Below are 72,089 nucleotides of genomic sequence, written 5' to 3' on the forward strand. Positions count from 1 at the left end.
ACTGGCTTGCTTCCCCTGGCTCTTACAGCTTGATCTCTTATAGAACCCAAGAATACCAGCTCAGAGATGGTACCACCTATAAGGGGCCCTACCCCCTTGATCACTAAGAAAATGCCTCACAGCTGGATTTCATGGAGGTACTGCCTCAGCAGAAGCAACTTTCTCTGTGATAACTTCAGCCTGTGTCAAGTTGACAAAAACAGAAAAACAGCCCCTTACTTCTACCCTTACAGGGTCTTACTTCTAACTTCAACAATAGTGGCCTGAAATTTATAGCTAAATGGCAGGATAAAGGGGTTGTTGGGAAGGGACCATAAAAGGTATAACCGATTTTAGCTACATAGATAATGTAATCAGATTACAACTAATCAGATAGTAAGAGCAGAAGATTCTTTTTAAATTGATTTAGGGAAATGGTTGCAAAATTAAACACAACAAGGAGAGGCACAAAATCCTAAGGCCAGGTCTCAGCTGAGAACATGGTGCAAAGAAACTTAGCTGACATTTGGTTTAGGAAAGAGTACTTATTAAGTTTTCCCCATTATCATTTTACTGTACTCATAATTCCCAGACACCAAAGTGTGGGTACTATTTTTAGTCTACCTTGTGGGTAATCATTTTAAGCACTTGAGGCCACTGTCTTGAGTTCTCCACTATTTTACTTTTCTTTAAAGACTTACATTTCCTGAAAATGTCAGAGTAGCAATTAGACGGTAAGAACACACTGTAGTTGGATGGTAATAGTCAATGCAGAGTGTGATGGGCAGAGACAGTTGGGCTATGAAGATTGGAGTTTCTGCACCCAGTGGGTTTTAGAAAACCAAGGAAACTGCAAAGAGGATAGATTTTCTAAAAAATCCTTTAGTAAATAGGAGTCACTTGAGAACCATTCAGTTTTCATATTGAGATCTAGACTTGCAATTATTATTAAAGACACAGGGATTTGCATTGGAAAGAATGTCAGATTCCTCCCAGATGGCCCACAGACATATTACCCTTGGCTCAGAAATTAATAAAGAAAAATTATAATAACTACAATAAACCCAAGCACTCACAGGGGGGAAAAAGGATAATAAAAGTAAGGCAAACCATGCTTCAAAACTTGTTACACAGAACAAGGGTAACTTGCAAACAACTACAGGTGATTACAGTTCCACAGGGAGAGATGAAATCTGCACTGAGCACAGTAGAAAGCAAGAAAGAGAGGGTGCACACACCAAAGAAGCAGTGAAGACACAGGAGCAGAGCCTTGTATCCACTATTGTAGCTGCCCCTCTCCTCCTCTCTGTGTTAGCATTCAGTCTAAACTCCACCCCATGGTTACCTGGCAACAGCCAGGCCAGCTGGCCCACTATAAAAGGGGCTGCTTGCCCCTCCTTCTTTTCTTGATCTCTGGTTCTTTTCTTGCTCTCTTGGGCTCTTTTGCTCCCTTGCTCTTAGCTTCTCACCTCCCTTCCATATTCCCTTCTCCCTCTCTCCACATGCTCATGGCCAGCCTCTATACTCTACTCTCTCCCCCTCTCTGCCTTTCTCTGCCTCAACTACTCGCTTAACGTCCATTCCCATGCCCTGAATAAACTCTGTTTTATACTATACCATCCTATGGCTGTTCCATCAGGGGGAAGGGATGCCTTGGCATGGGCCCGCTGAGACACCCCCTTGCCCCATGCCCAATTACATCGCATTACACTCTGCATAAAACATTTTAAAAGATTACTCATGATACATCGATTCTGTGAACAGTCATGAATTTAACTGAAGTCAGATATTCAAAGACATAATAGTGGTGTAGGAAAAGCTTATATGGAAAAAAATTCAAATTATAACAGGTATTTTAAAATCATATACAAAAAAAGAAAGCATAAAATATGTCTGAGCATTCATGTCAATTTTCTGTGGATAATGACAATGCTATCCTTAATAAATATTTCTAAACATACATAGGAAATTATGCTTTGCCAAATTCCATTTTGTATACCATATCCACATATCAATAGAAAATATTAAAGTGTGTATCTTTATAAGTTCTGTAGTCTGTTGAATTCCTTACTTCGCTGTATTACACGAGCACTGTTAACATCCTCAGTTTCCTCATTGTAAACATGGCGATAGGACTGAGGTCAGACCAACATGGTAGAGCATGCAGTGAAGTCTCAGACTGTGAGGGAGCTCAGATTCCAGCAGCAGAAATGGATAAAAACATAAGTTCAATTTCCAGCAGTAAGCAATTAACAGTAAGTGAATGCATGATATTCATACACTATTAAAATGCTAGTATGAAAATTTTACCTACAATCATTAGTGAATAATTAACAGTATGTGGAAGGTAGAGAGAGAACAGATATTAACAGGTATGGTCAGCACCTCATGGTACCTTCTCCAAAATAGATCATATAGTTGGTCACAAGACAGACCTCAACAAATATAAGAAGATTGAAATAATCCCATGCCTCCTATCAGATCACTATGGAGTAAAAGTGGTCTTTAGTAATAGTAAAAACAACAGAAAGCCCACATACACATGGAAACTGAATAATACTCTACTCAATGACACCTTGGTCAAGGAAGAAATAAAGAAAGAAATCAAAGATTTCTTAGAATTTAATGAAAATGAAGGCACAACATACACAAATCTATGGGAAACATTGAAAGCAGTGCTAAGAGGAAAACTCATAGCTTTGAGTGCCTTCAAAAAGAAATTCGAGAGGGCTTACACTAGAAGATTAACAGAACAACTGAAAACCCTTGAACAAGAAGAAGCTAATTCACCCAGGAGGAGGAGAAGACAGGAAATCATCAAACTCAGGGCTGAAATCAATCAAGTAGAAACCAAGAGAACCATACAAAGAATCAACAAGACAAAGAATCAAAAGCTGGTTCTTTGAAAAAAATCAACAAGATAGATAAACCCTTAGCCAGACTAACCAAAGGGCACAGAGAAAGTATCCAAATTAACAAAATTAGAAATGAAAATGGAGATATCACAACAGAAACTGAGGAAATTCAAAAAATGATCAGATCCTACTACAAAAACCTGTACTCAACACAACTGGAGAATCTGGAGGAAATGGACATTTTCTTAGACAGATACCAATTACCAAAATTAAACCAGGATCAAATAGACCATCTAAACAGACCCATAACCCATAAAGAAATAGTAGGGGTCATAGATAGGCTTCCAACCAAAAAAAGCACAGGACCAGATGGTTTCAGTGCAGAATTCTATCAGACCTTCAAAGAAGACTTAACACCAATACTCTTCAAACTCTTCCACCAAATAGAAACAGAAGGAACACTACCCAACTCCTTCTTCGAAGCCACTATTACACTGATACCAAAACCACACAAAGACCCAACTAAGAAAGAGAATTTCAGGCCAATTTCCCTTATGAATATCGATGCAAAAATACTAACTAAAATTCTTGCCCACCGAATCCAAGAACACATCAAAACGATCATCCACCATGATCAAGTAGGCTTCATTCCAGGGATGCAGGGATGGTTCAATATACGGAAATCCATAAATGCTATCCACTACATAAACAAACTCAAAGAAAAAAAACCACATGATCATTTCATTAGATGCTGAAAAAGCATTTGACAAAATTCAGCATCCTTTCATGCTAAAAGTCTTGGAAAGGACAGGAATTCAAGGCCCATATCTAAACATAGTAAAAGAAATATACAGCAAACCGGTAGCCAACATCAAACTAAATGGAGAGAAACTTGAAGCAATCCCACTAAAATCAGGGACTAGACAAGGCTGCCCCCTCTCTCCATATCTTTTCAATATAGTTTTTGAAGTCCTAGCTAGAGCAATTAGACAACAGAAGGAAGTCAAAGGGATACAAATTGGAAAGGAAGAAGTCAAATAATCACTATTTGCAGATGATATGATCATATACTTAAGTGACCCTAAAAACTCTACTAGAGAACTCCTACAGCTGATAAACAACTTCAGCAAAGTGGCTGGCTACAAAATCAACGCAAGCAAATCAGTAGCCTTTATATATTCAAAGGATAAGCAGACTGAGAAAGAAATTAGGGAAATGACCCCCTTCACAATAGCTACAAACAACATAAAGTATCTTGGGGTGACTCTAACCAAACAAGTGAAAGACCTATATGACAAGAACTTCAGATCTCTGAAGAAGGAAATTGAAGAAGATCTCAGGAAATGGAAAAACTTTCCATGCTCGTGGATTGGCAGGATTAATATAGTTAAAATGGCCATCTTGCCAAAGGCAATCTACAGATTCAATGCTATTCCCATAAAAATCCCAACCCAGTTCTTCATAGAGCTAGAAATAGCAATGCTCAAATTCATCTGGAATAACAAAAAACCCAGGATAGCTAAAACTATTCTCAACAGTAAAAGAACTTCAGGGGGATTCAATATCCCAGACTTTAAACTCTACTACAGAGCAATAGTGATAAAAACTGCATGGTATTGGTACAACATCAGGCAAGCGGATCAATGGAATAGGATTGAAGACCCAGAAATGAACCAACACACCTATGGTCACTTGGTCTTCGACAAAGGGGCTGAAAGCATCCAGTGGAAAAAAGATAGTCGTTTCAACAAATGGTGCTGGTTCAATTGGAGGTCAGCATGCAGAAGAATGCGCATCGATCCATTCTTATCTCTTTGTACCAAGCTCAACTCCAAATGGATCAAGGACCTCCACATAAAACCTGACACACTGAAACTAATTGAAAAAAAAACTGGGGAAGACCCTGGAGGACCTGGGCGCAGGGGAAAAGTTCCTGAATAGAACACCAATAGCTTATGCTCTAAGATCAAGAATTGACAAATGGGACCTCATAAAACTACAAAGTTTCTGTAAGGCAAAGGACACCGTCAAAAGGACAAAACGTCAACCAACAGACTGGGAAAGAATCTTCTCCAACCCTAAATCTGACAGAGGGCTAATATCTAATATATACAAAGAACTCAAGAAAGTAGAACCCAGAGATCCAAATAACCCCATTAAAAAGTGGGGTACGGAGCTAAACAAAGAATTTTCACATGAAGAACTTCAGAGAGCTGAGAAACACCTTAAAAAATGTTCAACATCATTAATCATTAGGGAAATGCAAATCAAAACAACCCTGAGATTTCACCTCACACCAGTCAGAATGGCTAAGGTCAATAACTCAGGAGACAGCAGGTGTTGGCGAGGATGTGGAGAAAGAGGAACACTCCTCCACTGCTGGTGGGATTGCAAGATGGTGCAACCACTTTGGAAATCAGTCTGGCGGTTCCTCAGAAAACTGGGCATGTCACTTCCTGAAGACCCTGTTATACCACTACTGGGCATATATCCAGAGGATTCTTCAGCATGCAATAAGGACACATGCTCCACTATGTTCATAGCAGCCCTATTTGTAATAGCCAGAAGCTGGAAAGAACCTAGATGTCCTTCAACGGAGGAATGGATACAAAAAATGTGGTATATTTACACAATGGAGTACTATTCAGCCATTAGAAACAATGAATTCATGAAATTCTTAGACAAATGGATGGAGCTGGAGAACATCATACTAAGTGAGGTAACCCAGTCTCAAAAGATCAATCATGGTATGCACTCACTGATAAGTGGATATTAGCCTAGAAACTTTGAATACCCAGGACATAATCCACACATTAAATGATGTCCAAAAAGAATGGAGGAGTGGCCCCTGGTTCTGGAAAGACTCAGTGCAAGAGTATAGGGGAATTCCAGAACAGGGAAGTGGGAAGGGGTAGATGGAAGAATAGGGGAACGGAAGAGGGCTTATGGGACTTGTGGGGAGTGGGGACCCAGAAAAGGGGAAATCATTTGCAATGTAAATAAAAATATAAATAAATAAAATTAAAATGAAAAAAAAACAGGTATGGTATTTTACCTAAAATAACTACAAAAAGTCTGATGACTTTGTAGTATGTGTGGAGGTTTTATTAATATGTTGTAGAGGATTACTTTTCTTTATATATATTTCTTTCTATATTCTTTGTTTACAATCCGAAAGCGTTCCCCTTTCCTAGTTCCCCCCTACCCATATGTCCCATAAGTCCTCTTTCCATCCAGTCTCCTATCTTTCCCTCTCCCTTTTCTCTGTCCTGGTACTCCCCTACAATGCTGGATCAAGCCTTTCCAGGATTAGGGCCCTCTTCTTCCTTCTTCATGGGAATCATTTGATATGCTAATTATATCTTCAGTATTCAAAGTTTCAGGGCTAATTAATATCCACTTATCAATTATTGCACTCCATGTGTATTCTTTTGTGATTGTGTTACCTCGCTTAGGATAATATTTTTCAGTTCCATCCATTTGCCTAAAAAATTCATGAATTCATTGTTTTTAATTGCTGAATAGTACTCCATTGTGTATATATACCACATTCTCTGTATCCATTCCTCCATTGAGGGATATCTGGGTTCTTTCCAGCTTCTAGCTATTATAAATAAGGCTGCTATGGACATAGAGGAACATGTGTCCTTATTGCATGCTAGGGAATCCTCTGGGTATATGCCCAGGAGAGGTATAGCAGGGTCCTCCGGAAGTGTCATGTCCAGTTTTCTTAGGAACCACCAGACTGATTTCCAGAGTGGTTGTACCATCTTACAATCCCACCAGCAGTGAAGGAGTGTTCCTCTTTCTCCACATTCTCACCAACACCTGCTGTCTCCTGAATTTTTAACCTCAGCCATTCTGACTGGTGTGAGGTGAAATCTCAGGGTTGTTTTGACTTGCATTTCCCTAATGGCTAAAGATGTTGAGCACTTCTTAAGGTGCTTCTCGGCCATCCGAATTTCTTCAGGTGAAAATTCTTTGTTTAGGTCTGTACCTCATCTTTTAAGAGGGTTATTTGGTTCCCTGGGGTCTAACTTCTTGAGTTCTTTGTATATATTGGATATTAGCCCTCTATCAGATGTAGAATTGGTGAAGATCTTTTCCAAATTTGTTGGTTGCCGTTTTGTCCTTTTGACGGTGTCCTTTGCCTTACAGAAACTTTGTAATTTTATGAGATCCCATTTTGTCCTTTTGACGGTGTCCTTTGCCTTACAGAAACTTTGTAATTTTATGAGATCCCATTTGTCAATTCTTGATCTTACAGCATAAGCTATTGGTGTTCTGTTCAGGAACTTTTCCCCTGTGCCTATCTCCTCAAGGGGTTTTCCCAGTTTCTTTTCTAGTAGTTTCAGTGTGTCTGGTTTTATGTGGAGGTCCTTGATCCACTTGGAGTTGAGCTTAGTACAAGGAGATAAGAATGGATCAATTCGAATTCTCCTGCATGCTGACATCCAGTTGAACCAGCACCATTTGTTGAAAAGGCTATCTTTATTCCACTGTATGTTTTCAGCTCCTTTGTTGAAGATCAGGAGACCAAAGGTGTATGGACTCATTTCTGGGTCTTCAATTCTATTCCATTGGTCCACTTGCCTGTCACGGTGCCAATACCATGCAGTTTTTAACACTATTACTCTGTAGTATTGCTTGAGGTCTGGGATACTAATTCCCCCAGAAGTTCTTTTACTGTGGAGAATAGTTTTAGCTATCCTGGATTTTTTGTTATTCCAGATAAATTTGAGAATTGCTTTTTCTAACTCTGTGAAGAACTGAGTTGGGATTTTGATGGGGATTGCATTGAATCTGTATATTGCTTTTGGCAAGATGGCCATTTTAACTATATTAATCCTGCCAATCCATGAGCATGGAAGATTTTTCCATTTTCTGAAGTCTTCTTCCATTTCCTTCTTCAGTGACCTGAAGTTCTTGTCCTATAGATCTTTCACTTGTTTGGTTAGAGTCACACCAAGATACTTCATATTGTTTGTGGCTATTGTGAAAGGTGTCATTTCCCTAACTTCTTTCTCAGCCTGCTTATCCTTTGAGTATAGGAAGGCAACTGATTTGCTTGAGTTGATTTTATAACCAGCCACTTTGCTGAAGTTGTTTATCAGCTGTAGGAGTTCTCTGGTGGAGTTTTTTGGGTCACTTAAGTATACTATCGTGTCATCTGAAATAGTGATAATTTTACTTCTTCCTTTCCAATTTGTATCGCTTTGACCTCCTTATGTTGTCTAATTGCTCTAGCTAGAACTTCAAGTACTATATTGAAAAGATATGGAGAGGGCAGCCTTGACTAGTCCCTGATTTTAGTGGTATTGCTTCAAGTTTCTCTCCATTTAGGTTGATGTTGGCTACCGGTTTGCTGTATATTGCTTTAACTATGTTTAGGTATGGGCCTTGAATTCCTGTTCTTTCCAAGACTTTTAGCATGAAAGGATGCTGAATTTTGTCAAATGCTTTTTCAGCATCTAATGAAATGATCATATGTTTTTTTTTTCTTTGAGTTTGTTTATGTAGTGAATTGAATTGATAGATTTCCTTATATTTGAACCATCCCTGCATCCCTGGGATGAAGCCCACTTGTTCATGGAGGATGATCGTTTTGATGTGTTCTTGGATTCGGTTGGCAAGAATTTGCCCATGGGAACTTTACAAGCTGGTCTTCCATCTCCCGTGGCTATTCCTAAAGGATTTCATAAAATAGTCATAGATTCAAAAGATTGTTTCTTTACTATTCCATTGCATCCTGAGGATTGCAAAAGATTCGCGTTCAGTGTTCCTTCTATTAACTTCATGGAACCTATGAAAAGATATCAATGGACAGTTCTTCCTCAGGGCATGGCTAACAGCCCAGTTTTGTGTCAGAAGTTTGTGGCACAGGCCATTCAGCCTGTAAGACAAAAGTGGCCAGATATTTACTTTATCCATTTCACAGATGATTTTCTAATTGCAGGAAAAAATCCTCAGACCTTGCTTTTATGTTTTAAAGATTTACAGCAAGCTTTAGCCACTAAAAGATTGCAAATAGCACCAGAGAAGGTGCAGACCCAGGGTCCGTATAATTATCTGGGTTTTAAACTTACAGACCAAGCAATTTTTTCCCAGAAGATAATTATCCGCAGGGACAATTTAAAAACTTTAAATGATTTTCAGAAGTTATTGGGTGACATTAGCTGGCTTCGGCCATATTTAAAGCTTACTACAGGAGAATTGCAACCTTTATTTGATATTCTAAAGGGGAATGCTTATCCTACATCCCCTAGATTATTAACTTCAGAAGGACTTTTGGCTTTACAGACAGTGGAGAAAGCTATTGAAAATCAATTTGTTACCTATATAGATTATTCCTTACCTTTGCATCTGCTAATTTTTAATACGACTCATTCGCCTACAGGTTTATTATGGCAAAAGGCTCCTCTGATGTGGATTCATTTGAGGGTGTCTTCAAGGCATAATATCTTGCCATATTATGAGGCAGTAGCCCAAGTAATTGTGCTTGGAAGAAAGCAGGTGCTAACTTATTTTGGCAAAGAACCAGATGTTATTATTCAGCCTTATAGTGTAGATCAAGATGCTTGGTTAAAACAGCATAGCACAGATTGGTTGCTTGCTCAAATAGGCTTTGAAGGGACTATAGAGAACCATTATCCTCAAGACAAATTGATAAAGTTTTTAAATATGCATGAGGTTGTATTTCCTAAAATGACATCTTTACAGCCGTTGCATAATGCTCTTTTAATTTTCACAGACGGCTCTTCCAAAGGAAGAGTCGGATATCTTATTAATAATCAACAGGTGGTCATAGAGACCCCTGGGCTTTCTGCTCAGTTATCAGAACTGATAGCGGTGTTGTGTGTCTTTCAATCTATAGATAGTACTTTTAATCTCTTTACTGACAGTGCTTATGTTGCATTTTCTATACCACAATTAGAAACCTGTGGCACATTTAATTTTAATACGCCAGCTGGATCCTTGTTTTCACAATTGCAAAGTATCATTCTTGCTAGAAAAAAATCCCTTTTATATTGGCCATATACGAGCTCACTCAGGTCTTCCTGGACCTTTGGCTGAGGGTAATAAGTGCATTGACAAGGTTCTCATAGGAGAGGCCTTAGTTTTAAAACCTGTAAAAATGGCTAGACGTGATCATGATAAATTTCATCTTTCTAGCGATACATTAAGACTCCGTCATAAGATCACAAAGAAGCAAGCAAGAATGATTGTAAAACAATGCCCTAATTGTCTTACTTTAGCACCAGTGCCCCACTTAGGGGTTAATCCACGTGGCCTTATGCCCAATCAAATTTGGCAAATGGATGTAACTCACTATGCAGAATTTGGAAAATTAAAGTTTATACATGTTTGCATTGATACATGCTCAGGACTCCTTTTTACCTCCCTGCATTTGGGAGGAGCCTCTAAAAATGTAATTGATCATTGTTTACAAGCTTTTAATACCATGGGATTACCCAAAGTCATTAAGACAGACAATGGACCAGCCTATTCTGGTAAGAACTTTATCTCATTTTGAAAGGAATTTAATATAAAACTTAAAACTGGAATTCCTTATAACCCAATGGGTCAAGGAATCGTAGAGCGTGCTCACTGCACCCTTAAAAACTGGCTTCTTAAAACAAAGAAGGGGAATCTATACCCCCCCCCCCAGGTCTCCCAAATCACATCCTGCCTTTGTCTTATTTGTTTTAAATTTTCTCCAAACGGATGCTAAAGGTCAGTCTGCAGTAGACCGACATTGGCAGCCAGTTACTTCCAATTCCTACGCCATGGTTAAGTGGCGGGACCCTTTAACTAATTCATGGAATGGTCCAGACCCCGTTTTAATCTGGGAGAGAGGGTCCGTCTGCATTTTTTCTCAAGGAGAAGATGGAGCACGCTGGCTGCCAGAGAGATTGGTAGGACAGGTAAACACACCCTAAAGCTGCTGGTAAATATAATTAACACAAAGGCTTTCCCTAAGCCGCTTCCCACTTACTTGGAAAGAAAGGTTCCCTTATGTTCTTGCAGTTAAGTTGCAAGCCAGGCCTCTTGCCTGAAGTCACAAATTTTCAATCAAATTAAACGTCTTGGGCCTTCTAATACTGACCAAACAGGTTTTTTCTCTTAATCTCCTTTTATATTTCAAGCAGATAACACTCAGAAGATCAGGCCCTCCAGCAATGGTCGCCAGGATGAGGATGGGTGGTCATTATAGCCAGCCAACCTGCTCATATCCACAGAGCATTTACTTTACCAGTGGATCCTCAAAAAAGAGGCTGCATAGTATTCGGAACTATGCATGTTTGTTAATATAACAAACATGGGCATCAGTTTGAGGTGTGAGGCGAGGCACTGCAAGGGAAAAGGAAAAAATCCTGTCTCCGAATTTCCCTGAAAAGAACGTCCAGCTGCATGGGGGTTGACATTAAGAAACTGTCCTTAAATTAGTAAGGCAGTCTATTTCCCCTCCCCTGAAAAAGATGTCGTTAATGTTTAAGGGGGTTGGACCTCTGTTTTCCCTCACTGGTGAAAGCCCATCGTCCATTGGACGAATATACTTATATCCACTGAGTTGTTAAAAATTAATAATTATGGGGGAATTGTCCCTTCCCCCACAGCATTTAGCTGTGACCCTCCTGGCTGGCAACCCCCACTCTTCCCCTGGTGTTATCTCCGGCCTATTCAAGCTGTGACATTCCTGGCCTACAGCCTCCACCCTTCCCCAGGTGTTATCTCCGGGCCCTTGTTCCATTGGGAACAATACAGCCACTTTCACCTTAACTACCAGGGCCGCCTCAGGGCAGTTTCACCTGGAGCCCAGCAGAAAACTGTGTGACTGGAAGCAGGCAACCCGCCGAGAAGAAGATCCAAGGAATTCGCGGCCATTTGGGGGGCAGGGTGTTTTTTCCAAAGACTATAAATATTGGCTAAATAGTAGTAAAGTCAGTCTCTATCGGCAACTGTCGTCTTGACTCATTTCTCTTTCGCCCCCTTCCTGTTACCCCAGAATTCTCTTCCAGGTAATCCGGTTCGCATGTGGCCGCGGGCGGCTACAAATCTGGATACTGTCTCTGTGCCCTTTAGTTAGTCTGGCTAAGGGTTTATCTATCTTGTTGATTTTTTCAAAGAACCAGCTCCTAGTTTTGTTGATTCTTTCTATGGTTCTCTTAGTATCTACTTGATTGATTTTAGCCCTAAGTTTGATGATTTCCTGCCTTCTACTACTCCTGGGTGAATTCGCTTCTTTTTGCTCCAGGGCTTTCAGGTATGTCATTAAGCTGCTAGTGTATGCTCTCTCCATTTTCTTTTTGGAGGCACTCAGAGCTATGAGTGTTCCTCTTAGCACTGCTTTCATTGTGTCCCATAGATTTGGGTATATTGTGTCTTCATTTTCATTAAATTCTAAAAGGTCTTTGATTTCTTTCTTTATTTCTTCCTTGACCAAGGTATCATTGAGTAGAGTATTGTTCAGTTTCCATGTGTATGTGGGTTTTCTGCTGTTTTTGTTGCTATTGAAAACCACTTTTACTCTATAGTGATCTAATAGGAGGCATGGGATTATTTCAATCTTCTTATATTTGTTGAGGTCTGTCTTGTGACAATTATATGATAGATTTTGGAGAAGATACCATGAGGTGCTGAGAAAAATGTATATTCTTTTGCTTTAGGATGAAATGTTTATATATATAATTAAATCTAATTGGTCTAAAGCTTCAATTAGTTTCACTGCGTCCCTTCTTTAGTTTCTGTTTTCCCGATTGCTCTATTGAAGAGAGTGGAGTGTTGAAGTCACCCATAATTATTGTGTTAGGTGCAATGTGTGCTTTGAGCTTTAGTAAAGTTTCTTTTACGAATGAGGGTGCCCTTGCATTTGGAGCATAGATGTTCAGGATTCAGAGTTCTTCTTGGTGTATTTTTCCTTTGACCAGCAGGAAGTGTCCCTCAGTGTCTCTTTTGATGACTTTTGGTTGAAAGTCAATTTTATCTGTTATTAGAGTGGCTACTCCAGTTTGTTTCCTGAGACCATTTGCTTGTAAAATTGTCTTCCAGTCTTTTACTCTAAGTTAGTGTTTGTCTTTGACACTGAGGTATGTTTCCTGTATGCAGCAAAATATAGGGTCCTGTTTATGTGTCCAGTCTGTTAGTCTATGTCTTTTTATTGGGGAATTGAGTCTATTGATGTTAAGAGATATTAAGGAATAGTGATTATTACTTCCTGTCATTTTTTATGTTATTTTTTAAATTTGATTGGTTATCTTCTTTTGGGTTTGATGAAAGAAGGTTACTTACTATCTTGCTTTTTCCAGGGTGAAGTTTCCCTCCTTGTATTGGTGTTTTCCTCCTATTATCTTTTGTAGGGCTGGGTTTGTGGAAAGATGTTGGTTAAACTTGGTCATGGGATATCTTGATTTCTCCATCTATGGTGATTGAGAGTTTTGCTGGGTATAGTAGGTTTTGCTGGCATTTGTGTTCTCTTAGAGTCTGCATGAGATCTGCCCAGGATCTTCTAGCTTTCATAGTCTCAGGTGAGAAGTCTGGTGTGATTCTGATAGGTCTTCCTTTATATGTTACTTGGCCTTTTTCTCTTACTGCCCTAAGTATTCTCTCTTTGTTTAGTACATTTGGGGTTTTGATTATTATGTAACAGGAGGTAGTTCTGTTCTGGTCCAGTCTGTTTGGAGTTCTGTAGGCTTCTTGTATATTCATGGGTATCTCTCTCTTTAAGTTAGGGAAGTTTTCTTCCATAATTTTGTTGAAGATATTTGTTGGCCCTTTAAGTTGTAAATCTTCACTTTCATCAATGCCTATAATCCTTAGATTTGGCCTTGTCATTGTGTCTTGGATTTCCGGGATGTTTTGGGTTACAAGCTTTTTACATTTTGCATTATCTTTGACTGTTGAGTCCATGGTTTCTATGGTATCTTCAGTATCTGAGATTCTTTCTTCTATCTCTTGTATTCTGTTGTTGATATTTGCATCTATGGCCCCTGATTTCTTCCCAAGGTTTTCTATCTCCAAAGTTACCTCCATTTGCGATTTCTTAGTTGTTTCTTCTCCTGTTTTTAGATCCTGGATGGTTTTGGTCAGTTCCTTCACTTGCTTGTTTGTGCTTTCCTGTAATTCTTTAAGAGATTTTTGTGTTTCCTCTTTCATGAACTCTGCCTGTTGACCCAAGTTCTCCTGTATTTCTTTAAGTGAGTTTTGCATTTCCTCCTTATTGGCTTCTATCTTTTGACTCATATTCTCTTGAATTTCTTTAAATGATTTTTGTGTTTCCCTTGTAAGGGCTTCTAACTTTTGATCCATTTTCTCCTGTATTTCTTTAAGAGATTTATTTATGTCCTTCTTGTGTTCCTCTAACAGCATCATTTTTAATCCAAATCTTGTTTTTCTGGTGTTTTGGGGTAACCCGGACTTGCTGTTGTTGGAGAACTGGGTTCAGATGCTGCCATATTGTCTTGATTTCTGTTAGTAAGGTTCCTATGTTTGCCTTTTGCCATCTGGTTATCTCTGGTGTTAGTTTGTCCTGTTGTCACTGGTTGGTGCTTGAACCACTGGATGACTGGGTTTCCCCTGGCACATATTGCTGATGTGCTGCCCTCCTCTTTGGTGGTGTTGGAGCCCTGGTGTGTCCTGCCCCAAGCATTGTTATACTTGGGTTGTCTCTGTTGACCAAACCTGGTGCTGCTCTTCTGCTCTGTCAGGGAGGGAAGATGAGAGCGGAGATCCCGCGGGGCACAGGACCCACGCCTGGCTGTCACACAGATGAACCACTGCTCTGCCCAGGTCCTGGGCGCTGATGGCAGCCTTCAGCATGATGGTCTGCATCCCCAGAGGTCTTAGACTTGGAATATCTCCGTACCTGGGGTCGCCTGTGCCGTCCTACTGGGAGCTAAGATGGTGGTTGCAGACTTTTCCTCAGGGCACAGTACCTGCGCCTGACTGGCACACAGACAAACCGCTGCTCTGCCCAGGTCCTGGGCGCAGGCAGAAACCTGCAACTCGGTAGTCTGCATCCCCAGAGGTCTTAGACTTGGGATATCTCCATACCTGGGGTTGCCTGTCCCGTCCTACTGGGAGCTAAGATGGCAGCTGCTGACTTCTCTGCAGGGCAGAGGGAATCCAGAAAGAGTTTTTATATCTACCATTTTATATGTAAAATTTTCCATGAAATAATCAATTTTAATGTGTTAGTCTATATATTTCTTGAATTTTACCAGAAATATTTTCCATGTAAATCTTCAATTTTATCTGAAAATGTTTATAATTCCACCTTCAATCAACTTAGAATTATCTTTATGCCTATCATTTTATCTGTATAATTTCCATGATAATCTTTAATTTTAACGTTTTTCTATACATTTCTTCAATTTTATCAGAAATATTTTCATTGTAAATCTTCAAGTTTATTAGAAAATGTTTATAATCCCACTTTCAATCAACTTAGGAATACTTTTATGCCTACCATTATTATATCTATATAAAATTTTCCATGCTAATCTTCAATTCTAACCTGTTTTTGTACATTTTTCTACAATTTTATCAGAAATATTTTCCATGTAAATCTTTAATTCTATCATAAAATGTTTCTATTCCATATTTCAATTAATTTAGCAATGTTTTACATCTCTATCACTTTACTCTTTAATTTTCCATGAAAATTGTCAATTTTAACATGTTTATCTGAAATATTTTCCATGCAAATCCTTAATTTTATCATAAAGTGTTTTTACTTTCCTTTTCAACAAAAAAAATAAATGGATCAGTTAATTCTAATAATAACTTCTACTTAACCCAGTGAATACAAATTAATGTCAAAAATTAATAGACATTTTATTTAAAATTATTTTTATTTTAAGTGATTTACAATTTAGTTTACATTTCATGCTGTTATTCTACTTATTAGAAACAGTTTGATGTGTGCCCATTAGGCAAATCCCCTAACTCTTCAGTCAATTTCACCACATTATATTGAGAGAATAGTAGATAGATTCTGAGCAATGAAAATCTTTATTTATACGTATTCTTCTTGCAGAATTTCACAGTATGTTATATGTGTTATTGATTTAAGTCAAATGAGCCAAATAGTAGTGTTTAAATTTTTTTCTGTAGATTTATACTATGGAAGGTTTTAACTTCAACATCAATTTCTGTACCGGTTAAAGAAGTGAAAGACAGGCTTTCCTCTCTCCAGGATTTGCAAGTTAGCTCACTGAAGGAAAGCAGTGAGAAGCCATAAATCATGCTGCCTTTCCCCAGCCCTTGAGGCTTGTGTACTTGTCAGGCACTCCTTGACTTTTAAGCACATGTTGTAAATTTTGTAGAATAATTAGCTGACAAAGGAAACAGGGACAGTAAATGAATCATTGTTTTTATCCGATGTCTTCATAAAGTAGTACTGTGTGTAGATGACGGATAAGGGACTGTGTTTCTCGCATCTTCATAAACGTCATCCATTCTTTGAATGTGCACCACTTTGAGCAGGAAGCACCAACAGAAGCACCAGTTTTATCCATCTACATCATTAACTAACTAGAGCACTGTGCTCCATTGTAAAACTCTTCTTTCTTTCTAAGTTCTTCAAAGTCTTTGACAGCCCTGAGAGAGTTGCTGTGTAGAAGCTCAAGCACAGTATTTTGGGCTGCAAATGGATCTATAAATGGGGCCCAGCAGAGCACTCTGGAGGATTGCAGACTGTGCTGATGACTGTCAAAGTGATAAGGTCATTGGAACACCAGAAGAGTGCTTCAGCCCCCTAGATGCAGCAAGTGGAGGAACCTGCAGCTAAGTGGAGAATAGCCAACTCCATTAGGTATAGATCCGCCTATGCAGGAACCATGGCTCAGTTCACCCGTAGTAGAACACCAGGGATGGGATTTTGGTACGATGAGAATGTCAGTCCTCCAGATTACTCTGGTGGGAAACAGGACAGACCTATTGCCAAGGCGTGCAGGACCCCAGCCTTGCTGTGTTACTTGCCTCTCTTGCCTCCCTAAGTACTCTCCAGAAAGCCAGGTAACAGAGTCTGGAAGCTTCTCTTGGGGTCTCACAGGTAAAGGGTGTTTGCTTCTTGCTGGAGCTGTTCCTGGAATGGCAAAATCAGGCATGTCTGTTGTCACCATGGTTCTAGACACCTGCTTCTTCGAACCTTGGGTATAGACTAGAAAGCAGCAGACGAGAAGGTGTCACAGTACGCTAAATCAGCCTCACTTCTTGACCACTTTCCCAGTCACCATCTCTGTTGCCCTCACTCTGACGTTTTTGTCCCTTCCTCCTTCCTTTCCTCCTCTGTCTTCTTCCTCAGTCCCCACCCAACCCTTTACCCCACCAACATTTTAACACCCAAAGTCGAGGGTACAATCTATGAAAGACGAACTTGAACATTGAAAGTATAGGCTTTCAAATGAAGGATCTCATCCTTGGTTTCTAGTTGAAACATTTGCAGAGTTGATCATAGTTGTAAGGCATATAGAGATGTAAAGCACTATGGTTACTTGATGAGCATCAAATATATCAGCATATACACTGTGGGGAGCGGGGGTACTTGGAGGGTGTCCACAAGGGAGACTCTCTAGTTGGAAAACAGTTATCTGCAGATTCAACGACCCCAGTAAAATATAAAACGATTTGCACAGAGGCTTTTATAGTCAGCTAAAAGGATTGGGCAATATCATGTGGCTAAAGAAATCATAAACTATATTTCCTTATAACTAGCTCTAATTTTAACTTTATTACTGTAGGGGGCTCAGGAAGACCATGCAATGAGAATCTTGGGCCATTATTAGATCACAAATCTTATAGGAGGTGATTTTGGTTTTAATTATAAGAATTTGTTATCCCAACTATGTGGTCTCTCTTTAAATATCCTGTGCCATAACTTCAAATATTTTTACGTAAGAAAAATACCTATTTTTAACCATTTTGGTCAAAGAAATTTTTTTTTCTTGTTTGCTTTTAAATCCAGGGCTTTGGGCATGCAGTAACAAAGTTACTGAATACACAACCAGGAGCCCTCCACATGTCTTTATTTTTAATTAAAAAATATTTAGCCCTTCTAAAGGCAACCTATCAGATTGAATGTATTGATTAAATAAGCAATGAAATAATGAATGTAAATTAATCATGATAATTTATTCTGAATTCCACCTTACTAAGAATGCAATGGAATCTATATAATCAAGAATTTGCTTCTAAAGTTACATGACTGGAATAGAAATAGTCTAAAGACTGTGTACCTTTCATAATAAAACATTATCCTTAAAAATATTTACCTACCATCCTTAAATACATAGAGTTTATCCTGCTTGTGTGTGGTTTAAAAGGATGGTCACTAGGAATATTATTCACCAGTGTCCAATGTTAATTTTTCTAAGGTAAGTAGCTGTTTTGTTGAACTATAGTTGTATTTTTTTATATTTTCAGTTTCAGTGTGCTTCTAGCTTTAAATGGCATGACAAATGTGTTGTGCCAGAAAGCATTTGTGAACCCCAAGAGACACCAAGGAGCTCGGACTTGGGGGCTCTCCTCCAACCTAACCTTGACTCAGCAGGATGGGAAGGCAGAGCAGTCTCAAACCCTCAACAGGACAAAGGTTTATAGGAAATGGGAGTGAGTGAGGGGTGTCCAGCCTGGCAGGCATCTAACTGAATGCCCATTGTAAGCTGACAGGAAAAGAGAAACTGTATACAATCAGAATGGATCTGAAACAATAAAGTACATTTGAAACAATCAGACTAATGTTTACCTGTTCTGAAGAAGTAGCAATGGAGAAACAAACACTGACCAAGGACAAGCCCTGGGGTCCTTCCTAGTTCTTGGGTGTAGCTTGGGTTCAGCTGTGGGTCAATATCTCAGGCTTTTTTTTTTTTCTTTCTTTCTTTAAGATGGAAGTTGGGTCCCAAGATGGAGTAGGTTTGGCCTCTGAAGGGTGGTGCAAGCGTGGTGCTGGGAAACAAACCTGGGTTCTCTGCATGAGTACCCAGTGCTCTTAACTGTTGATTCGTCTCCTTAGTCCCAAGATTTAGTTTCTGTTTTTAATTGGCTATATGGTATATATCTTCTTTTCTTTTTAAATAACTCAACTCTCTCCAACTTAATGCTTCTGGTGCGAATAGCTTTGTTTATTAGTACAGATTAAGTTCCTAGAGTGAATTGTCCATAAAGAATGCATCGATGTAGAACAAAAAGATAAAACACTAAATTCTTAATATCATTAGAAGATGCAATGATTTAGCAATGACCGAAGTGGGGGTTGTTAAAAAGAAAGATGTGCTAAATTTTGGTTAAGACTCCACGCCAATTAGTTGCAGAAATACAAGTGAAATTAATTGTGTTGGTATGTTATTTTAGCAAAGTGATGGAAATGATTAAGAGATTTAAGGTTTAAAGCCGCTGAAACCATATGTGTATAGGGTAATTACAAGTTCAGTCAGGGAAGAAGTCAGTTTACTAAGTGGAAACTGCTGGAGAGCAGGAGACTTAATTCTGTAAGATTTACTGCTTGCTTAAAACCAGCTCTGTCCCCTGTAGCAATAAACAGTCTACATTTGGGTTGACAGCTGCTCAGGAGCAGTTTCACAGAGACAGCTTCTACTTCATCTGTTTAGAGAACATTTATCCTCCTTAATTCTATTTGAAATTAAAGTCTAGTCTCTTTTTTCTTTAAGCAGGGAATTGTGTTGCAAGGGAAAGGGACCATAAAGCCAAGTGAGACAGTGTTCTATAATAGAAAGACATACAAAGAACGAAGGGTTTTTGCTTTGTTTTGCTTTGCTTTGTTTTCTAAAAAAACACCCCTGTAAAAATTTTTAAACATTCCTCTTTTTATTTGACATGCAAAAGTGAGTTTTGGGCTTCCCAGATATAATTCTGGCTGGTGAGACTTGACAAGACCAATGAATAAATGAAAGCTTTTGAGAGTGGAAACATATGAATAGCTAGTCAGCCAGAAGCTAGCCAACTGTGTCTTTTATTTTTTAAACATTTTTTTTAATATTTTATTTTCTATATTCTTTGTTTACATTCTAAATGATTTCCTCTTTCCCAGATCCCCCATCCCCATATGTCCCATAAACCTTCTTCTCTCCATCCATTCTCCGATCACCTCCCTCCTTTTTTTCTCTGTCCTTATATTCCCTTCCAACCCTAGATCAATCCTTTCCAGGATTAGGACCCTCTCCATACTTCTTCATGGGAGTCATTTGTTATGCGATTTGTGCCTTGGGTATTCAGGGCTTCTAGGCTAATTAATATCCACTTATCAGAGAATGCATTCCATGTGTATTCTTTTGTGATTGGGTTACCTCACTTAGGATGATATTTTCCAGATCAAACCATTTGCCTAAAAATTTTGTGAATTCATTGTTTCTAATTGCTGAGTAGTATTCCATTGTGTAAATATACCACATTTTCTGTATCCATTCCTCCTTTGAGGGGCATCTGGGTTCTTTCCAGGTTCTGGCTGTTATAAATAAGGCTGCTATAAACATAATGGAGCATGTGTCTTTATTGCATGCCGGGAAATCCTTTGGGTATATGCTCAGAAGAGGTATAGCAGGGTCCTTCTGAAGTGTCAGGTCCAGTTTTCTGAGGAATCGCCAGACTGATTTCCAAAGTGGTTGTACCATCTTACAGCCCCACCTGCAGTGGAGGAGTGTTCCTCTTTCTCCACATCCTCGCCAGCACCTGCTGTCTCCTGAGTTTTTGACCTTAGCCATTCTGATAGGTGTAAGGTGAAATCTCAGGGTTGATTTGATTTCCATTTCTCTAATGACTAATGATGTTGAGCACTTCTTAAGGAGTCTCTTGCCATCTGAATTTCTTCAGGTGAAAATTCTTTGTTTAGATCTGAACCCCATTTTTAATAGGGTTATTTGGTTCTCTGGGGTCTAACTTCTTGAGTTCTTTGTATATATTGGATATTAGGCCTCTATCAGATGTAGGGTTGGTGAATATCCTTTCCCAATTTGATGGTTGCCGTTTTGTCTGTTTAACAGTGTCCTTTGCCTTACAGAAACTTTGTAATTTTATGAGGTCCCACTTGTCAATTCTTGATCTTATAGCATAACCTATTGGTGATCTATTCAGGAACTTTTCCCCTGTGCCCATGTCCTCAAGGGTCTTCCCCAGTTTCTTTTCTATTAGTTTCAGTGTGTCTGGTTTTACGTGGAGGTCCTTGATCCACTTGGAGTGAAGTTTAGTACATGGAGATAAGAATGGATCAATTTGCATTCTTCTGCATGCTGACCTCCAATTGAACCAGCACCATTTATTGAAAAGGCTACCTTTTTTCCACTGGATGTTTTCGGCTCCTTTGTCAAAGATCAAGTGACCATAGGTGTGTGGATTTATTTCTGGATCTTCAATTCTATTCCATTGGTCCACTTGCCTGTCACTGTGCCAATACCATGCAGTTTTTAACACTATTGCTCTGTAGTATTGCTTGAAGTCAGGAATACTGACTTTCTTTTGTATACAGAATTTCTTTTGTTGTTGAGAATAGTTTTAGCTATCCTGGGTTTTTTGTTATTCCAGATGAATTTTAGAATTGCTTTTTCTAACTCTGTGAAGAACTGAGTAGGGATTTTGATGGGGATTGCATTGAATCTGTATATTGCTTTTGGCAAGATGGCCATTTTAACTATATTAATCCTGCCAATCCACGAGCATGGAAGATTTTTCCATTTTCTGAGGTCTTCTTCGATTTCCTTCTTCAGAGACCTGAAGTTCTTGTCATATAGATCTTTCACTTGTTTGGTTAGAGTCACACCAAGATACTTTCTATTGTTTGTGGCTATTGTGAAGGGTGTCATTTCCCTAACTTCTTTCTCAGCCTGCTTATCCTTTGAGTATAGGAAGGCAACTAATTTGCTTGAGTTGATTTTATAACCAGCCACTTTGCTGAAGTTGTTTATCAGCTGTAGGAGTTCTCTGGTGGAGGTTTTCGGGTCACTTAAGTAGACTATCATGTCATCTGCAAATAGTGATAATTTTACTTCTTCCTTTCCAATTTGTATCCCCTTGACCTCCTTATGTTGTCTAATTGCTCTAGCTAGAAATTCAAGTACTATATTGAAAAGATATGGAGAGAGAGGACAGCCTTGTCTAGTCCATGATTTTAGTGGGATTGCTTCAAGTTTCGCTCCATTTAGGTTGATGTTGGCTACTGGTTTGCTGTATATTGCTTTAACTATGTTTAGGTATGGGCCTTGAATTCCTGTTCTTTCCAAGACTTTTAGCATGAAAGGATGCTGAATTTTGTCAAATGCTTTTTTATGCATCTGATGAGATGATCATATGGTTTTTTTCTTTGAGTTTGTTTACGTAGTGGATAGCATTGATGGATTTCCTTATATTGAACCATCCCTTATTAAGTATTTTTGCATCAGTATTCTTAAGGGAAATTGGCCTGAAGTTCTCTTTCTTTGTTGGATCTTTGTGTGGTTTTGGTATCAGTGTAATTGTGGCTTCATAGAACGAGTTGGGTAGAGTTCCTTCTGTTTCTATTTTGTGGAATAGTTTGAAGAGTATTGGTGTTAGGTCTTTTATGAAGGTCTGATAGAATTCTGCACTGAAGCCATCTGGTCCCGTGCTTTTTTTGGTTGGGAGACTTTCTATGACCCTTTTTATTTCTTCGGGTGTTATGGGACTGTTTAGATGATCTATTTGTTCCTGATTTATTTTGGTGTCGGATATCTGTCTAGGAAACTGTCCATTTCCTCCAGATTCTCCAGTTGTGTTGAGTATAGGCTTTTGTAGTACGATCTAATGATGTTTTGAATTTCCTCAGTTTCTGTTGTTATATCTCCCTTTTCATTTCTAAGTTTGACTTCTGTATACTGTCTCTGTGCCCTTTGGTTAGTCTGGCTAAGGGTTTATCTATCTTGTTGATTTTCTCAAAGAACCAGCTCCTGGTTTTGTTGATTCTTTATATGGTTCTCTTTGTTTCTACTTGATTGATTTCAGCCCTGAGTTTGAAGATTTCCTGCCTTCTACTCCTCCTGGGTGAAATAGCTTCTGTTTGTTCCAGGGCTTTCAGGTGTGTCATTAAGCTGTTAGTGTATGCTCTCTCCATTTTCTTTTTGGAGGCACTCAGGGCTATGAGTTTTCCTCTTAGCACTGCTTTCATTGTGTCCCATAGATTTGGGTATGTTGTGTCTTCATTTTCATTAAGTTCTAAAAAGTCTTTAATTTCTTTCTTTATTTCTTTCTTGACCAAGGTATCATTGAGTAGAATATTGTTCAGTTTCCACGTGTATGTGGGTTTTCTGTTGTTTTTGTTGTTATTGAAGACCACTTTTACTCCATAGTGATCTGATAGGAGGCATGGGATTAGTTCGATCTTCTTATATTTGTTAAGGTCTGTCTTGTGACCAATTATATGGTCAATTTTGGAGAAGGTACCATGAGGTGCTGAGAAAAAGGTATATTCTTTTGCTTTAGGATAGAATGTTTTATATATATATATATATATATATATATATATATATATATATGTTAAATTTAATTGGTCCAAAGCTTCAATTAGTTTCACTCTGTCCCTGTTCAGTTTCTGTTTTCCTGATCGGTCCATTGAGGAAAGTGCAGTGTTGAAGTCACCCACAATTATTGTGTTAGGTGCATTGTGTGCTTTGAGCTTTAGTAAAGTTTCTTTTATGAATGAGGATACCCTTGCATTTGGAGCATAGATGTTCAGGATTGAGAGTTCTTCTTGTTGTATTTTTCCTTTGACCAGCAAGAAGTGTCCCTCAGAGTCTCTTTTGATGACTTTGGGTTCAAAGTCAATTTTATCTGATATTATAATGGCTACTCCAGCTTGTTTCCTGAGACCATTTGCTTGTAAAATTGTCTTCCAGCCTTTTACTCTAAGGTAGTGTTCGTCTTTGACCCTGAGGTGTGTTTCCTGTATGCAGCAAAATGTAGGTTCCTGTTTACGAATCCAGTCGGTTAGTCTATGTCTTTTTATTGGGGCCTTGAGCCCATTGATGTTAAGAGATATTATGGAATAGTGATTATTACTTCCTGTCATTTTTGATGTTATTTTTTAAATTTGATTGGTTAACTTCTTTTGGGTTTGATGAAAGAAGGTTATCTTGCTTTTTCGAGGGTGAAGTTTCCCTCCTTGTATTGCTGTTTTCCTCCTATTATCCTTTGTAGAGCTGGGTTTGTGGATAGATATTGGGTAAACTTTGTTTTGTCATGGAATATCTTAGTTTCTCCATCTATGGTGATTGAGAGTTTTGCTGGGTATAGTAGTTTTGGAGCAAGCTCTGTGCTCCCAGTCTGCCTCCGGGTGCACACCAGGCCTCTTGCACTTCCTGGAGACCGGGTGCTGTGGCCCAGGCTGTTCAGATCCCAACGCAGACACCTGAAGGCTCCCCCCTGGGGCCTGCTGGACCCATCAGAGCACACTGACTCCTCCCAGCCGGCCTCCCGGGTGCCCCTCTGGCCTCCTGCAGGGCCTGGAGATGTGGTATTATAGCCCAGGCTGTTCTGGATCTCGAAGCGGAGATCTGAAGGTTCCTGCCAGAGGCCTCAGGACTAGAACCTAAGCTTTGTGGTGCAGACCCACCGGAGCAAGCTGTGTCCTCCCTAGCCAGCTGTGTCTTAACTGTGGTTAGTCCACTTGCTGATTTCCATCAGCCCTTCATAATATCTCCAAAATTCAGTTCTGTGTTTGTAAAGTGAGAAGAGCCAAAGAAACCTTTATCAATATTGTATGCATTACATGAAAGAGGCTGAGATACCCAGCTCATACTGGGAAATCTAACTGTGGTGTTCCTAGAGAAAGTACTCATAATTAATCACCTAATAGCATCTCATATAATAATTGCTTATCATCATTGTGGAAAACTTTTCTTCTTGTATCAATATTGTATCTAAAGAAAAGATGGGGGACTGGAGAGATGGCTCAGCAGTTAAGGGCTCTGACTGCTTTTCCAGAGGTACTGAGTTCAATTCCCAACAAACACATGGTGGGTCACAACCATCTGTAATGGTATTTGATGCCCACATCCGGTGTGTCTTAGAGTAACAGTGTATTCAGACATATAATTTTTTTTTAAAATCTTTAGAAAATAAAAAATTAAAATTCAGTTATTGTCCTAATCTGTACATCTACACCATTACTCCCCACTTCTCAGTCTTGGTACACTGGAAACTCTATAGTATTGCTGCAGAGGAGTAGTAAAATCGTATTAGAAAGTTTGCACAGCATCGTACCATTTCTAAACTTAATTTGACAAAACACAAACGTTTTCAGTAAGATAAACATAATAAACATTTTGAATTGAAAACTATAGAATTTAATTTAAAATTGCAATGAAGTATTATTTTAAGCAAATTGTATTTTATCACTTATGTAAGTAAGACACATGGGGGTCCTTCTTTAGGCTAAGGAAAGGAACAAATTTGTAATAATTTGGGGTTGGTAAAATGCCTCAACTGGAAAGGCACTTGCTCTAAGCCTGAGAGCCTGGCTCTGACCTTTGACCCAAAAACTGAGGATGAAATGAGAGCTCATTCTCCCCCATGCTGTCCTCTGTTCTCCACACATGTGCCATTGTACATGTGTGCTATTTCAAGCCAGCACTAGAACACACATGGCATACACATCCCTCACAAACACAACACAATAACATTAAGTAAAATTTTAAATCCTTTTAAGGTTGATAATTGGCCATCCTATAGATGCTCGTGATATACTAGCTGTTGCAGCTATGAACACGGTAACAATGTTTGTCTCTATGATTATAGTCAGGTTCCTATAGCAAAATGCATGTACCAGGTGGTTTGCACAAAAGAAATTTATTTACTTAGATTCTGAGATGTGGGAGAGCCAATATGTTGGCCAATATGCTTGTTTGTAAATAAATGCATATGTCTTTATTTTTTTAATGTCCACACAAGTCAGAGAAACAGAGCTGGCTCTAGTGTTTCAGCATATGAATTTGGAGGGAAGAAATCTGCTTGCAACATTAGCAAATGAGTATGCCATTCCTGGTAGGGATCTGTCACAACATAAAACATTCAGAAAACAAATCTACAACAAAAACACTTCCTAGCTCAATACTCAGCTGGATGACTTTTATGTATAAGATACCTCTTGAGAAAGCCTGTTTCTGAGAGTCGATTTACAGCAAATTATAAACCGATGACAGCTTCCCTTTGAGAATAATTGTCACTTGGGATGCTTTTATCACTATGGTCATCTGCATTATTTATATTGTTAGACTGTCTCTCTTTTAAGAGAGAATTTTTCAGTTGCTTCTATTTACAACATATTTGGACCAGATAGGTATGAGATATATGAAGCTTGCACATTTTTCTGCCTATACTGTAAGAGAATGTGGTTTCTACGGGTTCAGAAAGTTGTTCAAAAATATAATGAGTGCCAAAATGCAACTCCTTGTTTTACCTCATGCTCTGGCAGTTCATTTCCTGCATGAGTAATATCTGCAAGATGCAAACATCGTTAACAGCCTAGGGTCTTCATGTACGTAAAACTTTGCTGCATATTTTGTAGTGACTAACACTGCCTAAGGCCATCTGAAAGCCTGAAGAAATTATGAATGAAAAGAACATTCACAAAGTTCTCTAATTCTTTTTCTGAGAATATAAGTGTCTCTCATATCAGTTCTGAGTTCGCTGCATAACATAACAGCATCAGCCAGCAGATGGGTGACATTAGTGTAAGCATTGCTTTTGTGGGCCTGCTGTCTTTGGTACCAAGAATGGAGTTGTCTCGCAAATACTCGAGAACATATCAAGTCTACTACCTGAAGGTCTGCCGTGGTGCTAGACAGTCTTTTCCTTTGTATAATGGAATGGATGAAATTGGTTGTCTTCATTGATACAACAGTCTACGATGTAGATATATAGCTAGCTAACGATATTCTCTCACGTCAAAGTGCTTTTCAAGTGTTTCATCTTCCTGAGGCGCTGAGTGCCACGCTGAGATATTTATTGTGAGTGTCCAATTGTTAAAGCATGGCTCTTTCCCTTGTTCGAGAGGATATTTGTGGATTGAGTACATGCAAAGATTAAGTTCTTAGCCTCCATTTCCTAAATTAGTGTTCAAGTCCATGTTAATTGACTGTGAATGTGATACTCCAAACCAGAACTAGGAAAAGACTACCAGTGATCTACAACTAGGCCTGCTCTTCTCAACATTTGGAAGAGTACTTCTAAAATGGAACACCTTAGAAATTTATATAAATGCCATTTAGGGGCATAGCTTCTTGTGGGGAGGGGGAGGGCTCGCAACCATGTTGAATTAATTCCCTTCATGGCTTCTTCTAACTTGTCCAAAGGTTTCCCAAATTACAAACATAACCTTTTGCCCTGCTTTACTAATTTTAGTTTCCTTTAAACTCCCAAAACTCACTTCTCAAAATGCTTTTGCTTTCAGAAGATGAGGAAATAATTGTTTGGCTCTTCACCATCTGCTTTGCATCTGTTCCTCTCTAGTGTCCTTTCTTTTTTTTTTTTTTTTTTTTTAATTTAGCAATTTTTTTTTTATTATTCGATATAATTTATTTACATTTCAAATGATTTCCCCTTTTCTAGCCCCCCCACTCCCCGAAAGTCCCGCAAACCCCCTTCTCTTCCCCTGTCCTCCCACCCACCCCTTCCCACTTCCCCGTTCTGGTTTTGCTGAATACTGTTTCACTGAGTCTTTCCAGAACCAGGGGCCACTCCTCCTTTCTTCTTGTACCTCATTTGATGTGTGGATTATGTTTTGGGTATTCCAGTTTTCTAGGTTAATATCCACTTATTAGTGAGTGCATACCATGATTCACCTTTTGAGTCTGGGTTACCTCACTTAGTATGATATTCTCTAGCTCCATCCATTTGCCTAAGAATTTCATGAATTCATTGTTTCTAATGGCTGAATAGTACTCCATTGTGTAGATATACCACATTTTTTGCATCCACTCTTCTGTTGAGGGATACCTGGGTTCTTTCCAGCATCTGGCAATTACAAATAGGGCTGCTATGAACATAGTAGAACATGTATCCTTATTACATGGTGGGGAGTCTTCTGGGTATATGCCCAGGAGTGGTATAACAGGATCTTCTGGAAGTAAGGTGCCCAGTTTTCGGAGGAACCGCCAGACTGATTTCCAGAGTGGTTGTACCAATTTGCAACCCCACCAGCAGTGGAGGAGTGTTCCTCTTTCTCCACACCCTCTCCAACACCTGCTGTCTCCTGAATTTTTAATCTTAGCCATTCTGACTGGTGTAAGATGAAATCTTAGGGTTGTTTTGATTTGCATTTCCCTAATGACTAATGAAGTTGAGCATTTTTTAAGATGCTTCTCTGCCATCCGAAGTTCTTCAGGTGAGAATTCTTTGTTTAACTCTGTACCCCATTTTTTAATAGGGTTGTTTGGTTTTCTGGAGTCTAACTTCTTGAGTTCTTTATATATATTGGATATTAGCCCTCTATCTGATGTAGGATTGGTGAAGATCTTTTCCCAATTTGTTGGTTGCCGATTTGTCCTCTTGATGGTGTCCTTTGCCTTACAGAAACTTTGTAATTTTATGAGGTCCCATTTGTCAATTCTTGCTCTTAGAGCATACGCTATTGGTGTTCTGTTCAGAAACTTTCTCCCTGTACCGATGTCCTCAAGGGTCTTCCCCAGTTTCTTTTCTATTAGCTTCAGAGTGTCTGGCTTTATGTGGAGGTCCTTGATCCATTTGGATTTGAGCTTAGTACAAGGAGACAAGGATGGATCAATTCGCATTCTTCTGCATGCTGACCTCCAGTTGAACCAGCACCATTTGTTGAAAAGGCTATCTTTTTTCCATTGGATGTTTTCAGCCTCTTTGTCAAGGATCAAGTGGCCATAGGTGTGTGGGTTCATTTCTGGATCTTCAATCCTGTTCCATTGATCCTCCTGCCTGTCACTGTACCAATACCATGCAGTTTTTAACACTATTGCTCTGTAGTATTGCTTGAGGTCAGGGATACTGATTCCCCCAGATTTTCTTTTGTTGCTGAGAATAGTTTTAGCTATCCTGGGTTTTTTGTTGTTCCAGATGAATTTGATAATTGCTCTTTCTAACTCTGTGAAGAATTGAGTTGGGATTTTGATGGGTATTGCATTGAATCTGTATAGTGCTTTAGGCAAAATGGCCATTTTAACTATATTGATTCTACCGATCCATGAGCATGGGAGGTTTTCCCATTTTTTGAGGTCTTCTTCCATTTCCTTCTTCAGAGTCTTGAAGTTCTTGTCATACAGATCTTTCACATGTTTGGTAAGAGTCACCCCAAGATACTTTATACTGTTTGTGGCTATTGTGAAGGGGGTCATTTCCCTAATTTCTTTCTCAGCCTGCTTATCCTTTGAGTATAGGAAGGCCACTGATTTGCTTGAGTTGATTTTATAACCTGCCACTTTGCTGAAGTTGTTTATCAGCTGTAGGAGCTCTCTAGTGGAGTTCTTTGGGTCACTTAGGTAGACGATCATGTCGTCTGCAAATAATGATAGTTTGACTTCTTCCTTTCCAATTTGTATCCCTTTGACCTCCTTATGTTGTCGAATTGCCCGAGCTAGTACCTCAAGTACAATATTGAAAAGATAAGGAGAAAGGGGGCAGCCTTGTCTGGTCCCTGATTTCAGTGGGATTGCTTCAAGTTTCTCTCCATTTAGTTTGATGCTGGCTACCGGTTTGCTGTATATTGCTTTTACTATGTTTAGGTATGGGCCTTGAATTCCTGTTCTCTCCAAGACTTTAAGCATGAAGGGATGCTGAATTTTGTCAAATGCTTTTTCAGCATCCAATGAAATGACCATGTGGTTTTGTTCTTTGAGTTTGTTTATGTAGTGGATTGTATTGATGGATTTCCGTATATTGAACCAACCCTGCATTCCCGGGATAAAGCCTACTTGATCATGGTGGATGATCGTTTTGATGTGTTCTTGGATTCGGTTGGCAAGAATTTTATTGAGTATTTTTGCATCGATGTTCATAAGGGAAATTGGTCTGAAGTTCTCTTTCTTTGTTGGATCTTTGTGTGGCTTTGGTATCAGCGTAATTTTGGCTTCGTAGAAGGAATTGGGTAGTGTTCCTTCTGTTTCTATTTTGTGGAATAGTTTGAAGAGTATTGGTGTTAACTCTTCTTTGAAGGTCTGGTAGAATTCTGCACTGAAACCATCTGGTCCTGTGCTTTTTTTGGTTGGAAGACTTTCTATGACTCCTTCTATTTCTTTAGGCATTATGGGACTGTTTAGATGGTCTAGTTGGTCCTGATTTAATTTTGGTATTTGGTATCTGTCAAGGAAATTGTCCATTTCCTCCAGATTCTCCAGTTGTGTTGAGTATAGGCTCTTGTAGTAGGATCTGATGTTTTTTTGGATTTCCTCAGTTTCCGTTGTTATATCTCCCTTTTCATTTCTAAGTTTGTTAATTTGGATACTTTCTCTGTGCCCTTTGGTCATTCTGGCTAAGGGTTTATCTATCTTGTTGATTTTCTCAAAGAACCAGCTCCTGGTATTGTTGATTTTTTGTATGGTTCTCTTTGTTTCTACTTGATTGATTTCGGCCCTGAGTTTGATGATTTCCTGCCTTCTACTCCTCCTGGGCGAAATAGCTTCTTTTTGTTCTAGGGCTTTCAGGTGTGTCATTAAGCTGGTAATGTATGCTCTCTCCATTTTCTTTTTGGAGGCACTCAGGGCTATGAGTTTTCCTCTTAGCACTGCTTTCATTGTGTCCCATAGATTTGGGTATGTTGTGTTTTCATTTTCATTGTGTTCTAAAAAGTCTTTAATTTCTTTCTTTATTTCTTCCTTGACCGAGGTATCATTGAGTAGAGTATTGTTCAGTTTCCACGTGTATGTGGGCTTTCTGTTGTTTGTGTTGCTATTGAAGACCACTTTTACTCCATAGTGATCAGATAGGAGGCATGGGATTAGTTCGATCTTCTTATATTTGTTGAGGTCTGTCTTGTGACCAATTATATGGTCGATTTTGGAGAAGGTACCATGAGGTGCTGAGAAAAAGGTATATTCTTTTGTTTTAGGATAGAATGTTCTATATATATCTGTTAAATCTAATTGGTCCAAAGCTTCAATTAGTTTCATTGTGTCCCTGTTTAGTTTCTGTTTTCCTGATCTGTCCATTGAGGAAAGTGCAGTGTTGAAGTCACCCACAATTATTGTGTTAGGTGCAATGTGTGCTTTTAGTTTTAATAACGTTTCTTTTACGAAAGAGGGTGCCCTTGCATTTGGGGCATAGATGTTCAGGATTGACAGTTCTTCTTTTTGTATTTTTCCTTTGACCAGCAAGAAGTGTCCCTCAGGGTCTCTTTTGATGACTTTGGGTTGAAAGTCAATTTTATCTGATATTAAAATGGCTACTCCAGCTTGTTTCCTGAGACCATTTGCTTGTAAAATTGTCTTCCAGCCTTTTACTCTAAGGTAGTGTTTGTCCTTGACCCTGAGGTGTGTTTCCTGTAAGCAGCAAAATGTAGGGTCCTGTTTACGTATCCAGTCAGTTAGTCTGTGTCTTTTTATTGGGGCATTAAGTCCATTGATGTTAAGAGATATTAAGGAATAGTGATTGTTACTTCCTATCATTTTTGACATTATTTTTTAAATTTGAATGCTTAACTTCTTTTGGGTTTGATGAAAGGTTACTATCTTGCTTTTTCCAGGGTGAAGTTTCCCTCCTTGTATTGGTGTTGTCCTCCTATTATCCTTTTTAGGGCTGGGTTTGTGGATAGATATTGGGTAAACTTGGTTTTGTCATGAAATATCTTAGTTTCTCCATCTATGGTGATTGAGAGTTTTGCTGGATATAGTAGTTTTTGTTGGCATTTGTGTTCTCTTAGAGTCTGCATGAGATCTGCCCAGGACCTTCTAGCCTTCATAGTCTCAGGTGAAAAGTCTGCTGTGATTCTGATAGGTCTTCCTTTATATGTTACTTGGCCTTTTTCTCTTACTGCCTTTAGTATTCTTTCTTTGTTTAGAACATTTGGTGTTTTGATTATTATGTGACGGGAAGTATTTCTGTTCTGTTCCAGTCTGTTTGGAGTTCTGTAGGCTTCTTGTATATTCATGGGCATCTCTCTCTTTAGGTTAGGGAAGTTTTCTTCCATAATTTTATTGAAGATGTTTGCTGGCCCTTTAAGTTGTAAATCTTCACTCTCATCTATGCCTATAATCCTTAGGTTTGGTCTTCTCATTGTGTCCTGGATTTCCTGGATATTTTGGGTTACAAGCTTTTTGCATTTTGCATTTTCTTTAACTGTTGAGTCCATGGTTTCTATGGAATCTTCAGCATCTGAGATTCTTTTTTCTATCTCTTGTATTCTGTTGTTGATATTTGCATCTCTGTCCCCTGATTTCTTCCCAAGGCTTTCTATCTCCAAAGTTGTCTCCCTTTGAGTTTTCTTAGTTGTTTCTAATTCTGATTTTAGATCCTGGATGGTTTTGCTTAGCTCCTTCACTTGCATGTTTGTGTTTTCCTGTAATTCTTTAAGAGATTTTTGTGTTTCGTCTTTCATGACCTCAGCCTGTTGACCAAAGTTCTCCTGTATTTCTTTAAGAGCTTTTTGTGTTTCGTCTTTCATGACCTCAGCCTGTTGGCCAAAGTTCTCCTGTATTTCTTTAAGTGTTTTTTGCATTTCCTCCTTGTTGACTTTTGTATTCTCCTGGATTTCTTTCAATGATTTTTGTGTTTCCCTTGCAAGGGCTTCTAACTTTTGATCCATTTTCTCCTGAATTTCTTTATGTATGACCTTCATGTGTTCCTGTACCAGCATCATGACCAGTGATTTTAAATCCAAATCTTGTTTTACTGGTGTGATGGGGTATCCAGGACATGTTGGTAGAGGAGAATTGGGTTCAGATGTTGCCATATTGCCTTGATTTCTGTTAGTGACGTTCCTGCGTTTGCCTTTTGCCATCTAGATCTCACTGGTGTTAGTTTATCTTGTCAGTGCTGGACTCACCAGTGCAAGCTGCCCCTTCCCAGTTGGCCTCTGGTGCACAGCTTACCTCCTGCACTGCTTGTAGACAGTGTGCTGCTGCCCAGGCTGTTCCGATCCCAAAGTAGGCACCCGAAGGCTCCCGCTGGGGCCCGCTGGATTCACTGGAGCACACTGACTTCTCCCAGCTGGCCGCCTGGAAGCCCAGCTAGCCACTTGCAGGACTTGGAGATGTAATGCTGCCGCCCAGACTGATCTGGATCCGGAAGCGGAGAGAGTAGAGCTAAGGGCTTCTGCCTGAGGCCTTGCCCCAGATTGTGTCTGTGGAGCAGATGGAGCCCATGTGCACTCCCAGGGAGTGCCGACAGTGTATGCTACTGTGACCTCCCCTGTGTTCCGCTCACTCCGCTGGGCAGCCGATCTGCCAACCGGGCTGTCGCACACAAGGTTAGCCTGGCCGCCCAGTCCCTGAGTCCAGGCAAAAGCCTGGGAGGCCAAGGTCCGAGCAAAGTTCCCCTAGGGCTATGACTGTTAATTGGGTTTGCCAGGTGACTAGGATGGCGGGCGTGCGCGCCCGCGCTCCCTGAAAGCGCCGGGAGAGTCTGCTTTGCTAACAATCACCTGGGCGGGTTGACTCACAGATGGCCCACCAAGCCGCCCAGTTCTTGGGGTCAGTCCTGTGCCTTTTGGGGCCTGGACCCCCGCTTTGTTAGCCTTAGGCTATGCCTGTTACAGGTCTGCCCGCCTGAGCTCTCTGTCGTCCTGCAGGCAAAATGGCGGCGGCGCGCTCGCAGGCCTGGGCAAAAAACCTCCTGTTTGGGTTGGCACCCCCGATGGCCCCCCGACCCGCCCAGGGCCTGGGTGCAGGCCAACGCCCGTCGGGCTCAGACCACCGCGGTGTTGGCCTCGGATTATGTTTGTGTACCTCAATCTGTCCGATTCCTGGAGTACGGAACCAAGATGGATGCTCCTCTCCTGACTGGTGGGAGGCCGAGTTCTGAAGTGGCCTCCGTGCAGGAAAGGCGCCGCACAACTGCAGCTGCTTGCTGTCCGGCTGGTCAGCGAAGGTCAGTGGTCGTGGGCGCAGGGCCTAACTGGTCCCTGTGACGCCTTGGTTCCACTGCTGATGGCCCTTCAGCTGGAGCAGCCACTGCTGCCGCTGCCGCCGCCGCCGCCGCCGCCTTTAGCAATCTCTAGTGTCCTTTCTAATGGTGCACCCCCTGCTAACTCTGGAACCCAGAGTTATGCACCTCTGCTAACTCTGGAACCTAGAGGTATGCACCCCTGCTAACTCTGGAACCTAGAGGTATGCACCCCTGCTAACTCTGAAACCTAGAAGTATGCACCCCTGCTAACTCTGGAAACTAGAGGTATGCACCCCTGCAAACTCTGGAACCTAGAGGTATGCACCTCTGCTAACTCTGGAACCCAGAGGTATGCACTCCTGCTAACTCTGGAACCTAGAGATACGCACCCCTGCTAACTCTGGAACCTAGAGGTATGCACGTCTGCTAACTCTGGAACCTAAATGTACTCCCTGACCATTGCTGTGCATAGAAAACCATGAAAAAGAAAACTTTTACTCTATTTTTCACTTCCTTGTCAAGTGACCCTACAAGTGATTGAAGTGGCTGAACTTGGTAAATGCTCTCTTATGCACAGTTCTATTTGCTGTTTACAATACATGGGGAACTGATGTTCTATTGTGGAAATATTATGCAGTCCTGCTTTTTTCATTATAATGGTTTTTACTTAGAGTAATTTTGCCTCGGATACACTTAAAGCCTTATTGCTGATTGTAATAAATCAGGTTTTTCCTCTAAGCGGTGGCTGTTTTCCAGCTATACCTAGCTGTGTCGAACAACATAAGACGGAAATCAGCATCAACACACTAAGACTGGGGCAGTCAGACTTGCTGCTAACAGCTATAATGGGGAATCCTGCAGATAGCCTGTGTGCACTAATGGGGAACCAGGGAGAAAGGGCTTGATTCTTTGTTAGTCTCAATTCTAAATGCCAGTGGTCTAAAATGTATGACCTCTTCTGTATTATTCTTTGTATCTTTTTACATAATAAAAATCCAAGAAAAACTAGATCTTTAATTGTAAACCAACTGAATTTCTTAAATATCAAATGTACCATTCTATCATAATTTAGGATAATTTGAGAGGCCTAATTCTTGACAGACAAATTGATGGAGGTAGCATTTATTTTTCTAAAATTATAGCCTTACTCCTTCTGTATCAGTTTTGGGAGAATACTAAATTTTTTGAGTTAGTGACGGATTGCTTCTCATTTATTTCATGAGGCGTTTTAGTGGGGGAACATTAACCTGAAGCCATAGAAGCCCAATGAATGCAGAGAAGTAAAATAGAGACTTAAAATATAAATATGCATTCAATTACAAGGTAGTTGATGCTCAAATATGACATCTGTTTTCTGGTAATTCTTGTCTAAAATGTCTCTCATTAAATACATGGTATCATTGTATTCTTTCCACTTTAATAAAAGAACAATTGTAAGATCGTGTAAGAAATGGCTTCTATGAATACTACTAACGGGGTTACCAGCCAGCTATAGCTAAGTTATAATATTGGCTGGATTAGTATATGCTACCTGCATGATAAGTAATTCATCTTTGAAAATTTATATGATGGGACCAAAAGGAGGATAGAAGCAGAAAGGATATTTTGCTGCCTGTGGGAAGCCTGTAGCACTTTAGGTCTTTTGGATTAAGTTTCTATAACACTGAGAAAATTGTAATCTTCACACTTAGTTCATCTCTTACTTTGTCAAAAGCAAACATCTGGATGATTGCCTTTTAAATCTTTAGTAATTTATCCTAAAATCATTAGTACTGTGAGCAGACACTGAAATTGCCAGGTGTCTATTTAACATTTTATTCATCACAATTTAGTAGGAAGTTGCAAAAAATAAAGGGTATCTTCTGTTGTTGGAAGCACACTCAAAGTGTAAGTGCAACACCATGGTCAGATAACCAGCTGATTTCCACACCAAGAGGAGATGATTCTTCTGGAATTACGATTTTTCTTTTCTTTTCTTTTCTTTTCTTTTCTTTTCTTTTCTTTTCTTTCCTTTCCTTTCCTTTTCTTTTCTTTTCTTTTCTTCTCTTCCTTTCTTTTCTTTCTCTGCTCTTGGGAACTGCTCCACAGCAAAACCTAGGTTACAAACTGAAATGTGTAATGATCTTGTTTTGCTCTGCCTCTGTATCTCAGCCACCATTTAATTATGTGGAGGAATTTCCAGAATCAATATTTTAAGTGATAATCTTATTGTTTTCTTTCCCTGGGTTCCCCAAACAACTAAACTTGACCACTGGTTTTATTTCATTCACCCATGAGGGCCAGTGTAATATCTTAGCTCTGTAGTCTAAATGTTTCAGTTAGTTGGATTTCTCTTCCAGGGAGTCCCTTAAGAAGCAACAATGAGCAACAGTGTTAGAGAAACTTTGTGGTAATATTTATGTAATTCATCCTGACTAGTTTCAAACTGTCTTTCAACGATGTGATTTATTGTTTTCATTAGATAAAGAAAAAGATCAAATGCGTGGTGGTTATAATGGTAAGAAAATACTATCAATAGAAGTTTTGAGGTCAGCATTGAAGCCATATACACAAAAACAAAACCAGACTGACCAAACTGTACTTTATATTTGTGCATGTGCATAATATATTATATTAATTATATTATGTATATATAATATATAATGTATAATATGTATAAGCTATAATATAAAATATAATATGTAACTAATATGTATTATATAATCAATTTATAATATGCAGTGAATATGTAATATGTAATACATAATAAGGAAAAAGAAACTATCAGGTTCAGAGTGGAGAGTACATGGGAGGGAACGGAGGATACTTGGTAGGGGTGGACGGTGGAAAGAGAGGGAGGAAAGAGATGCAAGTCTATTTCAATTAAAACGTTTAAAAGTAATTGTAAAATAAAATTAGAAAATCAAATAATAATAAAAATCATGTGCTTAGCTATAAACCACTGATGTTCCTGTACTTCATAAATGTTTTTTCCCTTATTGGAGTCCAGTGTTCTACCAATGTAGATAATAATAATAATACAGTATTTGTAGTACCACTTAAGGAGATGGAGCTACACTACTGTGTATACATAGAGATACAACCTTGATAATTAGAAAGGCTTGGGTTTAATCCTGACTCACTAGCTGTCAGCTTTGAAGACCATAGTCAAGGTAGGTAACATCTCTGTGCCTCCATTTTCTTGCTTCTTTTTTTAAAGTTTGTGCATGTTTAATGTTTATGTATCTGTGCTTGCGTGTATGTAGATGTACCTTCAGAGTCCAGAAGAGGGCACTGAAACTTGTGGATCTGGAGTTATACATGGTTGTGACCCTCCTGACCTGGGTGCTGGGAACTGAACTTCAGTGCTTTGCAAGACCCACAAGTACTCTTAAGTGCTGAGCCATCTTGTTAGCTCTTCCCAATTTCTTTCAGTGGATGGATGGAAGAATTGGTCTGTGAGTTGTCTCCTATGTGTTGTGTGAGTGTCTGTATAAATGAGTACATGTGTGTGGTGTGGAGGTCAGAGTTTGACATCAGGTGACTTGTTCAGTTACCAGTTTGTTTTCTGAGACAGGGCTCAGAAAACAAGTTTGTTTTCTCATCCTGGAACACAGGGATTAGGCTAGACTTCTTGACAAACAAGCCCTAGAGACCTGCCTGTCTCTATCTTCCCAGTGTTGAGGTTACAAGCAAGCGCCACCAAGCCTGTGCCTGCCTTTTTATGTGGGTGCTAGAGATTAAGCTCAGGCCCACAAGCTTTCCTGGCAAACACTTTACTAACAGCTATCTCCCAGTTCATTTTCCTTATTATTAATTTTTACATAAGATATTTTTGTTCTTTTTGCTTATAATCATACTTTTTATATGTATGTATTCATTCCCATGTGCACTAGCCTGTTTATGCATGTGGAAGCAGGAGATTCATGTGGGATATCTTTAAATTGCTTACTGCACTAATTTTGGAACAGCATCTCCCACCAAAGCTAGATCTCAATAGTTCTGTTAGACCTACTGTCCTGCAAGCTTTAAGGATCTGTCTGACTCCAACCCCTCAGTCATGGGGTTGGACAGGTATATCAGCATGCCTGGATTTTCACATGTGGGCTGGGGAAAAGAGCCCATCTTCTCAGGCTTACGTGGTAAGCAGTTTACCAGTGGAGCTGTCTTCTGAGACCCACAGTTCTTTATTTCTTGCATTTGTGTTTAGCTTATAATACCAGTTTTTTGTTTGTTTGTTTGTTTTGTTTTGTTGGATTTGATTTTTTCCGGGGCAGGGTTTCTCTGTATAGCCTTGGCTGTCCTGGAACTCACTCTGTACACCAGGCTGGCCTCGAACTCAGAAATCCGCCTGCCTCTGCCTCCCAGAGTGCTGGGATTACAGGCGTGCGCCACCACCGCCCGGCTTAGTACCAGGTTTTAATTCTCTTCTCATGTGTATATTTGGTAACATTTTTTGTCTTTGTCATGGGGATAAGTTTTATATTCCCAGACTGTAGTTTTCTATTTTAAATTCTTCCAGTTACTTCAATGCCACATAAAACTCATTTACCTTACAGTGTATGCATTTGTGTGTGTGTGTGTGTGTGTGTGTGTGTGTGTGTGTGTGTGTGATCATGGTTATTAGTAGGGCTAAACGGTGGATTGATTTATTCCCTGTGATTTTTTGACTATCATTTGGATTAGTAGTATTTTTGGACCTTTAAAAACTGAGTTTGTCGGTGGATGGAGCCCCTAAGGAGACAGGAACTCCAAGGAAGACTAATAGAATCAACTAACCTGGACCCTTGGTGCTCTCAGATACTCAACCACCAGTCAACTAACTTACATTGGCTGCCCCTGAGGCTTCCTGCACATATGTAACATACAGCTTGGTCTTCGTGTGGGTCCTGAACAACTGGAGCAAGGCCATCCCAAAAGCTGCTGCCTGTTTGTTAGCTAATCAGAATGTTTACACAGGGCCCTGGTTTACAAAAAGCCCCTAAAAACCCCACCTGCTCAGAGAAGAAGGGAAGTGGGAAGGGGAAGGGTTATAGGACAAGGTTACCAGGTGGTAATTTGGATACTCTGGGCCCTTCAGTTAGTTTGGCTAGGGGTTTATTTATCTTGTTGAATCTCTCAAAGAACCAGCTTCTGGTTTTGTCCATTTTTTTTTTTTGTATTGTTTTCTTTGTTTCCATTTGGTTGATTTCGGCTCTGAGTTTGACTATTTCCTGCCTCCTACTTGTCTTGGGTGTGTTTTCTTTATTTTGTTCTAGAGCTCACGGGTGTGCTGTTAAGTTGCTAGTATAAGATCTTTCCTGTTTCTTTACCAGGCCCCTTAGTTCTATGAATTTTCCTTTTAACACTGTTTTCATTTTGTTCCATTAGTTTGGGTATGATGTGTCAACATTTTCATTAAATTCTAGGAAGTCTTTAATTTCTTTCTTTTTTTCTGAGTAGAGAGTTGTTCAGTTTCCACATGTATGTGGGCTTTCTGTTTTTGCTGTTATTGAAGGCCATCCTAAGGCCATAGTGATCTGATAGGATGCATGGAATTATTTCAATCTTCGTGTATTGGTTGAGAATTGTTTTGTGACCAATTATATGGTAGATTTTGGAGAAGGTATCAAAGGTGCTGAGAAGAAAGTGTATTCTTTTTTTTTAGGGTGGAATGTTCTGTAGATATCTGTCAAATCCATTTAGTACATAACCTCTCTTAGTTTCACTGTGTCTCTGTTTAGTTGTTTCAATGACCTGTCCATTGGTGAGAGTGAGATGATGGAGTCTCCCACTATTATTGTGTGGGGTTCAATGTGTATTTTGAGCTTTAGTAAAGTTTCTTTTATGAATGTGGGTACTTTTGCATTTGGGGGGCATGGATGTTCAGAATTGAGGCTGTCTCTTGGTGTATTTTCCCTTTGATGAATATGAAGTGTCCTTTCTCATCATGCTTGATAATATTCGGTTAAAAGTCTATTTTATTGGGTATTAGGATGGCAACTCCAGCTCTTTCCTGGGACCATTTGCTTGGAAGGCCTTTTTCCAGGCTCTTACTCTGAGATAGTGTCTGTCTTTGTTATTGATGTACATTTCTTGTATTCAGCAAAATGCTGGATCTTGTTTGTATATCCAGTCTGTTAGCTTATGTCTTTTTATATATGAGTTGAATCTGTTAATACTGAGGGATTTTAAAGACAGATAACTGTTGGTTCTTGATATGTTTGTTTTTGTAGGTAGCTTTATGTGCTTGTGGGTCTCTCCTTTTGGTTCTGCTATGAGATCTTAATATCTTGTCTTTTCTTTGGTGTAGGTACTTCCTTGTGTTGGGGTTTTCCTTCTAGGATCCCTTGTAGGGTTGGATTGGTAGATAGGTACTGTTTGAATTTCATTTTGTCCTGTAATATTTTGTTTTCTCCATCTATATTGATTGAGAATTTTGGTGGGTATAGTAGCCTGAGCTGGTATTTGTGTTCTCTTAGAGTCGTCATGACCTCTGTCCAAGGTCTTCTGGCTTTCATAGTCTCTATTGAGAAGTCTGGTGTAATTCTGGTAAGTCTACTTTTGTATGTTACTTGTCTCTTTTCCCTTCCAGCTTTTAATATTCTTTCTTTGGTCTGTGCAATTTAGTGTTTTGATTATTATGTGATGAGAGGATTTTCTTTTCTGGTCCCATTTCTGGTGTTCTATAGGCTTCTTGTACCTTTATGGGCATCTCTTTCTTTAGTTTGGTGAAGTTTTCTTCTAGGATTTTGGTCAAGAAGTTTCCAGGTCCTTTGAGGTGGGAATCTTTGTTCTCCCCTATTCTGATTATTCTTAGATTTGGTCTATTTATTTTGTCCAATGCTTTGTGTTATGTCTTTTATGTTCCGAGTTTTCATTAACAGTTGTGTCAGTCTCTTCTACAGTATTATCTACACCTGAGATTCTCTCTTCTATCTCTTCTATTTTGGTGGTGATACTTACATATGTAATTCCTGACCTCTTTTCTAGGTTTTGAATTTTCAGATTTGCCTGCATTTGTGTTTTTTTTTTAAAAAAAAATTGTTTCTACTTCCACTTTTAGGTCTGGAAATACTTTATTCAATTCCTTCACCTTATTTGGTTGCAGTTTCCTGTATTCCTTTGTTTCCTCTTTAAGGGCTTCTACCTGTTTAACTTGTTTTCCTGTATTTCTTTCAGCAAATTATTTATATCTTCCTTAAAGGACTCTATTATCTTCATGAGATAGGATTTTGGGTCAACTTCCTGATTTTCAGGTGCCTTGGTGTATTCAGGGCTTGCTGTGTTGGGAGAACTGGGTTCTGATGATGCCCATGTATATTGTCTTCTGTTGCTTATGGTCTTGCACTTGCCTCTTGCCATCTGGGTATCCCTGGTGTTTGCTGGTCTGGGTGATTCTGTCTGGAATTTGCCCTTTTTGTCCCTGGGTTGCTTCAAGTCTACTGCTGCCCTGGCTGTAGAAGACCTCCTGAGTGGCCTTCAGATTGTTGGGTCTTCAGTGTAGCATTGTGTGAATATGTTCTCCAGGAGACATACAGACTGTGGTTTCTGCATCCCTGTGTGCAGCAGAACTCCAGGGAGGCTTTCAGTCTGTTGGGTCAGTTGCCCTGCATGCCACAGAGACCCCTAGAGGTTATCAGACTGGGGTGTCTGTTGCTCAGTTGCCCTGTGTACAGAGGTGGGTGCTCCTGAGATGCCTTCAAGCTGTGTTGTCTTCAGGGGAGCAGACAAGCTGGTGATCTGTTGCTCAGTTGCCCTGTGTGCAGCAGATCTCCTGGGATGCCTCAGGCTGTGGTGTCAGTTACCCCATGCTCTGAATGCAGCAGATCTTCTGGGATAGCTCAGGATATGATGTCTTTAGAGGAATCCTGGTGCTTTCTAAGGTTCCTTCTTCCACCTAGTAAGAGAGTATAAATTTCTTACCTGAGAATGAGTTTTTAATGTGCATTGTCAGAGAATTAATGTGGAAACATTTTATTGTTGTTTTATAAATCGGAGTCCTATATAAACATTCTGACTAGTTAATCAGTAATTGGTAAGATTGTGGAGTGACCATGAGAGAGAAAGCTGGAATAGCACATCTTGCTCTTCCTTGTAACTGTCTGGCAAGTGGTCCTTTAGTGCTCCACACAGCTCTGCAATGGTCTGTGTGCTGCCTGAAGACAGTTTTAATTGGCCTCACACAGACTCTAGGCTGTGTCCCGCAATTGTCTGTTTGTCCTCAGGGGATAAATGATGAATGGACACTGAATTCTTCATATTTCATATTGTTCTTGTTCTTAGTAACAACGAATCAAATTAAAAACTGGACAGGAAACAAGGTTTGAACTCTTGGCTGCTGCATGCACACTCAGCAAGGAGAAGGCAGTTAGCTTCTAGAACTTTCACCTAACTTGCAGCTTGTTGTACAATTGCCAATTTCTCCTGCAAAGTTTTCAAAATGTGATGAAACTGATCCAATGTAATCACCCAAGGTGTAGGCATTGCATGCGTCAAGGTCTGTAACATTTGTTAACTCTAGACCAGTTCATATTAAGTTCTTTGACTCAGACTCTGCTGAGTAGGTCACTGTGGCTAGCAGAGGAGAGCAACACACAGCTCAGGCTTTTCTCAGTGTGAGAGAGAATCTGGAGAAGAGTGGTCAGGCTCTTCATAGGTTTATCTGGCTTCAAAGCTTTTCTCTTAGTTGTGGTACTTGAGCAAAACACTATGCTGTCTAGATAGTTGGTGTTTTCCCTTAAAAGTAAAAAGGGGAATAAAGGTTTTCTTAAATGAATCCGTGTGTCTTCTTTTTGTTAGTCCTTTAACAATTACCTTTTAATGTAAATAGATACGATAGCAATAGAAAAAACTACTTGAAAGTCATAACTACCCCTGTGGTTTCATCACACAAACACAGTTCTCAGCAGTGGACACACCCATCCAACCCTGAGGAGTTGAGACTACCCACACTGGATGTTTACAAAATAACTAAATGCCTCTAAGTCCAAGCCTATATTCTTCATATGTCCAGTATTGTGCTCATTTGATATGGAAACAAGTCGTTATTTGAAATAAGGACATTGCCTTTGGAGTAAATTGACTCTACCAGTGTTAGTTAAAAACAAACAGACAAACAAACAAAGCCTAAGTTATCAAAAAAAAAAAAAATACTGAAGAGCAAGATTGACAGCATTTCCCTCAATGATCTTTGAAATGTTGGGTGCTTCTCTACTCCCACATAAATGCTAATGAGTAATTTCATCTGTTTAACAAACAACTGGCTTGTCTGCTTCAAATCACCACTACCTTGCAAGGGGACATTTGTAGAGTGGAATTTTGGGATTTTCGTTTTTACGGTACCATCTGGATGATTTATCATTAGGGTGATGGCACATTCAAAAGTGAGGTGTAGAATTCCCCCTAAGGCAGAAGATTGCTAAAATAATCTACACATGTCAGACAGTGAAGGGAAGATGAATGCAGCAGTTCTGCAGCCTGCGAATCACTGATCCATTTATATTCTCACAGTTGCTGCCACCTTTCTTACTGCTGAGCGTGCTCCCATCAGGAATAATGCACCAGCCCAGCCAAGACTGTAGGCTTTTTCCCCTCCTTCCTAGTCTTGTGAAATGTGAAAAATGAGAATCCATATGGGACTCTAAGAAATGCTAAACAATCATAATTTTCAAATTTCTGAATCTCAAATTTATGGCAGCCAGAGTCAGTCACACACAGAAATGTAGGATTGCGGTTATCACTGTGAAAGATGTTATAATAAAAGAAGCTCTAATATAGAATCCACCCCTTCAGTGGGGGCCCTGGGTAGCTTAGTTCTCTACCATTGAGTATTACAGAAAAAAAGAGAGAAAATCAAATTAGAAAAGCATGTTGCATTAATTTTGTGTCCAGCCACTTTGCTGAAGTTGTTTATCTTGTTTAAGAGTTTTCTGGTAGAAATTTTGGGGTCAGTTAAGTATACTATCATATCATTTGCAAATAGTGATAATTTGACTTCTTCCTTTCCAATTTGTATCCCTTTGACCTCTTTTTGTTGTCTAATTACTCTGGCTAGGACTTTGAGTACTATATTGAATAAGTAGGGAGAGAGTGGGCAGCCTTGTCTAGTCCCTGATTTTAGTGGGATTGCTTCAAGTTTCTCTCCATTTAGTTTGATGTTAGCTACTGGTTTGCTGTATATTGCTTTTACTAAGAGTACACATGGAGGGACCCATGACTCTGGCTGCATATGCAGCAGAGTTTAGCCTTGTTGGACATCAAAGGGAGGAAAGGCTCTTGGTCCTGAGAAGGTTCAATGCCCCAGTGTAGGGGAATGCCAGGACAGGTAAGTGGGAGTGGGTGGGTTGGTGAGCGGGGTGGGGGGGGTTAGGGGGGTTTCGGGGCAGGGAATCAGGAAAGGGGACAATGTTTTAAAATGTAAATAAAGAATATATCTAATAAAAAAGAAACAATATTTTTATACTCCAAAAAAAAAAAAAAGAAAAGAAAAGCATGTTGCAAATAAGAACATATCTTTTCTAAAGTAGCAATGATGACATTAAGGATATAAAGCTTTATGTGAATTCACATGATTAAAAGAGGGCTGTTGTGGTCTGGGAGCTTAAATGGTGTCAAAGATGCATGTGCTAAAGGTGAGACTGGCAGTGTGCTGTGCGAAGGGGAGACTTTTATGAGGGAGAGACTAGTGGAAGGCAGTTAGGTCCTGGGGAGCACACCCGTTCAGAGGATATTGGGAACTGTGTCCTTTCCTGTTTGCTTACATACCATCACAAGGTAAGCAGATCCATCGTGTCACACAGTCCTTACCATAATCCTCAGACTCGGCACAGCCCCAAAAGATACAAGTTGACTGACCAAAGACTGGAACATTTGAAATCATGAGCCCAGATAAAACTCTCCTTTTATTTTATCATGTATTTTGTTGGAGCTACAGAAAGTCACATTTTAGAAAACTTAATAAACTAGATTAGCAACTCCAGAATGAGTTAGAGATTTATAAAGAATGGAGGTGGGTAAAGAAGTGTAAGTGTGTGTGTGTGTGTGTGTGTGTGTGTGTGTGTCTACTTGCATTTGGGGCTAGGTGTACATGTATTTGTGGGTACATGTGTGTAGAGGTTAGGCATCAACACTTCTTAGGGGTCATTTCTTAGGGGTCATCCTCCATTTTTTGGTCAGGGTCTATAACTGGCTTGGGTCTTGCTGGGTATGGTAGTTGAGCTGGCCACCCCTACAGCCTAGTGCTAAGCTTACAGATGCCTGTCTGCTCTTCTTAAACGTGTGTTGTGATGTATGCTTTCAAGACAAGTACTTTATTGACTCTGCTACCTCCCTGGCCCCAGGGATTTAATCTTTATTAAACAAAAATGATTATTTAATACATTAAAAATGGGCACTGCCATGGCAAAATGGTGAAATCCCTTTCATTTTTTTCTTAAATGTTCCATTAAGAAGACCAAGTGCCTTTTTTTTTCTTTTAAAAATGTCATCAAAATTAAACAAAATTTTACTATGATCTATTTAAAAAACCCACTTATATAAAATCTTAACTTTTATCTCTGCCAATATTGAGGTGATTTATTTAAACAAAATAAAAGCTTTAATTTGAGCATCTTGGAAATGTAAATTAGTATTTTATACACAATTTGTGCCTAGTAACTTTAAGCCAAAGGCTAAATCATATATTAGTGAATCAAATTTACTTTTAATTTACTTCTACTTAATTTCAACAATATTTTCCCATCTTTTCGTAAGTTCTCATGAGATCAAAAATGCTCAATATGTCCTACTGAAATCTTTGCTCTCATGTATCCTATATTTGATTTATGTGTAAGATAAGATAAAAGAGTAAGTAAATTAGATAATGCCAATTTTAAATTTTAAATATGTATCAGAATTTAAATGAAAATTTCCAGAATATCTGGTAAGTGTGTGAGGCTAGATTTGACTTTTAAATATGGTAACTAGGATATGTCTTATTGAAATATTGATGTTTCAGCAAAATTTGAAGAGGATGAAAGAAACAACTGAAACAGTATCTAGGGAGGAATATCATCATCAGATTCCAGGAGTTATATATTGTTGCAAATCATATCCACAAACAGAATCCTGAATTAAGAACTCCAGTATGGGCAGAGTGATTATTGAAGGTAGAAAGGAGTTGACTTATGAGCTACAAGGAAAAGTGTCCTCCCTCTGTCTCTCCACTGTCCTCTGTCTCTGAGTCTCTTTCTATTCACTGATTTGTCCAAAGATTCCCTCATTCCTTACATGCACATTTGTGTATGTAGACGTGTGGACATTTGTGATGTGTACATGAGAAGCTCTATCTTAGACTCCAGGATCTTCAACTGATGGAAACAAAGCCTGTAAGTTCAAGTTTTTTCCTAGGGAGTGTGTAATAGCTTTAACTCAGAAATGGTATATTATATAAAGCAATTAATGCTATAAAGTAAGAAGCTGGAGAGAAGGTTCACTGAGTGAAAGACATTTGCTGCTAAACCTGGAAACCTGAGTTTGATTTGGAGACCTACATAGTACAAGAAGAGATCCAGGATATCCCAGTTTTCCAGATTTCCACATGTACATCATGGTATATATATTGGCAGTCATGCTCTCTCTCTCTCTCTCTCTCTCTCTCTCTCTCTCTCTCTCTCTCACACACACACACACAAACACACACACACACACACACATACACACATGTAGTTAAAATTTTTAAAGAAAAACGAATCAGGATAAGGCTAAAGAATATGAATGAGAGTAAATATACATAGAAAATTTAGAGTGTTCTTTGCTAATATAGTATTAACATACAATTGATATAATTGCACTGCCTCTATGCACATATAAACAAACTCTTAATAAATGTTTAGTGTGTAATATGCATAGAGCAAATAGGAATTTTAATCCAAAAAGAATTCAAGGATTCTTTGTAGACTACATCTTTCATTTTTCAGAGAAGATATGTATTCAAGAAAACAAGCAAAATTTCAGAGAGTCATTTATTCAGGGAAGTTTGGTTCTCTGGTTACCTGTGTAGAGTTCCCTCAATAAAAATAGCCTAGGATCCATACTCTTAAACACAGTTTTCAGGTTAAGCAAGTAGAGTTTCAGAGCTCATGTGCATTTCTAAAACAGTAGTTTCGGCACTTTTTTAAAGTGTTCACTGGGAAAACTGATACGCTATTCTCGAGGAAGAGAGAAAAACAAACTGGGGAAATTTGTGTGTTTGATCCAGTAAGGCTGCTTTGTCTACATATTAGGAAAAAGGCTTTTTAGATTGCTGTTGAGTGAATCAATTTCTCAGCTCTCTTGCACAATCTATGGCCAGTTGTAGGCATCAGTCACCTCTGCCCCTTTATCTGGTTTTCCTGCTTCAGCTGGACAAAATAAATTAAGTCCTAAACATAGCTGTGCTCAGAAATAATACACAACTCCAGAGTTGCTTCTCTAACAATAACAGCATTGATTTACAATGAATTACAATTATTAAGTCTGCCTATAATTATGTACTTTACAACAGTTCGCTATCTGCTGTTAGATAATCAATGACACAATACAAAGCATAACACAAGGACATGGACATGGGAGAGGGAGTCTTAGGGGCGAGCAGGGATAATAGGAATAAAAGGGAGAGGGGGCTGGTGGGGGTTAGCAGTAATATACTATATTCATGTGTAAAATAGTCAAAGAACAAATTTAATGAAAGTTATTTTGAAACCATATAATTGGATTAAATAACACCTCGAACTATTTTCAAAGTACACTTACTTGATTGTAATTATCACATGAAATTTGTGGTCTACTTACAGGAACAAGAATTAAGATAGTAGAGAGAAAACTAGGCCTTATAGTTGTTGTGATGTTCATAAATGCAGGAGTTACTCAGGGGATATTTTATTTTATTGCGTGTGTCCATAGGTAAATGTGCACATGTGTGTGCATACTTATGGAGGCCATAAGGCATCTTTAGATACCCTTCTGCAGCAGCTGTTCAACTTGGTTTTTGAGAAAGGACATCATATTAAATGGGAAGCTTGCGATCTATCTCCCAGTACTAGGATTATAAATCTGTGTAATCAGACTAGGCTTTTAACATCGATGCTAGGATCAAACTCGGGTCCTCGTGGTTGCAAGGCAGGCACATGGCCGATTGAACCACTTTTCTTGCTCAGAGCATGCACTATTTTAGTAGTGAAGCATTCAAAGTGAAAGCATAGACGAGTAAAAGATGCACAGTATTGGGTAAGCATCCAGTTTCAAAATAGGGCCTGTCATTCATTCTTTCTTTTCTGTAAATATGGTCAATAATTCTATGATGTCAGTGTAAGAAGAATGATAAGACTTATATTTTAATTGTCAATACAAGTTCTCTAGAGGCAGCTTTTCACTTTCTTTCAATATTTTTCTATGTGAGTGTCATTGGCTTTCCTACTTTTTGACTGAGGTTTAGGTTGGATTCCACCACGGTGTCTGGGGAGGGTGGAGAAACAGGTCTCTTTCATTTTCCCTATTCTTCCCCCATCTTTAAACCACCTATAAAGCCAATGTGCTGCTGAGCCTCACAGCAGAGGGGAGAACTGCAGCATGAGAGTTCTATTAACTGTGCCCTAGTTTCCCCCTGGGAATGCATGTTGCAGGTCAGAAAACCCAAGATTAGAACCACAGATGTAAGTTTGCATGCAGGAGGTTTACTATGGAGGGAGTGCTTAGCAATTTTGTAATCATACAGGGAGAAAGGAAGCAATGGGACAGAATGTGTACAGTGATACAGTTACAAAGGCTTCCACTGCTCACATGTGGAGCTCTGGAGGTAAGAAAAAGTTGTAGAGTTGTCCTAAGCTAGGCAAGGACTTTTGCTTCTAAATCCTATTTCAACCCATCATTAAACACTGGCTTCCCTCTGGAATGAGTACATGAGTCTTTGCTGCCCAGGGAAGTGACCAGGAATGGCTTTGCACCTCAAAGTTGTTAGCCATCAGAACTTCCAAAAGTTAGGGACTTGAATCCTCTATTTTAAAAGGGAATTTAAAATAGTCCTAACAGCACTGCAGTGGCTTTAGGCTGGTCATGAATAATTTCTACAAATAAACAGTTGTTTATTTGTAGTGGGTTTTGTCTAATATGCTTATGTTAATTTGGGTCCCCAAAATCATTTGCATAAGATATGACATGTCTCCACATAAGACACTGAGGGACCCCGCCCCTAGTTGGTTCTGACTAGTAAATAAAGTTGACAGCAGCCCATGGATGGGCAGGGCAGACAGAGGTGGAACTTTTAGGATGCCAGGAAGAGAGGGAAAAAAGGAGATACATTTTGCCTAGTAGAAGGAGAGAAGAAATGAGAAGGTGCAGGACAGAGGGGATAGGTGTCATGTAGGAGCAGGGAAGAACAGTCCCAGAAAGCCAACAAGGTGGTCCAGGGCAGCCAAGATAAAATATATGATTTAGTAAGTTATACTTCAGGATTATCAGAGGGAGGTAGATTAGCCACATGAGATTAGGAAGTGGTCTAGCCATTGAACTGATTAAAGTATATCAAAATATAAAGACTGTATGTATGTCTTTCATTCAGGAACTGAGAACAAAAGGGCACGTAGCAAAGAATGCACCACCACCGGGATCTATTTAAGTAATTAATTGGGTACTACTACACTTATTCACAAATAAGCACACATATTTCCTTTGATAGAGGTAGTTTCTTCAGTGTGAGAAGGGGTTTCTCTAGCAATAAAATTATTTGTCTTCTTTTAGCAATATTAAAATAATATTTTTCTTTTTACCACATTCATAAAAGTCTTATACATTTGGGTTTTAGTTTAGAGTCATTTAAAAATGCAAAATATACATAACAAAGAATTATCTTCTTGTCTCCATAGTTTGCATCTTCTCTCTCAGATTTTTCCTAAACTAACAACCCAAACCTAAAATCAACTGCATGGAATACTTTTGGGTTGTCCAAGCATTACTTAATTCTTATTGGCTCTAATAAGGACAGATTGTTCATTAAAGTTCATGTGAGAATGTTGTGCATGTGACATTGCAGACAACAGGTGGATTCATCAAATCCCAATCACAGCAGTTATAACTGAAAGCCTAATACTGTAAACACACAGGCAAGGGGAGTAATAAGAAAGGCTCACCAAAACCTAGAAAAATGGTACATCTAATTTATTCTACATAAGTAATTATTTGAGCCTAATTATTTTACAAATGTTTGAGGAACACTAGTACATAAGAATAGTTGTTAGAGGTTAACTCTGGTCAGTGATCAGATACTCTGTGGTATGTGGGTGGTTCTCACAGTGACAGTCTAGTTTACATTGAAACAAGTGAAGGGGAGCACTTTTCATGTATAATATACTAATTGAAGAGAATCACTTGTAAGGCTTTGAAATATCAATGTATATGATTTTACTAGGTATTGTTGTATAAATAAAATAGAGAATTCCAAAGTTTTCCCACTTTCCTCCTTTATCCTTCTCATTCTTTTTCTCCCCCAGCCCCCAAATTCTCATAGTGTTTCTCTGTCACAAATTCCAGAAACCTGAATACTCTTGTCAGTTTTATTCTAATCATGCATGCATTATAGTGGCTCTGAAGGATATCTTGTCTAAAAAACATCTATTCTCCTTGTCTAGATATACTTTTGAATATGGCAAATTTTTCTTTAATACTAAATTAAAATATGAGTGAATATACATTAACATTGGTGAATGAGGCTATTTCATGTAGACTATTTCTATGTTTTGACTATGCTAAATAATTCTGTAATGAAGAGGGAGTGCAGATTTTAGGTTCAAATTCTTTGGATATATGCCAAAAATAGAATTTTAATATAAAATGGTTTATAGATCTATTATATAATCTATTATATATAGATTATTATGTATAGATTATTATTCTATTATATACAGATTATTATATATTATAATAATAGTCTATTATATTCGATTATATATAGTCTATTATATACAGATTATTATTGTATTATTATAATCGAATATAATAATATATTATATTAAAATATTATATAATATTAATATATTAATATATTAACATATATTATTAAAATATTATATAATATTAATTATATTATATTAAAATATTCTATATATAATAGAATAATTCATTATATATAGATTATTATATAAATAGTTATAGATCTATACATCTCCTAGGCACTTAGCCCAGTTTCTGATCATCCTTACTCCTCTCTGAAACCTTATGAGCTACATCTCAGGTTTGTTTCTTTAAAGGTAACTGCCATCCAAGCTCCCACCAGAGTGGCCCATTAACCTCTGCTGTCAGCATGTAGGGCTTTCCTAACCCTGGGTAAAAGATTTTACTATATTCTATCCACAGAACACTTCTGAAGACCCAAGGGCAACATAATCAGGGTTCATACAGCAGTGGGCCTATTTTTTGGTATCAACTTTATTTATCAGCTGGTTGTCTTATTTTTGTGACAAAAATAATCTAACAACAGCTACATAAGGAAAAATAAGGCTTATTTTTGGCTCATGACTCAAGTGTCAGTCCATCATGGAGACAGCCTCACAACCAAAACTTGAAGTAGTTGCTTTTGTTTCATCTTCCATTAAGAAAGAGAAAAGAATAAATGCTCATGTTCAGCTAGTTTTTTTATTTTTATTTTTATTTGTTGTAGAACCCACGTTCAGAGAATGATGCTACCCACTTTTATAGTATGTTATCTCATATCAACTAATTCAATGAAGATAATCCCTCCTGCTGTTTGGTTGTGGGTCTCTGCATCTGTTTCTATGAGCTTCTGGATGAAGCCTCTCGGGAAACAGTTGTGCTAGGTCCCTGTCTGCAAGCATAGCAGAGTATCATTAATAGTGTCAGGGGTTGGCTCTCCCTCATGGGATGGGTTTCAAGTTAGGCCAGTCATTGGTTGACTGTTCCCTCAGTCTCTGCTCCATCTTTATTCCTACTCATCATGCAGGCGGGACAAATTTGGAGTTGAAGATTTTGTGGGTGGGTGGATGTTCACCTCTTTGCACTGGAAGTCCTGCCTGGTTATAGGAGGTGGACTCTTCAGTCTCTATATCCACCTCTGGTAGAAGTCACAGTTAAGGTTACCCCCATAGATTCCCCATAGCCTCCCCCATCCCAGGTCACCAGCTAGTCCCAGGGATGGCCCTCATCGATGTCCATTCTCACTCATAGCTCTCTCCCACACCTCTACCCCAATACCTATACCATGCCTATACCCTTTCTTACCCCCTCTCCCACCCAGTTTCCTCTCTCCATCCACCTCTGGTGACTATTGCGCTTCCCTTTCTGAGTGAGATTCACACATCTTCCCTTGGGCCCTCCATATTACCTAATTTCTTTGTGTCTGTGGAATGTAGCAAGATTATGCTGCACTTTATGGCTACTGTCCACTTATAAGTGCATACATACCATATGTGTTTTTCTGGTTCTCACTCACTCAGAATGACATTCTCAAGTTCCATCCATTTGCCTATGAGTTTCATGGTATCTTTGATTTTAATAGCTAAGCACTATTGCATTGTGTAGATGTCGCATATTTTCTTTATCCATTTTGCAGTTGAGGGGCATCTAGGTTGCTTCCACTTACTGACTATTAAGAATAAAGCTGCTGTGAACATAGTTGAGCAAGTGTTCCTGTGGTATAGTGGGGCATCTCTTGGGTGTATGCTCAGGAGTCGCATCAGGCAGAACTTGAGGAGTCTTGTGGAAGAGTGGGGAACAGAACTGAGAGAGCCAGAGGGGTCAAGGACACCACACAAAGACTTACGGAGTCAACTAAACAAGTCCCATGCAAGCTCAAAGAGAATGAACCACTAACCAAAGAGCATTCAGAGGCTGGACCTAGGCTCTCTTCATATATGAGGCAGAGATGCAGCTTGGTCTTTGTGTGGATTTCTTAACAATTGGAACTGGAACCATCTCTAACCCTGTTGTCTTTCATTCAATCCCCTTCTGCTACATGGACTGCCTGGTTAGACCACAGTGGGAGAAGATGTGCTTACTTCTGCTCGAAAAAGATATCCCAGGGTGGGCTGGTACCCAAGGGAGCTTCCCCTTCTCTGAGAAGAAGTGGAGGGAGTAATGGAGTAAATGATTATAAAGGTGAGACTGGTAGGAGAGGAGAGAGGTGGGGCTGTGATTGGGATGTAAAGTGAATAAAAGCATTATGGAGAGAGAGAAAAAAAAAGATAATTCCAGGTAGGCTGGAAGGCTTGTCTTTTAGGTAAGTCGAGATCCTGTCAGGTTGAGAATCAATACCAATCATTACATTATTATTAGCATACCTTCTTGCATTTGGAGTTACAAAACAAAATTTTGAGACCAGCCTAACCTGTGCTCATTAATTACTTTATTTCAAACATAGCAGGAAGAAACAAATGCCTGGACATATCCTGATGGTGTCTTTGGATTTCAACAATAAAGATAAAAGGTTTTGTATTTTACTATGAGACAAGACAATGCTGATTTGTAGGAGTGACTGAATACGTGAGAGACAGTTTCCCATCTAACAGTGCAAACTTGCTGATTGTTTCCATTTATTCCAGTACCTAATAAGTGATACATAAACATAAGTAGTATATGCTGTCTAGATCTTTGCATACCTATTGATTATTTATTGTCTAATATGATAATATCAAACAAATTGAGGGATGGGTTCATGATGTTCTGTGTACTTCAGACAAGTACTTACCATTCCTGACCCTCTTCCATCACCTGAAATAGAAAATCCAAAAGTTTTGTGTCCACATGAGATGAACATGATTCTAAGGTCTAAAGATCCAAGCCCATCTACAGCAGAAATCTGCTTCATTGCTGAGTGCATTTTGGTGGCAATACTGCTCTAGATGTTTAACAGGGAAAAAAACTGGCAGGTGAATAAGATATGTCCAATTCTTTGGTATCTAACATAAGAGACAGAAGGTATTTCAAATGTTAGAGCAAACGAGGTAACTGCCAGTAAAAATGTGGGCATAAACTGCTGTGGGGACAGAGGACAGACCTGTGATTTGGGTCTTAATAAGTTAAGGGAAGCCTCAAAGGAATGATGATTTTAAAACAAAATTGAATATGATAATTTGCTAGCTAGAAATACTTTGTCAGAACATCCCATGCTGAAATCTTCAGTATTACTGGTAACAAGTTTGAATATACAAGGATATGAGCTCAGAGCAACATCCTTTCCTCGTGAAAGTATGAAAGTTTCATCTTTCTGAGTAAGACTGCAAGATAAAAAGCTCTTGAATCTGTTGCTTTCATGACTTTTCCCTTGGATACAGCTCTCCCTCTTCTGTTTACAGCTAAAGTAAAGAAGGTTAATATCTGTCAATTTGTGCCTGCGTCATGTCATTAGATCTGTGCCTTTTCAGAGGGCCAAGCTTCTTATATGAGGGTGGGTGTACAAAGAGTGTGCTTGAGTGACCAGACCTGTGCCATCCGAATCAGTGCCCTTGAAGGCTGGCAGATGATGTAAGCAAAAAGACCTGACTCACTAGTGAATGTGCAGACAATAATCAAAGCTTGTATAAAGAACATGATCCAACAAATAACTATATTTAGTATTTCACATCGAACTAAGATGGTATTTCACTTGAACATTTTGGGAAGCTTTTATGTGATATAGCTTTATTTCCTGTTCTAGCCTAATTTTCAGATGACTGGAATATTCAATGTCAGGTTTTCTTTGGGATTAAAAACTTCAAGAAAAAAAGATAATTTTCTCTTAGAACTATTGAGAAGCACTTGAAAGTTTCTTGTTTTAGTTTTTGGAAGTACAATTAATGTGTTTTTGTTTGACTGGATTGAACTGGATTATGATGCATGTTCTCTCATGGTGCACAAACCAATGCAGGCAGAGCTACAGAAGCACACACAGTTTATGGCTTAGGAATAGAACAAGCAATGACATCTAAGTTGGAAAAGTGTTATAGTTAAAACTTACATTAACTGGGGTCATGCCATACCTTTGAAAGCATCTTTCTAGATCTTGTCATCAATAGAATGAATTAACAATGATGACCTTCTCATCGGCTTGATTAAACTTAAGACAGTCTTTGTAAGTTTAATGTAAAGGCAATCATAGGCTGGAAGTGAAAGAATGAGCAAAAGAATTTCATGTAAACAGTAGCCAAAAGGAGAAATAGTCCCTGCAGCTTTATCAGATCAGACAAATAAACTATGCTTAAATGCCAGAATTTATATAGATGTGTAGCCAAGAAGAGTATGATAGTATAAACTGTAGTAATATATAATGTAGAAGGTCATCTCACCAGGAAGATCTAGTAATATCTACCTATCTGTCTGTCTATCTAATTATATACACAAATATGCACATATCTGTCTGCCTAATTACACATACATATACACACATATATAATATTTATGTATGCACACACATGTATTCACACATGTAATATATGCATATCTGTCTATACACTCATATACATGCATATATAATGTTTATGTATATGCATACAAATATATTCTCTTATGTTATATATGTACATATATGCATATCTATCTATCATCTATCTATCTATTTATCTATCTGTAGAGAAGCCTAGCTAGCTTCTTAAATGATGTACAAATGTCACTAATCATCAGGGAAATACAAAGTAAAAGTCACAGAAAAGTATAAGTTTGTGCCCATTTAGACAGCTACAACACAAAACATTAAACATAAAAGAAAAGAAAGGAAGAATATTGCCAAGGATGTTAGGTAAAGAAAGCCTCTGAATATCTTGGTTCAGCTATTGAAAACGGCATGCAAGTTTCTTTCATATGAAAAGATCTGTGCAAAGACCCAGAAATTTCTCTCTTGAATATAAATCCAAAGGGTGGAAACAGCATCTCCAAGAAAGACTTGCAAAGTCGTGCTAAGTGCAGTGGTATTCGAGATTGACAAGCATAGAAGCAATGTAGATGTCTACTAATGGATAAATGGAGAAAGACAATGCTGAGCAGACACACAATATTTTTCTGCAGTGTAGGTTATTCTGACCTCTTCTAGAACACAATAAAATTTGAGGACATTATACTAATGTAAAAAGCCATTCACAAGAGCACAGGTACATGGGGCTCCACTTCCATGAGTTGTCCACAGTGATTAACTTCATGGGAACAGAAAGGAATGTGCTTATGAGACAGGGATGTCTATTTATTACTTATACAGTCCCATTTGATCAAAATGGAAAAGTTTCAGAGATCTATTGTAAAATAATATGCTTTTCTGGTGGGAAACAAACAACAAAATAAAACAGAATAAAAGTGGATGTTAAGGACAAATTTATACTATGCGCTCTCTTAGCAGAAAAATATCAGTTTGCTAGCATACCTAATAATGTATGTAAAGACTGTATAACAAATACAATGTTTAAGCTATTAGTTTACTTCCGTTTAAATCTATCAATTCAATATGTATTTTTGGGGAGGTAAAATGCTTTGAAATATGCTATGTTTTTTAAGCTAGTTTTTCAATTTTTATTATTTTATTTATTCACATTCCCACTGTAGGCCCTCCTCTCAGGCCTCTCCCATAGTTCCTTATCACATTCTTCTTCCTCCTTGCTCCCGAAGGATGCTCCACCCTCCCTTCCACCAGGCCTTCCCCTTTCTTGGGGCCTCAAGTCTCTCAAGAATAAAGCATATCTTCCCCTACTAAACCCTGACCAGGTAGACATTTGCTATATTTGTGCCAGGGGCCTCAAACTGGCCGGTATAGCTGTAGAAGTTCTCTAATGGAGTTTTTTGGGTCACTTAGGCAGACTATCATATCATCTGAAAATAGTGATAGTTTGACTTCTTCCTTTCCAATTTGTATCCCTTTGATCTCCTTATGTTGTCTAATTGCCTGAGCTAGTACCTCAAGTACAATATTGAAAAGATAAGGAGAGAGGGGGTAGCCTTGTCCAGTCCCTGATTTTAGTGGGATTGCTTCAAGTTTCTCTCCATTTAGTTTGATGTTGGCTACCAGTTTGCTATATATTGCTTTTACTATGTTTAGGAATAGGCCTTGAATTCCTGTTCTTTGTAAGACTTTAAGCATAAAAGGATGCTGAATTTTGTCAAATGCTTTTTCAGCATCCAATGAAATGACCATGTGTTTTTTTCTTTGAGTTTGTTTATGTAGTGGATTGCATTGATGGATTTCCATATATTGAACCATCCCTGCATTCCCGGGATAAAGCCTACTTGATCATGGTGGATGATCGTTTTGATGTGTTCTTGGATTCGGTTGGCAAGAATTTTATTGAGTATTTTTGCATCGATGTTCATAAGGGGAATTAGTCTGAAGTTCTCTTTCTTTGTTGGAACTTTGTGTGGTTTTGGTATCAGCGTAATTGTGGCTCCGTAGAAGGAGTCGGGTAGTGTTCCTTCTGTTTCTATTTTGTGGAATAGTTTGAAGAGTATTGGTGTTAGGTCTTCTTTGAAGGTCTGATAGAATTCCGCACTGAAACCTGTGCTTTTTTTGGTTGGAAGACTTTCTATGACTCCTTTTATTTCTTTAGGGGTTATGGGACTGTTTAAATGATCTATTTGTCCTGATTTAATTTTAGTATTTGGTATCTGTCTAGGAAATTGTCCATTCCCTCCAGATTCTCCAGTTGTGTTGAGTATAGGCTTTTGTAGTAGGATCTGATGGTTTTTTGAATTTCCTCAGTTTCTGTTGTTATAGCCCCCCTTTTCATTTCTAATTTTGTTAATTTGGATACTTTCTCTGTGCCCTTTGGTGATATATTTGGTCACAAGACAGACCACAACAAATATAAGAAGATCGAACTAATCCCATGCCTCCTATCAGTAAGAGTGGAGTAAGAATGGTCTTCAATAGCAACAAAAACAACAGAAAGCCCACATACACATGGAGGCTGAACAATACACATGGGGGCTCAATGACACCTTGGCCAAAGAAGAAATAAAGAAAGAAATCAGAGACTTTTTAGAATTTAATGAAAATGAAGAAGCTAATTCACCTAGGAGGAGAAGAAGAGAGGAAATCATCAAACTCTGCTGAAATTAATCAAGTGGAAACAAAGAGAACCATGCAAAGAATCAACGAATCCAGGAGCTGGTTCTTTGAGAAAATCAACAAGGTAGATAAACCCTTAGTCAGAAAAATGCACTTCTACTATACCAACATTCACTGAGAACCACAAACTGAACTTCAGAGGAAAAGGAGGAAGCAAAAGAAACCACCTCTATTTTGGGTAGAAAGGATTGGGATGGCAGGCAGAGGAGAAATGAGAGGAGTTGAAAAGGTAAATGTGTTCAAAACACATTGTATGACCGTTTCAAAATGAACAAAAATTTTACATAAGTCACCTCAATTCCAACTAAAGCAACAATTAAAAAGCTTTTGATTACTGATTAAATTCAAGAAGGGAGGAAGTTTCTGGGGTTTCAGAGATTTGATCTTGACTCTGAACTCAGACTGGGCTAATATGGAGGAAGCACAGCTTCCTGTTTCCTTAATTCTGAGCCCTGAATTAAGAACACTGGGGAATAAATAGCTCAAAGTCAGTGCAGAAGGGATAGAGTGTTCCAGCATACAAGCTGTCAGTTTTCAGAAGCAGGTCATGGCAATAATGAAAAGCTATTAACAAAAAGCATTTATAATCAAACTATAACGTCTATTATAGGTACATGTACATATATAATGCACACATAAATGTGCATATAGACATATAGATATTTCATACCTATATACATATATATGTACATACATACATAAATGCATATGTGTGTGTGTTGTGTATGTAAAAATTCAAGATAGTGGTGACTGCTAAAGAGACTCAGTTCTGGCAGAAGTGTAAAGTTCTCAGGCCACTTTCAGCACTAGGGCATATTGGTTACCTAGATCTTAAAATTAATGTTATTCCTAGAACTTATCATATCAAGTTGGATATGATGGAAAAGTGGAAATAAATGAGCAAACAGGTCAAATGAGGGAAGTTTACAAAGAAAAATGATATTCCTAGACTGTGAACTGTTGTGGGGGACTGTTCTGGCTAGTTTTGTGTGTCAACTTGACACAGGCTGGAGTTATCACAGAGAAAGGAGCTTTAGTTGGGGAAGTACCTCCATGAGATCCAGCTGTGGGGCATTTTCTCAATTAGTGATCAAATGGGGAGGGCCCACTGTGGGTGGTACCATCCCTGGGCTGGTGTTCTTAGGTTCTATAAGAGAGCAGGCTGAGCAAGCCAGGGGAAGCAAGCCAGTAAGAAACATCCCTCCATGGCCTCTGCATTAGCTCCTGCTTCCTGACCTGCTTGAGTTCCAGTCCTGACTTCCTTTAGTGATGAACTGCAACGTGAAAGTGTAAGCTGAATAAACCCTTTCCTCCCGAACTTGCTTCTTGGTCATGATGTTGTGCAGGAATAGAAACCCTGACTAAGACAAATTGGTACCAGCGTAGTGGGGTATTCCTGTGACAACCTGACCATGTTTTGGGGAGGATTGTGGAAGGACTTTGGAACTTTGAGCTAGAAAAGCTGTGGAAAGTTCTGTAGGAGCTTGGAAGACAATGTTATGAACAGTGCAGAAGATGGAGGCCTGGCTTGTGAAATTTCAGAGGGAAGATTAAAGACTCTTAAAGTGGCCATATTTTGATTGTGAAGATTCTGTGGTTTTGGTTAGCTGGGGCTGAAGAATCAGCTGTAAGTAACAAGATACCAGAACCACTAAAGCAAATGTTTGTGTTACTGGGACTATTGATGCTGGTTAGCTGGAGCTAAGAAATTAGCGGTGATTAAGAAGAGACCAGCATCACTTGGAAGTGTTTTCTGAGAGCACAGAGAGTGTGTTCCAGAGATAGCCCACGTTGTATGTTGTGCTATGGCTGGACTTGGTACTGTGTAAGAGTCACCCAGATGGTACTGGTTTTGAAGGCATGAAGGGGTCATGAAGAACAGCTGAGGCTCTTGGCACAGTGAGAGGCCACGGAAGGCCATTGGTGAAGGTGCAGCCTCAGTTGCAATTGATGGCGCAGGACTTGAATGGGTCATGCATAGGAGCAGAGGCTTGTCAACATGAAGAGAGCCTATGAGAGGCTATTGGTGAAGCCTAATTACAGTGGAAGATAGCAGCGTTTTGGATATACCACCCACTGTGGGTAGTACCACCTTTGGGCTGGTGTTCTTAGGTTCTATAAGAGAGCAGGCTGAGCAAGCCAGGGGAAGCAAGCCAGTAAGAAACATCCCTCCATGGCCTCTGCATCAGCTCCTGCTTCCTGACCTGCTTGAGTTCCAGTCCTGACTTCCTTTAGTGATGAGCTGCAATGTGGAAGTGTAAGCTGAATAAACCCTTTCCTCCCCAACTTGCTTCTTGGTCATGATGTTGTGCAGGAATAGAAACCCTGACTAAGACAGGGACTGAATTTGACAGTAGTGTAAAACACAGTTCTGTTTGTACAGTGTAATAACTTTCTAGGTAAATAAACAATATCCACTTCTAACAACTCAAATGTGTATGTCTATTTCCAGCTCCAGGGATTCAAAATCTCTATTTTTAGTTCCTCAATCTCTAATAGACTTGTTCAGCTCTAAGTAACTGGCCTCAGTAGCATGTGATGACCACCAAGAACAGCAGCAGCAGTGGAGTACAGGCAGCTGGAGCCTAGAAGACAAGCTGTGTGCTACAAAGGGCAGAGCTGGAGAAGTGACCTACGCCCTTGGAGGAGCCTGGAAGATTGTGAGTTGGATCCCAGACATTGAACCATTGGAGTTTGAGTTTTGCTTTTGGTGTGACTGTGCCCTGATATGTTTCCCTCTTGAAGGAAGAAATTATTTTAGTAGAGCCCATAGTTAAAAGACTTTGAATTTTTAAAAGACTTTGAATTTTAAAGATATTGGATATTTTAAGGTGATTGAACTTTTAATATGTAAAGACTGTGGGACTTTTAAAGTAATTTAGATCTTGGGGATGAATAAAAAAATAAGGGTTGAGGCTTAACAATGATGTATTTGTGTGTCAAGTTGACAAGGGGTCAATTGTACTGGCTAGTTTTGTGTGTCAACTTGACACAGGCTGGAGTTATCACAGAGAAAGGAGCTTTAATTGGGGAAGTGCCTCCATGAGATCCAGCTGTGGGGCATTTTCTCAATTAGTGATCAAGTGGGGAGGGCCCACTGTGGGTGGTACCACCTTTGGCCTGGTGTTCTTAGGTTCTATAAGAGAGCAGGCTGAGCAAGCCAGGGGAAGCAAGCCAGTAAGAAACATCCCTCCATGGCCTCTGCATCAGCTCCTGCTTCCTGACTTGCTTGAGTTCCAGTCCTGACTTCCTTTAGTGATGAACTGCAACTAGAAGTGTAAGCTCAATAAACCCTTTCCTCCCCAACTTGCTTCTTGTTCATGATGTTGTGCAGGAATAGAAACCCTGACTAAGACAGGGACTAAATTTGACAGTAGTGTAAAACACAGTTCTCTTTGTACAGTGTAATAACTTTCTAGGTAAATAAACAATATCCACTTCTAACAACAATGTGTATGTCTATTTCCAGCTCCAGAGATTCAAAATCTCTATTTTTAGTTCCTCAATCTCTAATAGACTTGTTCAACTCTAAGTAACTGGCCCCACATGCATCTTAGGCTAGCTATGCATATTACCATGCATATAACACATCATGTCACTATGTTAAATGATTGACAACTACAGCTAAGGCTTCTTCACACACAGATGAGAGCAGCATGGAGCTGGTCTTTAGTCATGTTTCAAGGTGGTGTCAACCTGTTTCTATGGCAGCACTCTAAGTAGCTTAATCATTAAAAATTCAACAGAACATTGATGAATTACTGATGTTCTGGCAACATTTAATGAAAGAGATCACTAAGTAGGCTTTTGCTATTATGTGGGAGAGTAACCAAGGTAATATATATGTATTATGCACATAAGAATGATTTTCATCTTATACCAGCAAAACCCCAACAAGACTATAAAGAAAACATAAATGTAAGACATGGTTTAATTTAATAAAAGTAAATCAAGGAGGGATCATAACTCTTTGGTTTAAGTAGTTAATATGTCTAGATTTTTTATCACAGAAAATTATTATTAAACTAATATGTATACTGTTATAAATCACATATTTGATATTTAATTTTTAAATATCATGTAAAAAATAAATTCTATTTCCTATGTTTGTGAGTTAGTGACTTGCTTTTTATGTTAAATAATAATTAAACTTATTGAAATATATTTTTCTCATAGTTCTAGATCAATATAACACTTGGCGCATAATGTGGTTGAACAAAATTTTTCCCCAGAAGCTATTTAGAAACAAAACTCTTGTTGGACATGGTGCCACATACCTGTAAGCCACAATTTTGGAAATTGAGGTAGAAGAATCTTGTTTGCAAGAAAAATCTGGAATATGCAGAAAGATCTTGCCTCAACAAACAATCTCCAAAATGCTTTTTTATTGATTAGTCTCATTTTTGTATAAAATGTATCTGTAGTTGCATAGAAATATACACAAATATGCAATTCTAAATTCACATATATGAACGTTAAATATGTTATTGTTTTTCTTCTCAAGTGTAGAAGTGTACAGCATTCATGTTTCCTCATGTATAGGAACACATGTATGCATGGGTATGCCAGCACATGCATGTGTACATATGTGCATAAGGTTGATGTCAGGAATTTTCCATGGCCACTCTACTTTACTCACTGAGGCAAGATCTCTCAAACAACCCAAAAGCTCTAGAATGACAGGCAAGTCACCCTTTCTAGATTGCATTTGTGTAGGTGCTGGGCACCGAAACTCCAATCCTTACCCAGGTACAATTAACAGTTTACCCTCTGAGCCATCTATCCAGCCTTTAAAGTTTCATATAATTTGTAATGAATTACGCAGTAAAACATGAGTAATTTGTAACAAATAATTAATAATTAATAAATAATTCCAAAAAATAAAAGGCAAACCCTGAATTACTCCTATATGTTTACATATATAAGGTGAAACTGACGAGAAGTTTTCTGATGTGAATCGCTAACAGTAGAAAGTTTAATATGATATCTTAGAAGGATCAAAAATAGTAATAGAAATAAACTGTGATAGTTTTAAATACATTATAATATATATCATATGGGAAGTGGGGAGGATCTATCTTAAAAAATTACTTTCATAGTTTTATCAGATACATCGGGATAAATTATTACCTGCAAGGACACTATACACATGAATAAAACTGGCATTCTTAGACATACTGACAGGAATTATATGATAGAGTTGTCTTTTTACAGCATCAAGGACCCATATTTTTTCTGTCTTTTTTATTATTCCACCTCTAATACACACTTTTTTCTCTAGGGTGCAGGAGGAACTGCAGCATACTCAGACACAACAGACTAAGGTGTTGGGGGTCAAAAAACAGCATGTTATCCAACATTTCTTTTGCTTCTGTCTTGTGTATGAAACAAAAGTTTACCAATAAATGGCCAGAAATTTCTATTCACGCCCCCTTTTTTATACCAATCCAAGACTGACCTAAATACTGGGGAATATTTTCTCACTGTACCAGTTACATATTGGTGCTGATTATAAAAAATTAGAATATTATTGTGTCACTAGATAAATTCTTCATGATATTGAGATGCTTTGGGTTGAAAGTATAATGCATATTTCTGCCTATCCATCTCTGGGCACCTTTTTTATTAGAATCAATGAACTGATAGTTCTTTGATGTCATTATTGTTGAAATGATCTCAAAGGATTGTAATATTTATACTCTACTTACACTGTGTTTGGGCTCAATCACTTCCCGTGTTCATAAGCATTTGTCAAAGCAAATGTTTAATACTCGTGATGAAAGTATTTATGATTATTTTTTCAGATTACTAGTGAATAAAAGTATTTTATTATTTTTTGACCATTTACCTGCTTTGTTTTAATTCAGTGCTGCTTCTCCAAATATTTTTTTCCTTTTCTAAATTGGAATACTTTTTTTTCTTTTATTACTAATTTCCTCTTATTTTATGGATCCTACATATGTGAAATGTGTTCATATGCACTTATACACACATACATATAATAGAGATCCTATAATATATGTGTATATATGCCTAAATGCATGTGTGTATGTGTCATGTTTTATTTATACTAACTTTATAATTTCTTTTTTTTTTTAAAGATATATTTTATATTTGTAAGTACACTGGAGCTGTCTTCAGACACTTTTTCTTCTCTCTCTGGCCCTGCTTGCTCACTGTAGCTGTATTCAGACACCCCAGAGGGCATCAGATTTCATTATGGATGGAAAGCCATAATGTTGTGAGCCATCATATGGTTGCTGGGATTTGAACTCATGACCTTCAGAAGAGCAGTCAGTGCTCTTGACCACTGGGCCATCTCTCCACTCCAACTTTATAATTTCTAAAGTTCCTATTAGTAGACATAATACCAAAAAAAAAAATTCTAATGTTACCCGGAAGTCAGTATCTATCTTTTGGTTTTCAGAACCACCTGCCCCCTAGGCCTCCCACAAGAAAGTTTTCTATTATTCTAGTTCTTTCCCTAACAGAAAAATCACATAAATATATCCCTGTATGTAATTTGTGGTCTAATTTCTTCCATTTATCACAATCCATTTTAAATTCACCCACATGGAGTGTATGATTACTTTCCTTTTTATTGTTTAATAATAATAATGTACTTTATATTACTAGTATTTATAAATCACTAGCTTTTAAAAATTAAAATGAATATTTGCATGAATACACATCCCTAGAGTAAACACATAAGGGAAATTTCTTGATCATTTGGTAAACACATGTTAAATGGGGTTCATTTATTGATTGGTTGGTTATTTATTTTAGTACTAGAGATGGAGAAAAAATTAGAGATTCACACATAGTATCAAAAACATGTCTACTAGCATTTCCTAGACATGGTTGTATAAACAAGACCACAACCATGGCAATATTGATGGACATGCTAACATGGAAGGGAGAAATTTTTCAGGGTCCCATCCCTAAGTAACTAATGACTGCTAGAAGAAGCAGTACTAGCCTCTTCGGAGGATGAGTGTCCTTATCGATTTGTCAGTCCTAAAGTCATATATACACAAAATAGAATCAGCAGGTGTAAGACCCCAAAAACCGAGGGTGCCCCAGCACCCCACACTCCAGAAGGCGACACCCAAATCACTCGCGAAAAACGGTCTCGATTCAATAGTATGAGGATTTCTTTATTTCCAGAATTCTGGGTTCCATAGCTGTGCACCACGCAGGGTTAGATGACTATGGACCCCGAGTGCCGAATTGAGACAGCTTTTATAAGTTTACAACAGAGCCCGTGAATCATTTCTTAAACCAATCATTTCTTAGCATGGAGAGCCCATGAAATGGGAGCCAATTGATTTGTACCACTCCAAAGTTTTTAGGCCAATCAGTTTAAATTATCGGAGCCCATGCTCAGTGAACCAATTAGTTTTCTATAATGTCTACAGCTGCGTGAACTCCTGCTTAGGGGTAATGGCGTAAGTTTACAGAAGCAAGATAAGCTTAGCCCATTTCCAGTTACCCTATGGGGCCAGGATCACCTATTCAAGGCCTTTCTGCTAGGTCTAAACAAAGGGTGGGCTCTGGAATGTGACCTTTTACCTAGTTTCTAACAAAGCGAGATAGCATTTTAAACTACTGATTTCTTGGGGTCATTAGAATTAGGCTGTATTATTTCCTATCCTTTCACAGGTTTATATAAGTATATATATATATATATGTATATATATACATACATATATATATGTGTGTGTATATATGTATATATGTATATATGTATATATGTATATATGTATATATGTATATATGTATATATACACACACACATATAATGTATAATTACATACACGTATATATTTTATAAATATGTATATGCATATATATCATATACATATATACATAAACATAAACACAAACACATACACATATACTTATACATCTGCATGCTTGTCCATACACACATAACACATATATAAGAATAGTTGAAGAAAAGGAGTTGATCAAAATTTAGAGTGGGGAATATGAAAGAGGCCAAAAAAGATGCCTAAAATGATAAAGAGAGGAGGAAAGAGGGGAAAAACGATGTAATACTGGTTCAATTAAAAACACATTAAATGTGTTTTGTTTGTAGGCTCTTGTGATGACTTTTGATGAGAAGGTGTATATAAAAAAAGATTGTCTCTTTGTCCTTCTTAGGAATTTTTCCCTGCCAGAGATTCTTGGCTTTCCGGGGACCCCTGAGTAAACAAAACAGAGTTGAGAATCGCTGCATAGAGTAAGAGGAATTTATTATTCCAACACGTGCTGGGGTTGTCCTGCACCTGAAGGAAAATTAGCGAATGCCCTCCACCCCCACCCCTGACCCCCGACCCCCTGTTTAATCAGTTTGTCCTATGGAATGTGTTTTCCTGCTCCATTTTCCTCACTCCAGGAAGCAGTTTTTACAGGCTCCAAAGCTCCCCCCACCCCTAGGAAGCTGGCTCCAGACCTTCCCCCACTCCCAGGAGGTGGTCCTGCTTACTGGGTGTTTATGGGCTCCAGACTTTTCCTTTCTGGAAGTGGGGTTGTCTTTAGGGTCACTCCTCTGCAGCCACCTGGGAATGGTTCCTGAACTCCTTAGCTACCTCAGATGCTCCGGTCCCTTATGTAAACTATCCTAGTATTTGCTTGTAGCCAACACACATCCTGATGCACACACATATGATCTCTAAATAGCTCTCTTCATCCCTTCCCATGAGAAAAATAAAAGATGTATCACGGAGACATTCTCCTTTTACTACTTAAAGTCTTCCTGATTCTGGCTTGTTGTATAGATATTTAAACAACCTGAATTTGAGAGCTTTAGTATTTTGTGTTATCTTTTTGTGTGCTCTGATAACATGCTGATCTAATGTTTCAATTTAGTTTGAGAAGTAATTTTCCATAGCATAATAATAGTTTTGTCAAATGCTAAAAATGACTTTAAAGAAAAAACTGTCAAATTAGAAATGAGTGAATTTGATATTGCTGCCAAGTTGAATTGAACTAACTGAAGGATTTTTTTTTATTGATTTCTTTCCTGTTAGTGTGAATATAATGATAATCAATACAGAAATGTATCTTTCAAAATAGGCCACAAAAGCATGACATCTTCCATTTGTTTATTTCTCCAAGATAAGCAAAATTGATTAAACATTAGACAAAGGCAGGAGGAATTTATTTTTAAAGGTTTGATTGAGATTTAACACAATTATGTAAAAGGAAGTCACTATTCTCCTCTAAAGAATTACTGTGTATGTAATTAGTTTGTGGCAAAGGAATCTTTTCTTAGCATTTGTAACAAACTTTAAAAAAAAAAAAGCAAAAACAAAAGAAAAAATAAGGTCCCACTGTTTAGTTCTGCCTAACCAGAAACTTGCTAAGTATACCAGGCTGGCCCTAAACTCACTAATATGTGCCTCCTTTTGCCTTTGTCTCTGCCTGGCAAGTACTAGGACTAGAGGTATTCACCACTATACCTGACTTAGATTTTTTTAAATGAAGCTTATTGCTAGCTTTATACTTAAGTTGCAAGCCTGAGAAATACTGGCTTGAGCTTTTCTGTGAAACATATTGATGCCCATGTTGACAACCTTCTGTTTGAGACAAATAAAATGGATCTTTGGCTTGAGAAAGTTTCCATTACTTGAATATTTCATCTATTGACTTAGGTTTATAACCCTCATATTGAAGTTGTCCTGTGATGTTAGGTGACAATGAAATAAAAATCAAGCCACCTCATACACAGGAAGACTTGACATTCTTTTTTTTTAATCTTTAATCTTTTTTGACAGTCCCATCCTTATCCCCTTCCTCTTCTGCCCTCCAACAGTTCCTCATCCCATTTCTCCTCTCCTCATCTCTAAAAGGGTGTCCCACTACCCTCCACCCCTCCCCACTCCCTGGAGCCCCAGGTCTTTCAAGGGTTAGATTATGTGACCACATTACAACCTGAGTAGGAACAAACTCCTCACCAGGTAATCCTGGTTGAATTTAAACTACTTTAAAAATATGAAGGGAGAAGCTAGGGAAAATGAGTTCATGCCCAGTGTTATCTGGAAGAGTAAGTCTTTTACTGGGTCATGGAAAGATCCAATTTCAGGCTGTCTCTTGATCTTTTCCTCTTTCTACTTGAAAACAAATTAAGATAAAAATATGTTGGTCTGTGTTTATAAATGAGTTAATTTCTAGTTTTTGTAATGTTTAATTTATTAATATTCTTTTCTTGACTCTATAAACCAAATGTTTTTCTTTTATGATATTTTGATTTAAAGAATTTTTATTTTTTTTAATCTAAGTTAACAATCCATTTAGAACACACATACACATGCATACACACACACACATACACACACTCACACACACATGCACACAATCACACACACATACACACACTCACATATACACACAATCATATACACATATGCACAATCACACACACATACACTCACTCACACACACATACACACAATCACACACACTGTGCTATCAGTGTTTTTTTTCCTCCAAACTCATTCTGTCTTCAGCTATATAATAATGAAGTAGAATGAACATTTCAAGGCCATTAAAACCATTATCACACTGAAGGTGTGTGTGTATGTGTGTGTGTGAGAAAGAGAGAGGGGGAGGGAGGGAGAGAGGAGAGAGAGAGAGAGAGAGAGAGAGAGAGAGAGAGAGAGAGAGTGAGTTTAGGTTCTTTCCTTCTCTTTCATTACTATTCTCTTCTCTTTACTTGGAACTTAAATCACTCGTCCTCTCAGTTGTATTTATCAAAAAAAGCTTTAATGTCCAGCCCTAACCAAGATATTTATCCCATCTCTCTAAGACACAGGAAACACTGTGAAAAAGAGAGTTAAGGAACTGGAAAAGAGAGAACAGATAAGAAATATTTATCTGCAGGCCAACAGGTCAAGTACTGTGTCCTTGCAGGACAGATGAACCGTTCTAATGGACTCTGAGTTCATCCAGGAGACTTCATCATAAATCATCTTGTGAATGGCCTTATGTCTTGGTTCTATCACACTGGACATTAAATTTCATCTTGTGAATTTCAGAACACTCAGGTTAACTACAGCACACATCTTTTTCCCCCTTTTATGTACCATGTTCCAGACTGTGCATACTACCATTCCTAAAACTTACTAGCTTAAAGTCTGATGAGAAATGTGAAAAGTATCACAAATTATTTTCTTGCTCTCCGCACACAGGGACATTTGTAAAATGTAATAGAAATTGGGTAGATAGCAATTTTAACTGCTTTTAGAAAGAAACCTAACCATGTTTGAGGGTTACTGTAATTACAACCACAAACTGTTATACTGTAATACAAACCACAAACAGTTAACAGAAGTTTAAACGAGGTGTTAAAAAATCCCGAGTATGTTTTCTTCTTTTCCTCTCTTTCTTTTTAAGGTCACCTCTTTCCTTTGTAATTTAAAAAAGAATTATTTATTTTTATTTTATGTAATGAATATTTTGTCTATAAGTATTCTGTGCCTATAGAGGCCAGAAGAGGGAGCTGGCTCCCCTAGAACTGAAATTACAGACAGTTGTGAGCCATCATGTGGGTGTGAAAATTGAAGCCTGGTCCTTTGGAGAACAGCTCTTATCTGCTGAGCCATCTCTCCAGCCCCCTTGTCTGTCTCACTTTTAACTGTAATTTTCTTAGATTTGACTGAAGCAGTTTGATGTCTCCTCCATAACAAAGAGTTTTCCCACTTCTTCCATTGTTTCAAAGTCATAAGTGCATTTAAACATGAAATTGGAGGCTACATTATTACCTTTGTTTCGCTGATGCCCTTAAGTTTAAAATTCTGTGTGGGAAGAAATCACTGTCAAAAGGGTAGAAGATGAATCACTATGAAAAAGCTGAAATTTTTCAAAATGTCACAGTCAAATTAAAGCTTAATTAAAAGCTCGTAAAAATCATTCAAAGTTGAATACCAGAGAAGTATTTTTGAAAATTACATTTTGCAACATCAGTATTCAGTATTTTAATTCATTTCTAATGCAGGTATTATAAATTTTCAGTTATTATAGATCCTGGACTTTCTGAGAATAAAATACTGGAAGTGTTCATAATTTCATCTTTAGATATTCACTAAATTATTCACCTTAAATTTTTATTGATAAAATTGTTTGATAAAAATCAATAAAGATCAAGGTATCTTCATTATTGTAAACCTGCCATAGATATTTTTTTCTTTCCTAGTCTCACACTTGTATTCAGGTATATATAGAATAAAATAATAAAACATAGACTTGAATGATACTACATTTATTACAGCAGTGAAAATCCTTAATTGCAGAGACTTTGCATTATCTGTTATATGTTCCAGGCTTATAACAATAAAAAGAAAAAGTGCCAAAAAAGGAAAATTCAAGAAGTAACAACATTTTGAAAAGTAAAGAAATGAAATATTCTTCATTTACCCCAAAGAATAAAGTTTTAATAAGGTCCAAGTATTCCTGTATGGATTTGGGACCTGCTTGATATAACAGGACATACTAAACAAAATATTTTTACATTTACTTGTTTATTCTGTGTGTAAGACATGATCAAAAGTCAAAGGGCAAAGGGCAAAGGGCAACATGGAAGATTCAATTCTCCTTCCACCACTTGAGTCTACTGGATTGATACAGTCTCAGGTCTTCGGTCTTGTTGTCAGACCTTTAAACCACTGAGCCTTCTTTCTGGTCTTGACACTTTATAAAAAATATATAATTGAATTTTTTTCATAAATATGAAAAATAAAAATCTAACAAAAAACAAAACACAAGAGAGACAGACAGACAGACAGACAGACAGACAGAGAGAAAGAGAGAGAAAGAGTGAGTTTTTTAAAATGACAGAAAATACACAAACAAAACATAAAATTCACAAAAATCCTTAGAAATTCCATTTTGTGTTGGACACATACACTTGAACATGAGCTCTGTTCTGTCCTGAAACATGGTTGAAGTTAATATTAGACTCTATTAGAGAAGACTGAATTACTCCTTCTAAGCAGGTATCAGTGGGAAATAGCTTTTTGGTTAGGGTAGAAATTTGTATTTACTTCCACTTCTCAGGACTGGAATTTTGTCTGCCTTGAACCTGTGCAGTCTTGGTATGTTATCATCTTCTCTGGGAGTTTGTGCCTACCCATTATGCTTTATGTGACAGAACTGTTTCCTTGGAGTTATCTGCCACTTCTGGGTTTTACAAATTTCCCACTTCCTCTTCCGATAGATCCCCGTGGCCTGAGGGGAGGTAAGCTTGATAAAAGACGTCCCATTGAATCTTTGTGGGTTTTGGTATCAGCGAAATTGTGGCTTCATTGAAAGAGTTGGATAATTGCCACAGAGGCCCAGTGATATCTGAAAAACAAAATTTTACAGACAGAGGTGAGAAATGTCTCCTGGGAACATCTGTGGAACACCCTGTAAGTAGAGAAGCTGAAAATCTCACTTGGCAATTTACTATACTTCTGAAACTCTCCTTCCTAGTGGCCAGAACTACTGGCCATATTAATACGAACCGAGCATATTAAGATGCAAAGGAATCCATCTTGTAGCCAAAAAGTTCTGCAACGCTTTGCTCCAATTGTTTATTTAATTACATTTACCTTCCAACAGGATATATTGTAGTATGACTCCAAATATGGTAGTAAAAGCATTTTTAGCAGGCAGTAAAATTTTCCAGGAACTCTAAGTCACAGGTTCCTTCAAAACAATAGGCCCAGACTAAGGATATTTATATCTGAAGAACCTTATATAATGTCCTTGCCATACAAGTGGGTGTTGGGCAAGGTAGAAAGAATTTACATTTGAGTTGGTGCATAGCTCAAAGCTAACTCTACCATCCCAGAGGCCAGGCTTTCTGTCTTTTGAGTTGCTAATTTACAACTGAATTGGATACCTATGGGACGTCCACAGCAGACAAGTTAATCCTGTTCTGCCTTTAACTCTTGACCTTGCTTGTTATGCAGACAGGCTATCACTACACACACACACACACCCCTCACTTGGATAGCAATGGAAGCTTGAGAGCAACTACTTTTGTTTTGCAGACCCCACCTTGAGAGTCTTCCGGCAAAACAACATTTTTAGCTTATCCAAGTGTGATTCAGGTACTTTTTTACTAAGAGAGACACTCTGGGTAGTTAGTTAGCTCACTGCAGCCTAAGGGCTGCAGCTGGTTAGTTCTCTGGGCTGGGGGCTAGAGGCTGCTACCTGAGCTGATGGGGGGGCGGGGG

The sequence above is a fragment of the Apodemus sylvaticus genome, chromosome 9, assembly GCF_947179515.1.
Source record: "Apodemus sylvaticus chromosome 9, mApoSyl1.1, whole genome shotgun sequence".
Lineage (NCBI taxonomy): Eukaryota > Metazoa > Chordata > Mammalia > Rodentia > Muridae > Apodemus > Apodemus sylvaticus.